This window comes from Mobula birostris, chromosome 17, assembly GCF_030028105.1.
Source record: "Mobula birostris isolate sMobBir1 chromosome 17, sMobBir1.hap1, whole genome shotgun sequence".
Lineage (NCBI taxonomy): Eukaryota > Metazoa > Chordata > Chondrichthyes > Myliobatiformes > Myliobatidae > Mobula > Mobula birostris.
The window spans coordinates 33,350,516-33,422,604 of NC_092386.1; the positions used below are offsets into that span (position 1 = coordinate 33,350,516).

Here is a 72,089-nt window from a genome sequence, read left to right on the forward strand (position 1 = left end):
TTGATTTCTGGACGTTCACAGACCTCTGATCCCAGTCACCCCATCCCTGGAGACTCATTTGGGCCTCTACCTTCAGTCTATGACTTTCATGCTTCTACCTCTGGACTAGCCATGCCCTGAACTTCAACCTCTGGCTTTGCCATCCAGACTTTGCTGATGCCTGGGTAGAGACGCCTGGACTCACCAATAACATATTTGACCTTTGGTCCTCGACTTCTGAACTTACACAGACCTGAGAGATCACCAGCCCTCGTGTCTCCTGCCTTTACCCAGTACGCCCAAACAGACCTCCAATCTCGGACCAGGTGTCACAGACCTGGGGATCACTGGTCTCCCTAGTAACCTATTGACTCAACCTACAGGAATGTTGACGTTCAACCACAGAGAACTCTGACCTGAACTCAAAACCCCTGCCCAAGCTCTTCATTTACTACCCCTGACCTCTATCTCCTCCTCATCCTTGTCCCTAACCCTACCCTGACCTCTTAACACAAGCATCATCCCCAAAGCATCCCTACAAACCAAAATAAACAACTATGAAATCCACAGGCATCGCAGCTCAGCAGAGTCTCAATGGCTGCAGCTTCTCCACTACCAGGCCTCCCTGACTATGTTAGTTCCTGAACAAGGGAAAGGGGCAAGAATTCAAGCACTAGTAGCTAGGAAGACTATGTGCTTCAAGGTTCAAATTATTGCAAGCAAAGAGTAACCGAAGATATTCTGTCCAGCTAGTTATCCCTTAATATTTTCTGAAGTTTATGGAGCACAAAACAAAAGTTGCCTCCAGGAGTTCATCAGCACACTCTCAATTATCTCGTGCAAGAACATATAACATTCTTTTAAAAGAAACACATATAAGTTTTATCTTAACCAAGCTTTTGAAAAATGTCAGCATTTTTCAAAGTATTCTTAAAGAAAATCTGCTGAGCTGAAAGTTGTAGCTAAAGGAAAAAAATCTCAGTGGAGTTGTCAGAATGATACTGATGCATGCTGGATTTTCCATATACTGGCCATGATTTGGCTCCATTATCCAAATTCACCTCACAGAATGACATTTCAGAGCAAAAATATTAAGTCCAACCCAATCTCCCAGAAGAGCTTGAGAATTTCAGGTGACATTTTAATGAAGGCATCAAAAGACACAGGAGATAATCTAATTGGTATGTTGTATGACTGTGTATTTTTCATTAATGTTTCAGTTACTGAAGTATAATTAGCAATGAAAAGAATTAAAAAAGATTTGAGAAATTATGAGCACAGATGCTAGATTTGTAAAGGCCAGTCATATCCAACTGCAAATTTATACATAGGAATTTATATTGTACATAGGAACTTTACTTTTGAAATTCAGTTCTACGAACCCACTTTCAGAAACAAGTTAGTACTCACAATAGAGGCTGATTTTTAAAATAGTTTAACAAAACGTGAAAACAAAAAGTGGGCCTTACTCAAACACGAGGAATTCTGCAGATGCTGGAAATTCAAGCAAAACACATTAAAGTTGCTAGTGAACGCAGCAGGCCAGGCAGCATCTCTAGGAAGAGGCACAGTCGACGTTTCAGGCCGAGACCCTTCGTCAGGACTAACTGAAGGAAGAGTTAGTAAGAGATATGAAAGTGGGAGGGGGAGGGGGGGGAGATCCAAAATGATAGGAGAAGACAGGAGGGGGAGGGATGGAGCCAAGAGCTGGACAGGTGGTTGGCAAAGGGGATATGAGAGGATCATGGGACAGGAGGCCCGGGGAGAAAGGCAAGGGGGGGGGGAACCTTGAGGATGGGCAAGGGGTATAGTCAGAGGGACAGAGGGAGAAAAAGGAGAGTGAGAGAACACCATTGCCAATCACCTGTCCAGCTCTTGGCTCCATCCCTCCCCCTCCTGTCTTCTCCTATCATTTTGGATCTCCCCCTCCCCCTCCCACTTTCTAATCTCTTACTAGCTCTTCCTTCAGTTAGTCCTGACGAAGGGTCTCGACCTGAAACATCGACTGTCCCTCTTCCTAGAAATGCTGCCTGGCCTGCTGCGTTCACCAGCAACTTTGAAGTGAGCCTTACTGTTGGGATAGTAAAAAACCTAAGACTTATCATGTTGGAGATGGATTGGACAATCTACTAATTGATCATGACACACAACTCTGATGTTCGTGTAGGTAAGTGTTTAATCCTGATACTTCACATCAATGAATATTTGTTTTTTTTAATTTACAGATGATAGCAAAAAAAAACAAAATAAACATTTGCTGGTGGCGTAGTGGCATCAGCGCCGGACTTCAGAACAAAGGTTCCCGAGTTCGAATCCTGCCGACTCCCTTGCACGCTTTCCATTCGTGCCAGGTTGAGCATTGAGCTAGCAACTCGGCCTCTTAAAAATAAGACAGCCTGCTAAAAAAACGCCATCATGACGACGTCCCGATGACTCCACTTGGAGCTAAGGGCTATAAAAAAAAACATTTGCTGTGCAAAGTATTACAGTTTTCAAATGGATGAAAAGGCCAGGTTGACCCTCTAATGTAGAATAAAATACAATATTGGAGACCATTAATTTTGGAAACCCGAAATAAAACCACATACAGTGATATTAAAAATTTACATCACTTTTATGAGCACCAGAAAGAAGTGGATAATTAGAAGATTCAGAGTTGGCCTTCACCACAGGAGTGTTATTTTACCTGAGACGGGGCGGGGGGGGGGGTATTGAAATTCATATAGTGCATTTCTTCATATTCTCCTCGATCAGCGAACATACACATATAACAATGGTCACAGGGCAGTGAGCATCTTATATTTCAGCTGCTAAAAACATTATCCCAATATAGATTACAGACCAGGAATCAATTCTAAAAATTTTCAGCTCTGTGTTACAGATATATTTTACAACATAGCTTTCTGTGTAATGGAAGTGGAACAGTTATGATTTGGAATTTACACCATGAATGAACTGATTTTCAAATGCCTACTTTTCTCTCCATATTTTAGTTCATAATGACATGGTATGATAGGAGATTTGGTATGTCACCTAAAACACTCGTAAATTTGTACAGATGTACCGTCGACCTAATTCTAACTGGCTGCATCACCATCTAGTATGGGAGTGCTACTGCACAGGATCGAATTACGGAGAGCTATAAAATTAGTCAGCTCCATCATGGGCACTAGCCTTCATAGTATCCAAGGCATCTACAAGGAGCAGTGCCTCAAAAAGGCAGTGTCCATCATTAGGGAACCCCACCACCCAGGACATACCCTCTTCTCATTGTAACCAGCAAGAAGGAGGTACAGAAGCCTGAAGGCACACACTCAATGATTCAGCAACAGCTTCCTCCGCTCTGCCATCCGATTTCTGAATGGACATTGAACCCATGAACACTACCTCAATACTTTTTTATTTCTGTTTTTGCACTAAATATATTTATTAAATATATATATATCATATTTATACTGTCATTCAGTTTTTTAAATTATCATGTATTGCATTGTACTGCTGCTGCTGCAGCAAAGTTAACAAATTTCGCAACATATGTGGGTGATATTAAACCTGATTCTGATTCTGATAAGATATAGATTTATAAAGCAACTCCGCCCTAATGTTTAGCCAGCATATTTTGAAACCATCAATTCTTATTATTATTTATTTCCCTTACCAGAACTTCATGATGCTGAGATGTAAGGATTCAGCTGTTTAATACGCCTTCTTACCAGTTTCAATGGAATAATTTAGTAAATTGGTTACTTAGTGCACTGTTTTCACATGTGCTGAGGAACAGTGAAAAACTTGTCTTGCATACAGTTCCTACAGAACAATCCATTGCAATGATTAATTGATGTAATATAAAAGAAAACAATTAATAGAGTGCAGAATAGAGTGTTATGGTTGCAGAGAAAATGGACAATAAGGTGCACAGCCATAATGAGGTAAACTGTGAGGTCCAGAGTCATCTTATCATACAAGGGAACCATTCAATAGTGTTATAACAGTGAGGTGGAGCTGGTCTTGAACCTAATGGTACTTGCTTTCAGGCATTTGTATCGATGGATGGGAGTTTTCGATTATGCTTTACCAAGGGAGCAAGATTAGACAGGGTCCATAGAGTGGAGGCTGGTTACTGTGATGTGCTGAGCTTGGTCCACAACTTTCTGCAGCCTCTCATTGTCACGGGCAGAACAATTGCCGTAGGAAATTGTGATACATCCAAATAAGCTGCTTTCTAAAATGCACCAATAAAAAATGTTGACAAAGGGGACATGACCAATTTCTGAGGGAACTAAAGGCTCTAGTGAGCTTTCTTGGCCATGGCGTCAATGTAATTGGACCAGGACACGTTAATAGTGATGATTACTCCTCAGAACCTGAAGCTCACAGCCTTCTCAGACACTAGCACTAGTGATGTAAGCAGGAGCATGTCCCCTTCCTGAAGTCAATGGCCAGCCTTTTTGTTTTGTTGATGAGAGGGAAGTTAGAGCAGAATCTGGCTGTGCATTTGTGAATGTATGGGTATAGATAGATAGATAGATAGATAGAGAGAGAGAGAGAGAGAGAGAGAGAGAGAGAGAGACAGAGAGAGAGAGAGAGATCATCAGGATATCTCCTGATGTCATGGTGCATATCACTTATCTCTGATTGTGGAGTAAAAGGATAGCAATAAACTAGAAAAGAAGGCCAAAACTGGAGAAACAAAGATAATGGTGAGGATGTATGGTCAGGAATATAGAAGAGGTGAAAAGGATAGGAAAATAAGCACTTGGGAGTTAAAATGACTATATTAATAAAATCTATGTAGCTTATTGAAGACAGTGATAACTGGCGAGTGGAATATAAACGATGAATAAATAAGGGCTACTACATTTTGGACCTCTTTGACCTTGAACTTTTTCACTCCAGTAGCCAGATGAATAGATTGCAATTTTGCAATAATGATAAAACTTACAGGTAAACATACATGATCTAATTTCATAGGATGTAATGCTGTAGAATAATGTATGTCTTCATGTCACTAAATAATTGAAGAAGGAAAAGGAAAATGAATAATTAGAAAGGGAAATTAATTCTGAGATTAGAGGAATCTTTCATCCTCTGCTTCCAGTCCCTCTTGGATGATAGAATATTGGAAGATTCTCTCCTTTTGAATAAATAACAGGCCAATAAATAGGTGACCAAGAACCAAATTCTAATACTGTAATTAAGTGTGATTATTAATAATTAGTCTGATTGACAAAAAAATGGATGAGGTTTTCATCTGAGGAGAGATAATTCACAGACAATGCCACAGCAATGAACAATGTGGTCAGGGAGATGAAGAGATTTGTTTTGTCTTTTTAACATCTTACTACGTTTAATCTAAAGGTTGGCCTAAGTTTCATTCTAGGTGGACACTCCAATAGAGTATTGAGGGAGTACTGCACCATCAAATGTCCCAGCTTATGGAGGAGACATTAACATAATGCCCTCACAGATGGATGTAAATGATACTTTGGTATTTGTTTGCAGAAGAATATGAGAGAATTGAACCTTAGACTAACAGTACTAAATTGCTACATTTGGCCGTTCCGCAACTCATGGAAGGTTGCACTCTTTTATTCCTAAATTGCTTAGAATTGACTACACTTCAAAAGTGTTTCATTAGCTTAAACCACTTTAGTGCATGCTGAGATTGAGATTCTATAAATAAAAATCTATATTCTATCTTTTCAGATTAGACATCAGAAATTTTTACTAAATTTATTTGCATCACGTATCTTTTATATACTTAAAGGTTTTACAAATAAATATTCATAAAAGGCATAGCTAAGAAATACAAAAGAGTGCATGGCTTCCTTTACTTTCATTGTGCCATTTTATATATACACACAAAGTGTTATCAGGACTTTTTATAATGTTAGCAGATTTTATGCTGTCATTCATGTGGTGCCATTGGACTATAGAAACGTCAAGTGCTTTAGAGGCTTTTGCCCAGGGCTCAATCACTCAATGTCTAGTGCAGAAGGACCTTACATTGCAATCCTTTCCAGAAAGCTCTTGTGTTGGCTACTTCAAGCTTCAGTGCATTCCTCAACAGATACTTCTGCGGCCTGAAATCTGCGAAGTGGCAGCATTCCCTTAGGGATCGCACATTGTACTGGAAGACCAACAAGTCCCAGGCAGCAGCGGTTCCTTCATCCAAGCTGATCATCTTCCAGGAGCATTTGAAGTTTTTCTTGGTAGGTGTCCCTGGGAACAGCCTGTAGATCAGAGAGTTCTCTGCTACAAAGCTGCTCAGAATGAACCTTGACAAAAGCTCTTAAATCCTTCACCAGATCTTCAGTCTACAATCCACGGACAGATGAATAATCACGTCATCCCCATCACAGCCCTCTTGGGCGTATCGTGCATTGGGTGTAGGACTCCAAGCCACGCAGAAAGGATCTTAAAGAGAGAGACCCCTCACCAACAGCCAAGTGTGTCTTGGAGCTTGCTGGTAAGTTCTGGTGATGAGGCATTCTGCAAAATGTTTTATGAGTCTCCTCAGGAAATCATCCTACTGTGTCCTTCTCCCACAGTGCCTGCAGGACTTTCCATGCTGACCACTACCTGATGAACTTGCAGCAAAATTTTTTCCCTGAAATAATTTCTCCTCGAAGCACAGGGAGTGTGGCTATGTGCTACTGAATGGAACATTGTGTGACAAAGAGACCAGGCCCATCCTTCGCAACAACTGGGTGGGCAGAATCTCAGCATTTTAATGACACATAGTGCTCGTGTGCTTCTCTGTACAGCTTGATGCAGCCACATTCTGAAATGGCCATAAGGATGAAGGCAAAATTGGGCAAATGTTTCACCCCATTTGCTGAGCACTGTGCATCACAAACCTTTCGACATTTTCCATCTTGAATCCCCGGATGAGACTGAAGACCGCGTGAGTGACTGCCAAAGTGAAGGGGTGAGTATACCCACATTCCTTCCTATGATCAAAAGGGAACACTGCAACCATGGTCCCAATGTTTGTTTAACCTTGGCTATCCAACCCAGGCAATTTCTGTTACATGCCTCTCCCCCTCTGAACCAGATCCCCAACACTTTTAGTAGATAAGCTTGATGAGGTGTCCCGTCGCACTCACATCCATCATCATGAAGTGTTTCGAGAGGCTCGTCATGAGGCACATCAAGACCCTGCTGCTCCTCTCACTGGACCCCCTGCAGTTCGCGTACCATCCCAACCGCTCAACAGACGACACCATCGCCACTACCCTCCACCTGGCCCTCACCCACCTGGACAAAAAAGACACGTACGTTTGAATGCTGTTCATAGACTTCAATTCAGCATTCAACACAATCATTTCTCAGAAAATGATTGGAAATCTGGGCCTACTGGGCCTGAACACTTCCCTCTGCAACTGGGTCCTAGACTTCCTGACTGGGAGACCTCAGTCAGTCTGGATTGGAAGCAGCATCCCCAACACCATCACACTGAGCACTGGCCCCGCCCCCCCCCCCCCCCCCCCCAGGGCTGTGTGCTCGGTCCACTGTTGTTCACTCTGCAGACTCACGACTGTGCTGCAACATACAGCTCAAACCACATAATCAAGTTTGCCGATGACATGACTGTGGTGGGCCTCCTCAGCAAGAACGATGAGTCGGCATACAGAGAGGAGGTGCAGTGGCTAACGGACTGGTGCAGAGCCAATAACCTGTCTCTGAATGTGAACAAAACAAAAGAGATGGTTGTTGACTTCAGGAGGACATGGAGCTGAACAATGACGACTCCTCCGTAGAGATCATTAAGAGCACCAAATTTCTTGGTGTTCACCTGGTGGAGAATCTCACCTGGTCCCTCAACACCAGCTCCATAGCAAAGAAAGCCCAGCAGCATCTCTACTTTCTGCGAAGGCTGAGAAAAGTCCATCTCCCACCCCCAATCCTCACCAGATTCTATAGAGGTTGTATCGAGAGCATCCTGAGCAGCTGCATCACTGCCTAGTTCGGAAATTGCACCATCTCGGATCGCAAGACCCTGCAGCGGATAGTGAGGTCAGCTGAGAAGATCATCGGGTCTCTCTTCCCGCCATTACAGATATTTACACCACATGCTGCATCAGTAAAGCACACAGCATTATGAAGGACCCCACGCACCCCTCATACAAACTCTTCTCCCTCCTGCCATCTGGCAAAAGGCACCGAAGTATTCAGGCTCTCACGACCAGACTATGTAACAGTTTCTTCCCCCAAGCCATCAGACTCCTCAATACCCAGAGCCTGGACTGACACCAACTTACTGCCCTCTACTGTGCTTATTGTATTGTTTATTATTTATTGTAATGCCTGCACTGTTTTGTGCACTTTATGCAGTCCTGGGTAGGTCTGTAGTTTTGTGTTGTTTTACATAGTTCAGTGCAGTTTTTGTATTGTTCATGTAGCACCATGCTCCTGAAAAACTTTGTCTCGTTTTTTACTGTGTACTGTACCAGCAGTTATGGTTGAAATGACAATTAAAAAGTGATTTGACTTGACTTGACTTGATGGTGGACCATCTAGGCCAGCTCAATGGCCTCACTCTTCTGACCTTGGACTCTCTGGGCCCTAAAGGCATCTCGATCTGGTCGCAGACACTGATCATCTGCAGATTGACACTGGATCTGAACAGAAAGCAGTGATGTCATCCACGCACACGGAGACGTTGATCTAAGTGCCTCCACAATGTGGCCTCCCTTTTAGCCTGTAGTCCTACTTAATGGATTTGGCAAAGGGTACTGTGCAGCAAAGTGGGGCAAGATTAACAACCTTGTCTTATTCCAGACTAGATGGGGAAGCAGTTTCCATTCATTGATTTGGACTAAACTACTGTGTAAATGATTGGATCCAACTCCTGATCCACTCCACAAAGCCTGTCCATCCAGTGCCTGTTTGATATCCTTGTTCAAGACCTTCTTCTGGTCCAAGGTGACCAGTCAAGTGTCCACCCCCTCCCCCCCCCCCACCGTCTTTCCAGTAGGCGATAGTAGAGGATTTTCTGAAAGCAACTTTTAATTCAGAATTACACTTCTTAACCTCAAAACCTGATAATTCACTGACACAATCTCACATTATATTAGTAGGGTGTTAACATGCCTGGAGAATACATGATGTATTTAGATAATCAATGAGTCATTGCTGGGAATGTCAAGCAATCACTTGGTGGTTAATGGGTTTTGTTTTAATCACTGGCTTCAAGTGGGAGTTAGTTTGTCTACAAGGTAATGAGTAAGCATATTTCCACTCAGCACAGCCATCTTATAACTCTTTATATTCAATATAATTGAAGCATTTGTGGAAACCGGAGGCATTTATTAAAAGGACACCTAGGGGTTCAAAATGGCACCCAGAATGTGAATGCTTATTCTGTGCTAGAAAATTCCACCATCGTTTAGTTATTGATCTTGTACTGACATTCAGGATTTAGCCCTGAAACATAATGCTGCAGGAATTGATAGAGGTTGGTACAACTCCATTTAAAATACATTTTGACAAGTTTATAGATAAGGAAGATATCAGGATATGGCTCAAGAGTAGGCAAATGGGATTAGCTCAGTTTGGCAATTTTGCTAGCATTGATTAGATATGCTGAAGGGCCTGTTTCCATGCTGTATTATTCTATGACATACATTTTCCCCTTTTATTTGCAACAGAGTCCACATTCCTCCCAGGACCAGCAAGACCAAAAACAGTTAGTCAAATAATTTATTTATTTCCAATTGGTCACTACCTTTCATGATGCAAATTTGAATTCTCTCCATTCAGCTAATCTTTCCACCTATCTAACTGGTCAAAGGATTTTCAATTGGGAGTTCCTGGACTGTTGGGCATTGCTCAAAAGCATGAAGTCAGAAAACTGTTCTATAATGCAAACTGTTTTAAATATATATTATGTATGAATAAATCAGCTCATCTATAGATCAATGAAATTTCTCATCAGGCCAATCAACCCTATCAAGAATTAAATTGGATAATATTAAAATTGGAACTTTCCCATTGCTTGCTTGATTTGGTCTATGTAGCCCAACAATTTAATTGCTAATATTCTCAATTTCAGTGTCTAGCCAGCATTTACTCTATTTCAAGTCTGAAGTTTACTGATGACTTTGTCACTTTAGCAGTTAACCCAGGTTTGTGAAAGGTTTGTTGAAGTTTCCTTGGATGGCATCATATGAGAGAGAAATTATACCATGATTTTCAGACACAGCATCGGAGGCCTTGGTGGGAGAGGTGCAATGAAGAAGAAATGGGGAAGTGACCAGAAAGCTGCAAAGTTCAAAGTTAATTTATTATCAAAGTACATATAAACGTATGTCATCATATACTACCTTGAGATTCATTTTCATGCAGGCATTTACAGGAAAATAAAGACATACAATAGAATATATGAAGAACTATATTAACAAGGGCTTGTAAATTTAGTCAGCTCCATCATGAGTTCCAGCCTCCGTAGTATCCAAGATATCTTCAAGGATCGGTGCCTTAGGAAGGCGGCGTCCATCATTAAGGACCCCCACCACCCAGGACATGCCCTCCTTTCATTGTTACCATCAGAAAGGAGCTACTGAAGCTTGAAGGCGCACACTCGGTGATTCAGGAACAGCTTCTTCCCCTCTGCCCTCTGATTTCTAAATGGACATTGGACCCGTGAGCACTAACTCACTGCTTTTTTTATTTCTGTTATCTTGTAATACTTATTTTAACTTAACTATTTAATAGACATATACATACCTAATGTAACTCTCTTTTACCTCTATATTCATTGATCATGTACTTCATTGTACTGCTGCCGTAAAGTTCACAAGTTTCGCAACATATGCCAATGATATTAAATCTGATTCTGACAAACATCCACTGTGCAAAAGAGGACAAATCATGTAAATAATAAATAGAAAAAAAAGTAAATAAATAATTCTGAATTGTAGAGTCCTTGAAAATGAGTCTATAGGTTGCAGATTCGTTTCAGCAGTGAGGTAAGTGAAGTTATCCACACTGGCTCAGGAGCTCAACAGTTGTAAGGTAATATCTGTTCCTGAACATGGTGGTGTAGGACCTAAAGCTCCTGTACCTCCTTCCCAATGCTAGTCGCAAAACTATTATTCATTGGCAAGACCAAGCCTGCCGCAGGATTTTGCCAACAGCTGTCTTTGTCCTTTCCACTGTTGGAAATGTATCGTCTCTTGCCGCTATCGTAATGCCTCTGACAGACAATACTGCACAAGCTGTATCCATGAAGCGCCTGACTGGTGCAGTTCGTACTCAGACAGCCATAGCTCATGGCTGTGAATTACAGTGTGCAAAATGACTTAGAAGGTCAAAAACAAACAACTTCTCAACTTGGAGAGTAACAGCGACTTTGTGGAGTAGGTAAATGGTGTCTTTACTAGTGTCAGCATATTACATGTAACACCACTTTCGCTGCTGTCCTCACCTGTATCCCTGCCATTTCCTGTATGTCTGTCCTCACCTCATTCCTCCATTCTCAATGTAACAGTGGTACTGTTTGTCTTGTCGTCAACTATCACATCCATCATTCTGTACAAATTCCACCATCTCCAATGGGATCCCACCACCAGGCACATCTTTTGCTCACTCATCTCTACTTTCCACAGGGATTGTTCTCTCAACAGCACCCTTGTCTACTCCTACCTCCCCACTATTCTCCCTTCTGGCACTTATCTCTGAAACTGTACTAAGTGCTACACCTGCATCTCCTCCCTCATCAGCATTAAGGCTACCATACAATCCAGGTGAGGCAGCTCTTCATCTGCAAGTCTATCTTATTGTATTCAGTGCTCCTGGTGTAGCCTTCTCTACATCACTGAGACCTGACACAGATTTGGGGACGTCTTCCTCAAGCATCTTTGCTCTGTCTCCCACAATAGCTATAATTGCCCAGTGGCCACCCATTTCAACTCCAATTCCCATTCCCAGTTTAGTATTCCAAAGCCTCTTCTGCTACCAGATGAAGGGGCCAGATGCTGGTTGGAGGATCAACACCTCGTATTCCGTCTTGGTAATCTCTAACAGATGGCATGAACATTTAATTTTCAGTAGCCATTCCCCTCTGTTTTCCCACCACACCACTCTTTTGTTTTCCCTTATTCCTCTTGCCCCCTCACCCTTTCTCTTCCCCTCCCCTCCTCTCATAACCTGCTCATCGGCTCTCTCTGCTTCCCCACCTCCTATACTTTATTCCATGGTCTACTGTCCTCTCCTATCAGATTCTGTTACTTCTGCCCTTTTGCTCTTCCACCTATCATCTTCTAGGTTCGCAAGTCATTCCCTTTCTCCACCCTTCCCCATCCACCCTGCCTTCCCCCTCTCACGCGAGATTTTGTCCTCCCCCTCTCCCCAACACCTTTTTATTCTGGCTTGTGCTCCTTCCTTTCCAGCCCTGATGAAATGTCTCATTCCAAAACATTGTCTGTTCATTTCCCTGCCTGAATTGCTGAGTTCCCCCAGCATTTTGGGGGTGTTACTCAAGATCTCAGGCATCTGCAGAATCTTTTGGGTGTCCCATCCCTGCCAGTGCCCTTCGCTTCTGCTTGTCAGTCTGCCAAACTGGCTTCTGAAACTCATATTAAGAAATGTGTGGCCAAAGCGCTGAGACCCAGGTGCACAACCGTAAGAAGTAAGGTCCTATAAGCCTTCCACTGAAAGTAAGTAGCCTCCCACCAGCATCTGGCATGACACTGCAAAGGAACAGTAGATCTGCAAAACAGGAAGAAAGATCTATGAGGATGATTAGCACAGGAGGTATATCCATTTGTGTTACCCAGAGAAATCGGCGGTAGCATTCGCAATAGCCATAGGATTGACTTCAACAGCACAAAATCACTGTGTCACGCCAGTGGTTTTTGGGACTGCCTGGCAAAGGAAGCCATTGAAGTAAAACTAGAGGAAAAGAATTTTAACAGGGTCTCGCTCTAAATATGAACTGGAATTTGGTTGTAGACAAATTGGGAGAGCAGAAACCTGGTTAAGGACTAACCAGTCAGGAGGGATGGAATACAGGGGTATAAATACCACCAGACAAGACATGCTGAAGAAAATGGCAGAGTTTGTCATCAAAATGTCAATTATAATCCATACCTGTAACAGACTGGAAGCCCAAGAAGAGTTTATTCGTCATATACGCCAGGAAAACATTGGATCCTTTTTCATAATTAACTTTGCTGTGGGACATGACATACTTCATTCAGAAATTTGAATGATAATGCTTTTCTTGTGGTAACTTAATGAATGTGTTGAGGTTGGGGTTGTGATTGTTGGAATTGTATTCAGATGTGTAATTCTTCTGAAAAATTATCGGCTTCCCTCCTCTTTTATATTCATCAGCTGCTCACCAGCCTTTGAGTCAGTACAGACCGGGCAGTATGACTGTTGTTAATAGTCTCCTCCATCATAATCCACGTAAAGGCATGGCCCTCTGTATATGCTTTCAATCTATTGGTCACGAATAATGAGGAATTGCAAGAAATATTGGTTTTGTGAGGGAAGGAGATAGAAGATCGGTTATGATCTTATTGAATAGTTGAGGAAACACAAGGCCTACTGATCTTTCTGCAAATCAAAAGCTCTGCATTGTGTTTGTTGTGGTGGCTCTCCTACAGCCTGCACAGTGGACTGCCGCAATAATATTTACCAACAGAGGCTTCTGTCACTCTCTCTCATTGGGATATTTAGTAACAACCCCAGAAATGTTTAGCTTACATGCTTCTCCGTGACTTAGCACTTTGCAAACTTGTCCATTTTCCCAACTGATGTCATTTTTGCACCGAATAGAACATCCAGGCTTGGAGAGTCCGGGCACAATTTAGTTGCCTTATACAGCACTGGTCAGACTGCACTTGGAGCACTGTGAGCAGTTTTGGGCCCCTTATCTAAGAAAAGATGTGCTGGCATTGGAGAGGGTCCAGACGAGGTTCACAAGAATGACCCCAAGATTGAAAGGGTTAACATATGAGGAACATTTGATGGCTCCGGCCCTATACTTGCTGGAGTTTAGAAAAATGAAGGGGGTTCTCATTAAAACCTATTGAATATTGAAAGGCCTAGATAGAGTGGACATGGAGAAGATGATTCCTATGTTGGGGGAGTCTAGGACTAGAGGGCACAGACCTAGGATAGAAGGACATCCCTTCAGAAGAGGGATGAGGAGGAATTTCTTCAGCCAAAGGGTGGTGAATCTATGGAATTTATCCTCACAGCATCTATGGAGGCCAAGTCATTGCGTATATTCAGAGGGGAGATTGGTAGGATCTTGATTAGTAATGGTGTCCAATATTAAGGGAGGAAGGTAGGACTATGGGGTTGAGAGGAATAATAAATCAGCCATGATAGAATAGCAGAGCAGACTTGATGCACTGAAAGCCTAATTCAGCTCCTATGTCATATGGTCTTATGGTTCTTGTCTCATGTTCAAGCATGGATGTATCTCAACAAGGTTCAAAAAAGAAACTAGGAGGGTAAGTGTTTTACACAGAAAGTGCAAGATGCACATAACACCCTGTCATGTGGTGATGGTAGAGACAGATACATAAGGGACATTTAAGAAATGCTTGCTAGGCGCATGGATGATGGAAAATTGAAGGCCTTTGTGGGAGGAACGGGTAAGATGACTCTTAGAATAGGTTATAAGATTACACAACATCGTGGGCCAAAGGGCCTCTACAGTGCTTTGGTGTTCTATATGCCGTGTTCTATGTTTATGTAACCTCCCCTGTAAGGACAGCCAAACACAACTAAGCAATTAGAGATATTAAATTGATGTCCCCTTCACTAACTGTCATGTTGAGGCAACTCAAAGTGAGTTTCACTAGGAGCGCTCATAATTAAATTAACCAAGAAAATCAGGGAATTATATACTGTAGCAGAAATGCTGGTAGTCAGAAAACACAGATTTGTGAATAGCAAAAGAAGCTGAGGTAATATGATGGGAAAAAACATGTCATGAATTTTTAATAATCTAGCTAAAAAGTATGGAAGCAGATTCCATACAGATTTCAGAAAGTAATTGGGTAAATACTTAAATGGAAACTGTGCAGATCTGAAAGGAAAGTGCAGGGGAGTGAGAATAAATGGATTATTCCACAAAAGTTCCAACACAAATTTGGCAGGATAAAGGGCCCCCTTTTAAACTATATCATACCATAATTCTAGTGCAGAAATACTCAGGCCAACAGCAGTGCCCCTGCTCCTTAGATTAAGATGACCACAAACCCCAGATGAACCGTTTAGTTCACACCAAGTACAGACAACGAATGTGTAAATTGTCAAACTTCAGACAACCCCAACTTGTCATTTCCTTCCACTGCCTTTAAACCAATGAATGCCTTCACAGTTAAGGTATTCCTATTTACTGTTAGCATGCCTTCTCTGCATATGCAAGATGATGCTTTCAGTAAAAATGTCAAAATATTTCCTCACTCCATGTTTCAAGACCTTGTGTCAGAATTTGGAATGATATGATTGGCAGATAGTTGCTAGAAATATAAATAATAGTGTTGATGTGTGCATCCAATCTGGTAGGATTCCTTCCACATTGGATCAGAATCAGGTTTAATATCACCGGCATTGGTCGTGAAATTTGTTGTTTTTCAGCAGAAGTACATTGCAACACACAATAAGGACTACAAATTACAATAAGAAGTGTGTGTGTGTGTATATATATAGCTGTGATAGCACTCAGCCAGCTGGTCTATATCACTCCTGTACGCCTCCTTATCACTACCTGAAATTCTGCCAATAACTGTTGTGTCATTAGCAAATTCATAGACAGAATTTGAGCTGTGCCTGGCCACAAAATCATGGGTTTAGAGAGAGTAAAGCAGTGGGCTAAGCATGCATCTCTGAGGTGCAGCAGTTGAATGTCTGTGAGGAGGAGAGGTTACTTCCATCCCACACAGACTGTGCCCACTCGGTGTGGAAGTCAAGGATCCAGTTGCAGATGGAGGGTCAGAGGTACAGGTTCTGGATCTTGTTGATTAGAACGGAGGGTATGATTGTGTGGAAAAGTTGAGCTGTAGTCAATGAACAGCAGCCTTATATAAATACTACTGTTGCCCAAGTGATCGAAGGCTGAGTGGAGAGCCAGTAAGACTGCACTGCTGTAGGCCTATAGTGGTGATAGGCATTACTATACTTCATTAGGAGTTTGAAGAGATTTGGTATGTCAACAAATACACTCAAAACTTCTGTAGAGGTACCATGGAGAACATTCTGACAGGCTGCATCACTGTCTGGTATGGGAGGTGGGGGGCTACTGCATAGGGCCGAAAGAAGCTGCAGAGGTTCGTAGATTTAGTCGGCTCCATCTTGGGTACTAGCCTACAAAGTACCCAGGACATCTTCAAGGAGCGGTGTCTCAGAAAGGCAGCGTCCATTATTAAGGAGCCCCAGCACCCAGGGCACGTCCTTTTCTCTTTGTTACCGTCGGGTAGGAGGTCTGGAAGCCTAAAGGCACACACTCAGCGATTCAGGAACAGCTTCTTCCATGTGATTCCTAAATGGACATTGAACCCTTGAATACTAACTCACTTTTTTAATATATATTATTTTTATTTTTTGCACAATTTTTAATCTATTCAACATACATATACTGTAATTGATTTACTTATTTATTTTTTTCTTCTACATTATGTATCGCCTTGAGCTGCTGCTGCTAAGTTAACAAATTTCATGGTGCATACCGTGATAATAAACCTGATTCAGATTCTGAAATTGCGGCGGGCCCAGGTCCTTACTTAGGCCAGAGTTGATTGTTTAGGCAGGGGTTGCTCTGGTAACTGTACAACTGGGACTCATGCTGCTTTGGCAATTAGAAGTGGAGTTACCCATCCACGACATCTACTTGTCTACTCTGCTGCCAATTCCCCACAGAGCATTTGTACAAGTCTAATTACAATATGAGTCTGATCAATTCAGATAGCATCATTCATTTCATCAACATTCCAGACATTTATTCCTTAAAATATAATTGATCTGTGCGTGTCAGGACTACAAATTATGAAAGGATGAATTTTGCTGATGGGCAAAATTCTGTTTAGATCAGTCTTCCATGTTCCTGTAGCATGCATGGAAATGCATCACAATTTTGCTAAATTCTTAGCAATGATGGCAAGTAAAGATTGGAGACAAAATGCTCTGAACATCACCCATAAGTGAAAGCCTGTTGCAAATTAGCAGCATTGGTGGTAGGGTGCTTTCAGTCATATGTACGACTCTTTTTCAGTCCAATAGTTTTTATATTCTGTGTTTTTTCACCTGATCTTCTCATTTTATTTGTGTGTCAGAGGAGGAATTTGGTGGTTGATGTGCCTAATCTGTTTTGTTCTTTTTTTGTTGCTTGGGATGAGGGATCTGGGGGGAGTGGTCAATGATCGTGTTGCCTTTCTTTTCTTTCTTGGTTTCATGGCTACCCGGAGAATTGAAGAAACTCAGAGTTGGATACATTGACAATAAATGAACCTCTGAAACGTTTGAACCTTTGAAAAGCAACAACACACTGTATATTCCAATAAGAAGCTGGCCCTCGTCAGGGTCTCTCACTGAGGATGACAGAATTTCAAAAAGTCTTAATTTAAAACTACATTTAGTTTTGCCTGAATGGGAAACCTCATTTTGCTGTCACAAAGCAAGGAAAACCTGGTGCTGGAAATCTAAAATCAAAAAAAAAAGAAAAATGCTGGAAGTTTTCGACAGGTCAGTCAGCATGTGTAGAGAGATTAAAACAGTGTAAGCATATCAAGTTGATGTCGTTTTAGACCCATGTGTCTTCACCTATCACCTATCACCTTTCCCACCTTCCTCTTCCCACACCTTTTTATTCTGGCATCTTCCCCTTTCCTCTCCAGTCCTGTGGTGGGGTCTTGGCCCAAAAAGTCAACTATTTATTCATTTCCATAGATGCAGCCTGACCTGCTCAGTTCCGCCAGAGTTTTGGGTGTGTTGACCCTTCACCTTTTCCTTTATTCAGCTCCTTCAAATCAAAGTTGAAGCTAAAGTTGTAGCTATAGATACCTCTTACTGTAGATGCAATCCAAGCCTTCCATTATTGACTATGTGAAATAGCCCTTATTTAGCAACCCTCCCCCATTGCCTCTTCTCGCTCTACATTGAAAGCTGGTAATGATGCCATTTCCTATTCTCATGCAAGCTCAAAATATTCACCACCAACGCTGCTAATTTCCAGCTGGCTTTCACCTCCATCCCCGATTCTTTCCTTCCCTTTCTCAGCTTCTCTAGCTCTGTCGCAGAGAATTGGTTAGTGGTCAACATCCATTTCATGCCCACAGAATAAAGCAATCGACTACCTCGCTCCCTGTACAGTTCCATCCTGCCAGTCTCCCCAATTCCTTCATTTTAATTATGTCATTTCCACATTAGATTTTCTCAAATTCCCTCCTTTCCATTGTGCAGTGGCTCCCCTTATGCTGTCAAGGGCCTCAAACATATATCTTGTAGTTCCCACAATTCTGTCTTTGCGCCTCTTCTCCATGCGGAAAAATTTCTGTCCACTGTTCTCTTATCACAGACTCTTCAGGAAATGAAAAACATGCTCTTTAACCTCTTTCCTTCATATCATACACTGGTGCAAACATTCCCTTCGGATGAAACAACAATTCATTTATACCTTTTCCAGTTTGGCCTACGAATATAGTAACACACATCAAAGTTGCTGGTGAACGCAGCAGGCCAAGCAGCATCTGTAGGAAGAGGTGCAGTCGATGTTTCAGGCCGAGACTCTTCGTCAGGACTAACTGAAGGAGGAGTGAGTAAGGGAATCTCACTCTTCCTTCAGTTAGTCCTGACGAAGGGTCTCGGCCTGAAACGTGGACTGCACCTCTTCCTACAGATGCTGCTTGGCCTGCTGCGTTCACCAGCAACTTTGATGTGTGTTGCTTGAATTTCCAGCATCTGCAGAATTCCTTTTGTCTACGAATATAGTAATAGTTTAGTAATAGCTGATCATGATGTCTGTCTTCTCTACTCAAAGGGAGTCAAGAGCAAAGCACCCACGTTCGGTCTGTAGTGACTTAGGGTTTCAGTTGCCTCTCATCTTTGGCTTTTTACATTGTTTCAACCATCCCAATAGCCACACAAGGAACTGCATACCATCTTCTAACAAGTCATATTACAAGTACTCAAAACTTAATTCAGTGGATAATTAATTATGTCTATTAATTATGGAAACCCTGCCCTTCCAATTGAAAGGTCATGAAATTGTTACCTTTGCTTTTCTCTATCGACAGATGCTGCCTGACCTACTATTCTAACAATTCTGGTTGAATACATTGCCTGCATTATTAGTTTCTTTAATTTTATTTTTATTTTCCGCTCTATTTTCAAGTTGCCCCTCTCTTTGCATCTCCTCCAGACAGATGATCTGCGATTAATAAGTGTTGAACACTTCTTCTCAGCAGTCACTGTCTCTTCTTGTGCTATTCAGTCACTCTTTGTCTCCCACCTATCATAACCATTCTGGTTGTTCTTCCCATCCCTCCCCTTCTCCATAGCTTGAAACAGAATTGCTTCTAATTTTTTTTTTCTCAATTCTGATGAAAGGTCATCAACCTGCATCATTGACTCTGTTTCTCTCAACAGCCTGACCTGCTGAGTATTCTAAGCATTTTCTGTTTCATCTTATTTTACAATTTTTTTTTTAGATGCTGCCCAAACAAAAGAATCAGAATCTATTTTTTATTTATTAATAATGCAATTTTGCATTATGTTGCACCTATACAAAATTAAACTCCCAGTGATACAACATACAACATTTTGCTTTCATTTTTGAAGAATTTTTTAAAAAAATGACAGAACCCTCTGCTTTTTTAGAACCCTGACAATAAATACTTAGAACGTTAAAAATTATGGCTATTTTAATCAACAGTTTTTAATTACTGACTCCATAGAGTAGATACAATAGTGTTTTTAATTAGCCAAAGGCTGCAAATTCCATATGATAATGAATGGGTTAAGTAGATAAACTGACCAATAGTTTTGACATAAGGCCTCCATGTGTTTAGTAATAAGCTGTAACTATTGGAAAAGCTTGCACACTGGGACATGAATGTAAGAAAACCTTATTGAAAATCCTACACAGAAAAACAATGCAGGATTAAAATGTCAGGATACCAGTTCAGAAGAGCCACAAGGGAGCACAGGGAGGAATTAAAGTCAAGGCAAGGGCACAAAGCTTAAATTGGAGAAGTCGAGGGAGATCTCTGGGGTCAGATATATGACTGACTAAGACTGAAAGAGGAGTTAATGGCCAAACAATTTCTTTCAGTCTTTACGCATGCACATACCTTTAGCTTGAATCAACATCTTACCTGGGTTAATTGGGAATTGGTAGCTTTGAAACAGTCTAATGGAGCAGATCCATAAATGAAACAAGAATTTTTAGAACGACAAACCCAGGTTCTGTTAGAATTACTATTCATTGTGTACTTGCAAATGAAGTCCAGACTAAATTCAAAGATTTTCCTTTGAAAACCAATATTTGCCTGAATATTTCCTCCAAGACTACCAGATCAACTTCAAGAGAATAAACTTGCAATAAAACCAATTAAGATATATAGATATAAACCGGAACTATAAATCTCTGAAAGCTGATTATCCTATTTTGTTCAAAGCAAGCAATCTGATTTCCTTTTTATTTGAGGGAAACAAACAAAACATGTCTAGGAAAATATGTTCATATGCACCCTGAATACATTTGCACAAAATGTATTCCACACTGTGTTATTCTGTTGATTGCCTTCAGTATGAACAGGACAGCTCCATTCAACTTGTACTGGCAGATTAGAGCACTCAGCTTCAATTATGGATTTGAATCTCAGTATAAACAAGATATTACAAGAGATGTGTATACTCTACACAAAGCACGGACTACTCTTGTGTCACCTTATTTAAGGATCATAGTAATGTAACGAAAAACATAGATCATGACAAAACACCTCAGAAAGGAATCATTATAAATCAATTCAAACCAACCACATTTATATTGGAGTAAAGCTAGTTTCAGCACAAATAAGCATGCTTGAAACTTACACTGTGCAAAGAGCCATGACAGCTGATTGTACAATACATGTTCAGTTGCAATCCGATAAACTCTCAAATAATCTCCAGTGAGGAGAGGTAGGTTTGCCTTGCATTAACTTGTGGCAGTAGAATTAGCATCAACCTATTTTCCATGCCCTGAGAAACAGATGTTGGCTGCATTTTGCTGTGCACTTCAATACCCATTGTCAAGGGAAAGGAAAAAAAATTGGTTTGAGACAATTAACATTTTGCCATCTAAGCTTATTCTGCTGGTGCCCAGGGTTTTTAATATGCACAAGAGTTGCTGGTGCTGTACTTAGGACCCTAATGGATACTTGTGAAATAATGAACTATGCGTATAAACAAAAGTAATTCAGTGTCCGATTAAGTAAACGAGTAGCCTGACCTGGTACTGACACTGTAATTCTTTGGTGCATATTTTAAATTTGAGCTGCAAGAATTGATTTCTCGATACCCTTGTCACAGAAACTAGTATTTCACAGTAAACCCTAACAATTGCATTCTAGGAAATAAGAAAAGCATATAAAATGGAGAAAATTATAATTGAAAGAATGAAAAACAACTAGTACAAGATTATCAGCAAATTCAGGAGAACTCCAGAGGTAATGGTGGGCCATAATTCAAAAATGCTTTTTTAATTATAAAGTCCTTCGCTCTAGCATATGAAAAAGTGGAAGTATCAAAAAGATATTTTTAAATTTAAATTAGCCTGCAATAGATATTGTAATAATTGTATTTTATGCTCCTGAAACAAAATAATGATTTTTAAAATTTACATCATTAAAATAGAAATAATATTGTAGCTGTTTATCTTTGTTGTGTTTTCTGGAAATCAATACCAATTTTATTTCTGTGCTTTATACTTACACATAATGTACACATATCTCACCTAGCAATTGGCAGAAGCCAAGTAAATGAAGCTTTGATAGTACATATCACTGGGATTATTGTATTCCTCCCTGAATGATTAATTACAAATAAATTGGTCTTCCTGCATTTGATAAATTTATGATTACAGATCCAAAATAACTTAAGTATCCTGAGCAAGTTAATATCTTATGTTTGTCTCTTTTTTAACATGCTGAACAAACTATATAGTTCTAGTTTCAGCAATAACCAGGAAATGGTTGATTAAGTGACTATGGGTTAGCAACTGTATAGAGAACTAGGCAATGCTCTTTAATTCTTTCCTTTAGTTGAAAACTCCTCAGACCTCAAGGGAAAGAAAAGTCTCCACATGAACCTGAATGCTGAAGTCTAAGAGAAAACCTGTGACCTAAGGAACAGATGGTAAGTGGAAAGGATACAGCAGATCCAGCAGCTCACTAACAACCACAGCAGAGCCAGATTCCTCAGTGCTCTCGAGACCTTCTACTGTCCAAATACCCAAGGATTCATCCCACTGAGAGAGTAGAACAGAGTATAGAGCTGATTAAGAATAGAAAGGCTGTTGGTGCCCTCTGGAAGGATTCTTGGAAAAATTCCTCAACTGAAATTCTATCTTTGATGAAGGTGTCCTTGATAAGCTCATAGTGAAAATGCAGTCCAGTCTCAATGGGACCTGAAAACAAGAAGTTTTGTAAAGCCATGGGGCAATTGAATCTCAGCTAAGTCTTTAGAGCAGACAGTTTCCCTGCCTTAGTTCTAATTTAGTAGAGAGGAACTTCAGACACACCCTCAATGCCCATGTCATGGAAGAGAAGGATATCTCAGAGGCCTCATGGATGCCATCCTCGAGAAAGGAGATAGATTCAGCTTGTGCTAAACACAGAGAGGTCTCCCTGATGTCTGCCATGTGAAAGGACATTGTGAGGGCCATTCTTAATAGCCTCCTTCAATTGACAGAAGAATTGCTGCCTGAATATTGTGCTCATTCTATACTTCCAGAACCATAATGACCGTGAACTTCTCTGCAGGCAAGTCCAAGAGAAATATAGGAAGCCCCACCAACGTGACCCTTTTTGACCTTACATCAACTATTCGTTCCATCACTCAAATGTAATAATAAAAGCATTTTTCTCAACCTTGGATGGCCTCAAAAAAATAGACTGTATGTTATGTCTGCTGCATGATCTTAACCAAATGCGTGACAACGTTCCCAGTTTAACTGCAGACTGGTGAACTAGATCTCAAAGCCGCAACATCATCCCAATGCTCTTCTTGGTCTTTCTCACCACATACAGTAGTTCATGTCCAACAAGATTCCTGCTGAGGAGCAGCTAATCATCAGGGCAATGGGGGAACCGTTCAGATCATATTGCTTCACTCCATAAACAAAGCTAGCCCAAACCTTAGTCATGAAACTGCAATACACAGACAACTTCTCACAGGCTAGGAAATGACATCCCTAGCCAATATTGCCAGCAATGAAGCGCTCATCACATTCAGCCAGCTTTGAATGGCAGGGAATTTTATTTACAGTGTGGATCAATGACCTTTCTTTTCTTTTTGTTTGCATGTTCACAGTCACCAAGGCAAATAAGCGTATAGAATGAAAATGTTGCTACAGATTTTAAAACTAGTGTTGATTGTGTCTTAGCAAATAAAAGATGAAAATTATGCAATAACTAAGCATGAAAAGCTGAAACCCTCACTGGTTCCCAAGTAAATAACCCCAGCTACCACAGAAAGCTTCCTTTCTATGTTCACTTCAGCGGCATATGCATTGAAATAAGAATGACACAGAGAAGATAAATAAAGTCCCTAATCAAGGCTGATATGTAAATTAATGAAGTGTCCTATATTTTTATTCAAGGTGAAACAAGAGTTGTAAATATCAAAGCAGTACTCTCTCTTCCTCTCTCTAGGGCAGGAAAGATTTCTATTATCAGATCAAGGTGATAATGTAGCATCCACGTGGCACATACCCTGCTGTTGTGCATGCCAGCTCATCCAAGCCATCTTCCATTTCATCTGGATATCCAAAATAGATGCATGTATAGGTCTTCTTTGAAATTAGGGGAAAGCATTCTCATTGTAGCCTCAATCCTAATGGCAACCTTCAAATGTGTCTGCATCGAGATATTGTGGTGGCCAAGGTACACAAATACTAAATATTGCCAAGGGTCTACCAATTCCAAGAGTTGTGAAAAATGAAGCAGGCCTCATTTTCATGGAATTTTCTATCCTATTGGAACATACTACTCCATCTTTCCCTCAAAAAAAAGTTTCTGCAGAACAAACACTATTGATCACCTCAATCACATAGGAGCCAACATGGAATGTCCTGGAGATCCTGTGGAAAAAAGAAACAGTGAATCCTGTGGATGGTTTCCTGAGCAGAGTGTTAAAATTATATGGAAGAAAGCGTTATCACCAAAACTCTCGAACAAACTTTAAGACTTTGCTTGGTGAGTGGTGAGAGGTGCTCATATCATCAGATATCTCACACCCAATATACATTATCCACAAGAAGACTTTGGTGTTGATGAGATGGTCATCCATCTTCTTGTGGATTGTGTGATTGCCAGGATTATCTGGAAAGACATGTAGTAGTCTTTGCTGAGTTTCATCCCATGCAGCTGTGTAACACAGAACTCTCTACTCTACGGGCTACTCCCAACCTGGAGAAAGACACAGGTATGCCCAAAATTTGCTGGTCTTCCAGTGCAAGCATATGGCCATATGTGATTGCTTCCAGCTGGCACATTCAAAGATACAGGAGTACATGCTGAGGGACAGACTGAAACTTGAAGATGGAATCTTCAGGGATGAAATATTAGCTATACTGATTATTTGTAAGTGAAATTATTAAATTGCTTAGTACAATATATAAAAATAATGATAATATCCCAATTGTAGTACCATATATACCATGAATCAAGTACATTTTTGGTTTAAAAAGATCTAGCATTCTTTGTTAATCATCAGAGCCTATTTCTGAAAATGAAGTCATGCAGTAGAAAGGAATTGTCATTCTTAAAATAATTTTGAGTTTTTTTATTGAAATTATATAGCTAGATAATCTTACATAATTCTCTTAGTGTGAATTTATAGAGAAATATTTATCTTTAAAGCTTTGTAAGAGGTAAAAAAATTCTGTTAATATTTATTTTAATTTGAGAAAAACTACACAGTCAGCTTTAGGTTTGGAATAAAGGAAATCACTTTCCACTCCACCCACCCCCATCAGTTCTTTATTTTGATCTTCTAGCATTGAGTATGTTCCTTTCTGGTATCTATTGTTAAAGTGCAGAGCACATCCTTATTCTCACCCAAAATTCAAGCATACGTCCTTACCAAATACTAAATACAGTGGGTTCAGGTTAAATGGGACACATTGGGACCCAATTAAGCAGTAGCCTCACTTAGCTGAAGTTTCATGGAAATAGTTAAAAAGGCATCAAAAAGACAAACTACTATTTAACTGAGTAACAAATTATGTCTTTAAATGAAAAACAGAACAAATTAGAGCACTATCAATACGATGACAGTACTACAAAACTGTGTACTAGTTCCTAATAGTTATCGACAGAGGAATTAATCCAGTGTTTGCTGCTGTGTTCTTTTGATTGACTGTAAATGAACAAATCCAGCACAGACACCTAATATAGAAAATGGACTACCCATGACAATCTTCTCGATGATTACATCCTCTAAATCTTCATTTACATTGTAACATTCAGGATGATTGTCTATACCTTCAAATTCTTTGCAGATCCTAACTTGTCAAAGCAGTGAAATCATTATATTTTCATTCCTGGCCTTTCTGGCATCTCCAAGTCGGAATGCTTGAAAACACAATGAGCAGTTCTGAATTGATTACTGCTTATTTTTCACTAAGTATCAGTGACAAAAAATGTCACTGCTTTTTGAACACAAACACATGCAGCCAACACTATTTAAAAATTATGAAGATAGCACAGCAGTGACTCTACTTTCTTAGAGGTTTGTTAAGATTCTACATGTCATCGAAAACTCTTAATAAATTTCTATAGATGCGTGTGGAGAGTGTATTGACAGGTTGCATCATGGCTGGGAAACATCAGTGCCCTTGAACGGAAAAGCCTACAAAATGTAGTGGATGTGGCCCTGGCAATCACAGGTAAAGCCCCCCACCACCCCTGAGCATATAAACATGGAATGCTATTGCAGGAGAGCAGCATAAGACCATAAAATATAGGAATAGAATTAGGCCTTTCGGCTCATTGACTCTGCTTTGCCATTCCACCATGAGTGATTTATTTTCCCTTTATTTTCCCCCTCGATCCCATTTTCTGGCCATCTCCCCATAACTTCTGACACTCTGACAAATTAGGAACCTATCAACCTCTTTTTTAAATATACTCAATGACTTGGCCTCCACAGCCATCTGTAACAATGCTTTTCACAGATTCACCACTCTCTGACTAAAGAGTAACCCTCATCCTTCTAAATCTCCAATAAGTACTGGCCCAGAGTCTTCAAAAGCTCGACATATGTTAACCTTTTCATTCCTGGAAACATTCTTGTGAACCTCCTCTGGATCATCTCCAAAGACAGCACATCCTTTTTTAGATAATGGACCAAAAACTGCTCACAATACTCCAAGCACCATCTGACCAATGCTTTATAAAGCCTCATCATGGCATTCTTGCTCTTATATTCTAGTCCTCTCAAAATGAATGCTAATATTGCATTTGCTTTCTTTACCACCGACTCAAACTGCAAGTTAACCTTCAGAAAATCCTTCACTAAATCTCACAATTTACTGGTGATACAACCATTGTTGGTAGAATCTCATACAGGAATGAGATATGCCAATTAGTGGAGTGGGCTGCAGCAACAACCTGGCATTCAATGTCAGTAAGACGAAAGAGCTGATTGTGACTTTAGGAAGGGTAAGATGAAGGAATACAAACTAATCCTCATAAAGGGATCAGAAGTGGAGAGAGTGAGCAGCTTCAAGTTCCTGGGTGTCAAGATCTCAGAGGACCTAACCTGGTCCCAACATATCGATGTAGTTATAAAGAAGGCAAGACAGCGGCTATACTTTATTAGGAGTTTGAAAAGATTTGGCATGTCAACAAATATACTCAAAAACTTCCATAGTTGTACCATGGAGAACATTCTGACAGGCTGCATCACTGTCTGGTATGGGGGAGGGGGTACTACTGCACAGGACCGAAAGCAGGTGCAGAAGGTTGTAAATATAGTCAGCTCCATCTTGCATACTAACCTACAAAGTACCCAGGACATCTTTAGGGAGCAGTATGTCAGAAAGGCATCTTCCATTATTAAGGACCTCCAGCACCCAGGGCATGCCCTTTTCTCACTGTTACCATCAGGTAGGAGGTACAGAAGCCTGAAGTCACACACGCAGCATTTCAGGAACAGCTTCTCCCTCTCTGCCATCCGATTCCTAAATGGACATTGAATCTTTGGACACTACCTCACTTTTTTTTTAATATGCAGTATTTCTGTTTTTACATGTTTTAATCTATTTAATATACATATATCATAATTGATTTACTTATTCATTATTATTTTTTAATTTTATTTATTATTTTATTTTCTTTGCTAGATTATGTATTGCATTGAACTGCTGTTGCTAAGTTATCAAATTTCACGTCACATGCCGGTGATAATAAACCTGATTCTGATTCTGAAGTTGCTTCGCACCTCTGATTTTGAATTTTCTCTTCGTTTAGGAAATAATCTATGCCTTTATTCTTTCTATCAAAGTGCATGACCATACACTATATTCGCTACATTATATTCCACCTGTCACTTCTTTGGCCTGTTCTCTTAGTCTCTCTAAGTCCTTTTGCAGATACCCTGCTTCCACAACCCTACATGCTCCTCCATCATCAGGGACCCCCACTACCCAGGCCATTCTCCCTTTTCGTAGCTGCCATTAGGAAGAAGGCACAGGAGCCACAGGACCCAAACCATCAGGTTCAGGAACAATTATTACCTTTCAACCATCAGACTCTTCAACCAGTGGGGATAACTTTAGTCAGCTTCACTCGTCCCATCACTGAACTGTTCTCACAACCTATAGACTCAGTTTCAAGGATTCTGCATCTCATGTTTTCACTATTTATTACTATTATATATTCTTTTCTCAGCTCAAGCTGGTTAACTTAAGGTACCGGCATAGCCAAACACATTCATTTCTCAATTACTAGGAACTTTCGGACTGTTCTTGTGGTGTTTAGTATTTTGTCTTTATGGAGGTTTACATAAATATTGTTTAATGCTGTTGTGTAATGACTTTGGGTTGATACCAGCTGCAGATATTACTACTGAGACAATGTATACCATGTTCATGTTCCATAGTCTTTCAATTTCCTGTTTAATTCAGCACAATTCTGGTGTCTTTTACTTATTGATTTCTGCATGTTATGTGTGTTTGGTATGGCTATATCTATTAAGTTGTTCTTGCTTGCTTATCCTGTGTTATAATATCCAGACAGTTATTATAGATTGTCTTATCTCCAGAACATAAAAACTAATTGAAAGGAAAATAAGGGAGCCAAGAGATGCAAATCTTAGTCTGTTTTTTAATGATTCTGCTCCACTATATCCAACTTTTCTTCAGTGGCCACTTCAGTACTGGGCTTCTCCTCCTCTTCCAGGAAATCTTGCCCTGTCATTCAAAGCAAAGTGGCCTGCGGAGGAATCAACTCCTTCATTTTTTTTTTCATTCTTTTATTCTGTTCATCATGCACATCTACAAACCACACAGTACAGCCTGGTTTATGATTGTCCAGCCTTTCATCATCTTCATCTCAGTGCCATGAATCATCATTGTCATCATTGTCTTTATCTTTTGAATCATCACCATTTTCATCCTGATCCTGCTCCATGCCATCATTGTAATCATCATCCCCACTGTCTTCCTCCTCATCATCCTTCTGCATTTCCAGAAAAGCAGTTTCAGGATCATAGACATTATCGTCATCCTTTCCCTTCAGAGGTAAACCTGGAGGAGGCCCCATCCTTTGGGCATAAAATGTTAACATCTGTGGTGGTGGAGCACCTGGTGGAGGACTGGGTGGCTTCAAACCGGATGGCAGCCATGGAACCCCATACAAAGGAAGGTGCATGAGTGTAACAGGTTGGAGGCTGGTTCATGAGCTGATATTTTTTTCAATATGGATGGTGGCTGAGCTCCCAGAAGGAGTATATCCTGAATCATAATGTTTGAGGCATATCTGATAGCAGAATACACTCTACCTCTGCATGCTGGGTAATCATCACAGAACTGGCAAAGTTGGGATCATTTATGTTCATATTCTGTCTCAAATTTCTGTAGATCCTTATAAAAATCAATATTTTCATTCTCATACAGATGCAGGATGCTCTCAAATGTGCCTCGGAGTTTCTTCCACTTACCTTTCAATACTTTCTCATTAACCTGGGGTTGCTGAACAGGTTCGAGTTCCGTTTCATCCAGTTTCTCCATGTCTTTAGTTATTTGTTTGGGGTCTTTCGTCTTGAGCACAGGTGCTCACACCATCATTCACTGCTTCTTGTTCTTCTTCAATTCTCATTTCCTGGCCTCTTTTCAGGTCTGGTTGGTGGGGTTCATAAACTTCCCACTCTTGGTGGAACTGATTGACCTCTGACCCAGCTTTGTGACACTCTTCTTCCCCTCCTCCGCTACCAAAATAAAAGTGAACATAACTCATGAACAGCCTGCAAATTCAAGCGCAGCACCGTTCTGCTAACTTAATTATTATTATTATCATTTATTTTTTCTCAGCTCAAGCTGGTAAAACCTGAGGTACGGGCATAGACAAGCACACTCATTTCTCAATTGCTAGGAACTTGCAGACTATTCTAGTGGTGTTTAGTATTGTGGCTTTCTGAAGGTTTACATAGATATTGCTGTGTAGCCCTAACTGTTTATTATTTTTATTATTTCTTTTTTCTCCTTCTCTTTGTATTTGCTCAGTTTGTTGTCTTTTGCACTTTGGTTGTTTGTCCGTTCTGTTAGATGTGGTCTTTCATTAATTCTATTGTGTTTCTTGTACTAATGTTGAATGCTTGCAAGATAATGAATCTCAGGTTTGTATATGGTGTCATATAAATAATAATAAAGGCATCCGTTAGTCTTGCGAGACCACGGATCTGCGCCTGGAAAGCCTTCACACTCCAGGGTGCAGGCCTAGGCATGATTGTATGGAGGACAGGCAGTTGCCCATGCTGCAAGCCTCCCCTCTCCACGCCACTGATGTTGTCCAAGAGGAGGGCATTAGGACCCTTACAACTTGGCACCAGTGTCATCGCAGAGCAATGTGTGGTTAAGTGCCTTGCTCAAAGACACAACACATTGCCTCGGCTGGGGCTCGAACTCACGACCTTCAAATCGGTAGTCGAATGCCTTAACCACTTGGCCACGCACCCACATGTATGTACATATATGTACTTTGATAAAAAAATTTATGAGGGGTGATCGATAAGTTCATAGCCTAAGGTAGAAGGAGTCAATTTTAGAAAACCTAGCACATTTATTTTTCAACATAGTCCCCTCCTACATGTACACACTTAGTCCAGCGGTCGTGGAGCATACGGATCCCTTCTTTGTAGAAGCGGTCCACAGCAGGGGTGATTGATAAGTTTGTGGCCTAAGGTAGAAGGAAATGGGTTATACAGCTGTCGTTACCTGCACATGCAGTTCAACTCTTTGAATGAAAATACAGAAAGTTTGAAGTTAATAACTCACCTCCTTCTACCTTAGGCCCCGAACTTGCTGTGGACAACTTCTGGAGGTCCAAGACGCTGACTTCTACAAAGAAGGGATCCGTATGCTCCACGACCACTGGACTAAGTGTGTAAATGTAGGAAAAATAAATGTGCTAGGTTTGCTAAAATTGACTCCTTCTATCTTAGGCCACAAACTTATCAATCACCCCTCGTACTTTGAACTGTGTACTTTTGAACTGTTCACTATATTCATGGTGTAGTGCCTAACAGCAAGTGCATGTGACTGACGCGAGTTAGAAACTGTTCAGCAACAGTCTCCTGTCCCAATTAAGTGGCACTGTGTCCTAAATAAATGAAGAGAATCCTGACTCGTTTCTCGGTTAGTTTTGTTCTTTAAGAGTTGGCCCAAATAATGGGCTGACCCAATTAACCGGAGTCAAGTGCACTGAAAAAAGCAAATATGGAGAAACAAACTAATCAAAAAGATCTTAATCTCGGACTTATTTATGTTGCAGGAAACACAAAGAACCACATTTTGCTGAATGTTGCCTATATTACATTGACATTATTACTCATGTTAGCAGCCAGATGGATAAAATACTCCATTATGTTGTGAGCTATCTCATAGATAATTATTGCTTAACTGTCATTGTTTTTTTTAAGATTAGAGGTACCATATATGATTAAAGTTGCGCGATTTTTATTTCTACTGGGACATTGATTTTTCAGTAACACGCTATCACCAATGTAATATCCACTGTTATTCGGTTGCCCCATCAACTGAGCCTTTTTACAGTAAGTGACATTCTTGGTGGAGCTTTGTAAATTGTTGATTTCAGTCATTTGGCAGTTACCCAGACTGCTCCTTCCCACAAGGCTGGCTATGAAAGGCTTTCTTCCACAGCACATCTCTCTAGCCTTTGAATTAATTCTTTGTTCTAATTGGTGTATTTTAATGTTTACCCCGAAGTCAAACCATGTGTAGTTTCTGATGTTGATTCTGAAATTCTTTGCATTTAAAAGCTGGTACTCAGCTTTTGAGAAATGGTCACGACCGAACCAAAGTAGTTTGCCATTTAACCTTCCAGATCAATGTAATCAATAGTTAATATTTCTCACTTTGCCTTGACTGGATGTCCCTTGTCAGCTTCCATATCTGCAAGATTAGATTCCAGTAATGCCACAGACCAGGAATGCTTTGTTAAAAAAAACTTTGCTTGCCCTAATATACTTATAATGTTTCTAATTTTCCTTCTCAGATGCTGCATGTGGTAAGAAAGAATCAGATAAATGGCTAATCGCCGAAAAGGAAACCACGCCTAATCATACTAATTAAATATATAATTGGAATCAGTTTGATTTAAAATAAAATGTCATGTCAAGCAAATCTGTGATTATAGACAAAAAGGAAATTTTAATTTTCACAATTATTTTGCGCATTCCGGTAGAGATTAGTCTTAAATCAACATCTCACACTTTTTGTGAACATTAATTTCAAAATGTAATTGAACTGACAGGCCAATAGAACAACATAATGTTATTTTTTCTCTTAAACACAATCATAATTGCAGCGAACATTTAGTTGTTTGGTTCACTGGAAAGTATAATTCCTCTCGCAGTATTAAGCACAGCACCCCTGAGCTCAGAGTGGCCTTAGCTCGACGTATTGGCTTATTGCTTTTCATGTGCAGCCCCCTTGCTCACGGCAATTCAATTTTTTGACTACAGAGCCTTTCTTCTGTTCTCTCCCTGTCCCATTCATTATTGGGAACTTCACTATGTTTAAATAACATGGTTACTCAAACTCGTTTGATGTTTAGAATGCGGCACTTCTTGAATTACAGCCAAACAATGTGTGTGCAAATGCTTCATGCATCAAAAGACACAAAACAACCCATTTCCTGGAATACTTACTTTGCCACCCACCACCACACACACACACACACACACACACACACACACACACACACACACAAACACAGTCTCTCACACACAAGTGGATAGACACACCGAAACAGACTCGCACACGCATACACTCAATAATACATTCACAAACAAACATACGCACACACACACTGAGAAACAGACTAGCATAGATACATGCTCACAGATATACACACATACACACACACACACACACACACACAAAATGGGTTGATCACAGATGCCTAAATATTTCCGAATCAGTAGTAAGACACTGGTTAGAACCCTCCATTAGAGTAGTGAGAGAGTCAATTTAAGTGTATTTGAAGTATTAAAATACACAAGCAGGTGTCCTCATGACAAGGATGGATGTGAGTAGGACTGGAAACAACCAATAGAAAATGTGAGCTGTCATTTTCACATGACAAAGCTACCAAAATCCCTCTGGATTAGTGCCACGTCCTGATGAACAAACAATCTGTCTGCTGAGGGCTTTCAGCCTATAAAAACGGCCCAAGGAGTTTAGCATTGTGAGGCTGCCACAAATTATGAATCAGGTCAAGTTGTATAGCCATATTACCAATAAATTTTTGAATTGTTTAAATTTTCAAATTCAATTATGATGGAAAGAAAAGCCCGGCGTCACTAGTAATGTCAGACATGCAAATTAAATCCCTAAGGATGCAGAGACAGAACACAGGCCTGCCGCTGCCAAAGTACTGAATCGTAGATACAAATAGCCTTAATGGAAAATGCTGCGACAACATCTCCACCACAGACAATAGCCGTCAAGAGGAGAAAAATTGAAGGAAACATAGAAGCTGAAAGCCGACAATAGTTTGCTCTATTACGCTATTAATCTGGAGCACAAAGAGAGTGAACACGTGTCTGTTCCTTGATACTCTTTTAAATTTCAGACATTTATAAGCATTACTTTTCATCAAATATTGTTAATGTGCCATATCTCTTGAATCAGAATTTCCTTTCTCTTGGCGATAGATGAGAGGAAAATGTGATGGGGAGAATGCCGGAATTAAACAAGTGCAAATCTGTCCTATTATAAAATTCTTGTTTTGGAGTTAGTGCACTTTTACATTCATGTTTTGTAATAGACAGTGGAAAAGTGATGGTCATCACATTTATTTAATTAATTCTGAGTGTTGGTCCTTGCCATTTTAGTTTCAAGGTCTGTTTCAATCTGAAGGATTTAAGACATGAATTGGCTTGTGCATCTATCAGGAATCTCACTCTAAGGGTAATGACAGATTTCTCTTGACTCCTGTTCCCTAGCCACACTAGCTATCTCCTTGCCAGTTTTATTATCTTGAAAATAAAAGCTTTTCAAGCCTTTAATTAGTGCCTACAGAGTGTTATCTTGTGTGGTGTAAAATTAGCTTTGTTTCTGGCTGTTTGGAGGGCAATTAGGAACCTTTTATTAGCAGCAAAGGCTAAAACACCCTTATTGTAGTCACAGGACATAATCTTTCACGCTTGACAGCTCAAGATTTCACAACTGCTTGCTGTGAAAACATCGACCAGAAGGAACCAAGCCTGAAACATCTAGATAAATACCTGACTCAGGGAGTTTCCATTCTTTTTCAATCAAATTATCATGTTGTCTACACCAAGACAGCAGAAATACATTATGGGAGGGGACGAGGTAAATGAGAAATTAACCTATATGATTCATGACTAGAAATTTGCTCTAGGCTGAAAAGAAAAATATTTTCGATTAATTTATTATTTTTGCATTTTGAAATCTGAGAGGAAATGTGTGTGTGTGTGTGTGTGTGTGTGTGTGTGTGTGTGTGTGTGTGTGTTATAAAATAGTATATGTATTTATTTAGTTGCAAGACTCATCATAGTATCATTACCTTTTTCATTTATTATGTTTGACAATTCCCTAGTGAAAGAATAGCATTTGAGGAAATTCTTGGGAATGGTGCCAAGTCAGTCAAACAAGCAAAGCTTCCACTTTTGTCAGACCTAACTCATTAAAATGTTATCATTATTCTGCATCTACTTCATAATTCATTGCTTGCTCATTACTCTTATTGTGGGTGAAGAAATTTATGGAATCCTGTTTTGCCAGAACTAGGATGAACTGAAAGTCAAGATGATGAAAATCACGAAGGCTTATTACTGCGCTGGATGGGGGATGGGCCAGGCTGGAACAGCTGTGTTGGAGTAAGGGCAGCTATGTTCACGGTACTGACAGGAGAATCAGTGGTGATATGTGACTGCAGGCATTATGACATTAAGGACTTTATTTCATGACAAGGGAAAACGTTATTTCTCGCTTTTCATCTGTCAAGAAGAGAAGCCTTGGAGGTAATGGGTGCAAAGCAGAGACAGAGAGTCAGAGTCCTTTGAAAAGTAGACAGGGAGCAGGCCAATCAAGGCTATGTTACCTCATTTGTGAATGTATCAAGTAGAGCTACAGAACACAACAGTGCAGAATTACACCGATTTGTGCCACAATTATTGTACAGCTGATAGTTTCATTACAAAAGGATGCTTCAAAATGATTCATTTTATCAAGATGATGAATTGTATTTAATTGTTTACCACCTCATCATATTCTGAAATAAATTATTAACCAATATGGTTGTAAATAAAAGTAGTCTATTTTATGCTCTTGACGGTATTGCGATTGTACTTTTTAATCTCCAACAAAGAAGGATAGAAGTATTTACCTGGTGGATGAATGCAAGTGCAGCAGACGTAGATCCTGGTTTTGTATTTCCAAAATAGAGAATACCCAGAACAATTCCATTCCATTTCAGCCTTTGTGAGCATTTGGATAATTACAACAGTGGATACTTTGGAGCCTAAGACAGGGAGTTGGCTGTTAAAACTATCGTCATTCAATTAGCCTGTACGTTAACTGTTCTTTCACCTACCTTTGTTTCATGTTCAGTGATCTCATTCTTCCTTATGACCTGAGCCTTTGAAGTTCAGATTCATAAGCCAAAATTCGTATTTCTGAAGAAGGGAGTTATCTCTAATGAGTTCTGCTAAATTTATAGGAAATAACGATAAGTACATGGATGGGTGTGGTCATAGTGGGCTATGGTCCAGGTGCAAGTTGATGGGACTAGGCAGAATAATAGTTTTGGCACAGATGAGCTGAAGGGCCTGGTTCTGTGCTGCAGTGATTCTATGACTCTAAATGAAAGTCAATTGCTGTTTCTTAAATATCAATATTCTACTAACATTGTTAATTATTCTTTGAAAATGTTCACTAGCTTTTAGTGATTTTTACGCATGCACGCTCAAATTTCTCAGCTACTTCAGACATGGGTATCTGCAGCGAAACATTCTTTCTCTTTTTTTCTTAGGCAAAGAACTTACCTAACCTCATCATCGTTCATCTACCTGTCACTGATGTATTTGTCGATAACAGTATTGGTAAAAGTGACCACCATTTTTTCACTACAGAGTCGAGGGAGGCAAAGAACTTTCTCCACATTGGCAACATCTTCAATCATACTGCGTGGCATTAACTCTGTGCTAAGTGAGTCAACTCAGAATAGCTCCAGCAATTTGATATTAAAACTAGCATTCTAAGACGTGCTGTGGCAGTAAAATTGTAACCCTTAAACCTGATGCCGAATGAATCTTAGACTCTGCCATTACTATCATGCCAAAAAGATCAATCCTGGTTCAATGAAGAATGTAGAAAGAACAGGCCAGGAGAAGAAGAAGAATAGACTGAAAATCAGTTGTCAACCTAATGAAGCTACAATAATGTAGATCAGCATGCAGAGGAGTGAAGGTTGAACAAGACATTGTCAACTCAAACAAGGGCAGCAGAGTGTAGAATAACTTCAAACCTACAGATGGTAGAACAAGAAAAAGTGCCTCAGAATTTGTTGGAATAATCATGATTAGAAATAGTAATAATGATCTCAATTACAGTATTTTCCAGTTATCTATGTCTAACCTTGTTTATGCATTTCATTAAATAGAATTTTACATAATTAATGAAAATCAGCTTTGAAACTTAATTCACGTGTTTTATTTTAAATTATTTCTTCCTCTCGTCATCAAATTCCCACTAACCAGGTTCTCAGTTTCCCATTCTGTTGTCAAAATGTTCAGTTAATATTGCATTCTTGCCTTAGGAAAACAGTCTTCTGCTTTTGTAATAAAAACACAGATGGTCAAAAATACCCAACAGGTCAGGGAGGACAGAAGCAGAATTAACATTTCACATCAATCAGCAAGTCATCATCTGTATGGCTTATTTGAGTCTTGCACAGCAAATAGAGAAAAGTGGAAAAGAAAGGACTAGGCAAAGCAGTGGAAGGGTCAGAGGGTGCAATGTTACTTACCTAAAGAAGAATTTGTACAGGGTTTATAAATATGGAAATGCCATATAAGATTTTATGAATATGATAATATTTCAAATATAGAAATCTTTGTATTTGGACTAGAATGTAATTAGGAATAACATTTTGTGCTGTGTATCTGCTCTTCGCAATATACTAGATATGGAAAATAAGTTTTAGATTTTATAAACACATAATTTGAAGATAGTGTTGCTATAAACAGGCCATTTCTGCCAAGAATCTATTAGAATATGCTGTGGATGAGAGGAATAGGGGCAAAATATAAGTCATTCCAAGGTGATAATTTGTAAACAAAAATCTTTTATTGAACTACATCATGTCAAGATTGAATTGATTTTTCATGCATTTTTATCATGTTAACTTTAAAGTGTTTCTAAATCTTGTCCAGCAACAAATAAATGAAATTTGAGGCTCTATGACTTTCATAATCTTACCGATAAATATTGGTGGTATTTGGAACCATGAATTTGCAAATTGATTTGACTCACTTTTTGAGCATATCTTTGTTCAACCATCTTGTGCTGCAGCTTAGAGTTGCTGGCTTCAACTCTTTTTGTATTAACAGTAATTACCTTGTATGTGATCTTGAAAATGATTTTTTTTTCAAAATGCTGTTGCATCAAAGTAAAATAAATAACACTGAACTGGATGAAGTTGTTCTACTTTGCCTCTTCATAGTGCTGGAAGAGAAATACTGTGTGCTTTATTGAGATATCACACATCCTTTTTCCAGCAGTTTTCTCCTATTTCCTTCCTTCTTCAGGAGATGAGGATAATTCCTGGGGCATATTTACAAAAACACCGTCCACTGCTCCTACTTATCAGCTAATTGATTTTTATTAATATGCGAGTCTCATAGGTAGTAAAAACAGACGCGTTTCCATTCTCATCTGATTGCTCACAGATAATCTTGCACACACCTACAGAAAGCTAAAAATAAGAGCAAGAACTGATATTTCCCTTCACAACCGCAAAGGAGTTGAAACCAATTATAGAGCTTTGTTTTCAGAATGGGAAATAAATTCTGACCTCGCCTGTGATAGCCATACCTCATAAATAAAGAAACTCTTGGCTGAGATCTACTAACTCAGTAGATAACTCTTAATTCCTAGAAGCTTCCTGGTTTTTAATGGCTTGATACCACATCTGTTAGGATAATCTACTTACCAGTTCAGTAACACTTTCTGACAAAAATGTTAAATTGTTTTTTATATGTCTGCACAGATGCTTCATTATTGAAGTCTTGTTCATGTATCAATACTCTCTATGTTCAAATTACAGATGGAAAAATTGCCCTTAAGCAGTCATTTCATAGTCAAGGTCACAATCTTTGACTGTAGCTGTGTATCGTGCAGGCCAAATAACAGCTAAAGAATGTTGTGGGCTTGCACAGCTAATCCGACACTTCAACCACTTGTGACTGGAAATGTAGTGAGTATTCTGATATAAAAAACAATCTATTACTACTTTCTTCAGGGAAACATTGTTCCAGAATTATCTTCCAGCTGTCTATGAACTGTTTTTTGCTCTAAACCGATTGTCTTTTTTTACATGTCTATTCTATAATATAAATTAAGATAGAATGACAAAAATGAAAATCTGCTTATTATAGATGGTTACAGCCTGGAATATACCGCATGCAAGAAAATTATCATATTTAGTAACTTTTATTGAGAAAAAAAGAAGAAAAAACATTAGTAATGATATGAGCAGCTAAAATGATTTAAAAGGAATAACTTAGAAAATGTTAAATGTTAAACTATATAAGTAAACAAATCTTCAAGATTCAATGGCTTCTCAAGGATATTAAAGAAATACATGAGGAAATTGCAGATGCGTTGTTAAAATGTCTTGAGTTCTTTAGATGGGCAAATTATGTCTTTGAATTGGAAATATAAAATATAACCCTATTTGGACAATGAAGGAGAGAGAATGTACTTTTTTCCATAGATGCTGCCTGGCCTGTTGAGTTCCTCCACCATTTTGTGTGTGTTACTCGGATTTCCAGCATCTGCAGATTTTCTCTTGTTTGTGATTCAATAACCGGCATGTTAGCTTATTGCCAACTGTAAGAAAATATCAGAGACAGTGACTTAAACAGTCTGTTGATCAAAAATCTAAGGTGGATTTTTTGTAGACTAGATCATGCCTAATCTATTGAATTGTTTCAGAAGGTCAACAATATGGAGGATAAGAGAGTGTCTATTAATGTTTACTATAAAGGTCTCCAGATGGTTTTGTCTTTGCCAAGAGGTGGTTTCAGATATGAAAATGTTGCTTGTTCACTGGGGTCTTCATTGATAGAATAGATGGTGAGAAGATCTTCATCTTTTTTGTTACCCAATGTGAGGTTCACCTCTCGTATTCTTCATGAGAGGAGTCAACAATGACATGGAGCTTTGTCTCCTCATGTACATGCAACTCAGTGTCTGAGGTTGGGGTGACCTTCATTCTGGAAAGCAGACAAAAAAAATGCTCTTCCGATTAGGAGAGTACTGAGTTATCAACTGAGATGTAAATGAATGCGAGTCTTCTCTCTGTCTGCTTGATTTAATTGAATGTTGCCAACTCTCAAAACTACATTCTGTTGATTTGTAACGCTGCCCTTTAACATTGGTGCATTTGTCTTCCCATTAGATCAAGAATGGTAATGGAGAACTTCAGGATTTTGCTTCAATACCACACTACAGAATGTTAGTTTGAAGAGTTGACTTATCTCAATATGGCTTTGAAACATTTGCTGTTTAGCTTCATGCCTTATAGTCCTCTGGCTTTATTTTACTGTTCTTTGTTGCAATATGATATAATTGTTCAGCTTGCCAAACCACTTTAGTGGATACTTAAATATCAGTCACTTTGCCATTGATAGGGGTTTGTTTATGAAGATGAGTGGGTAAGACATTACTTTTCATTCGTAAAGCTCGTTGTGAACAAGGTGGATTTTTAAAAAATAATTCAATACCTGTAAGCCTCCAAGAGGATCACAACCTTGTCGTGTTTGGAGGCTTCTGTGCCTCAATGACCTGGACAACCATGATGGCTGGAGTCAGTGCTTTATGCCTTCTCTCTTGGTTGGGTCACCCATGCCAAATAAGTCAAAGGGTAGAGGCCAGACTAATAGTGGCCCACTGGTCCTCCAAGTTTGGGTTTCAGCTCAGGGCTAACAACCCTGACTGGTAAAAACAAGATTGTTACAGAAACAGAAATAAAGAATCCTTCTACATCTAAGTGCAATGGTATTCCTCAGCCTCCACTTGGGATTTGAATGATTGACAATAGTGAAAACCAAAGAGGAAGCTGCTAACATGATGAAGGAAACCCTGAACACCACCAGAAAAGGAGGACCTGCATTGCTGCCCTAAATGCCAGTGGCGTCATGGGCAGTAAGTCAGTAAGCAGTTTTCCTTTGTTAATGAAAATTCCCCCAATATCATTGTGAAGAATGAAATTCTCCCTTGATCATTAATGCATAGTTTATTCCTGCTGCCATTTCGCATGTTCTTAGGTTTATTTCCCCTTCACTCTCAAGCTGTGGAAAGAATCTCTCGCTGAAAAAAATGAATATTAATTATTGAGTCAATTCTGGGAGAATACAGCCAATTCTGACATCTATGCATGTGTGATTCCCCATAGAACTCATTAAATAATAAAAGGATACTGATAAAGAAAATGGAAACAGTTGAATGATTGGACCCTACAATCAACTTATTCTTTTTTTAGCCTCTTAGCACAGAGATCAATACAAGTAACCCCACTGCCTTCACCACTTTCTGTATTTTGCTATTTCCATCTTGCATTATTTGCATTATGCTCAGAATCACACAAGAGTGATATAATTACTTCTTAAATTCTTTTTCATTGGAAGAGTAATATTGACCATTGGTGATCTTACAAGTTATGAAGGTGACACCTCGGCAGGAGCTGTCATTAATTCCAGTGAAGGAAACTACAGAGTCAGAATCAAAATCAGAACCAGATTTAATATCACTGACTTAGATGACATGAAATTTGCTGTTTTGCGGAATTTATGCAAAACCAGAAAATCACAAAAAAAGGAAGATAAATAAAAGAGAATAAAAGTGTTTATGGGTTCAAGTACAATTCATGGATCTGATAGCGGAGAAGAAGCTGTTCTTGAATTGTTAGGTGTTGGTCTTCAGAATCCTGTGCCTCCTCCCTATATAGTTGTAACAAAAAGAGGGCATGTCCTGGATAGTGAGGGTGCCTTGTGAGCTGCCCTTATTCCAGTGAAGGAAAGCACAAATTCAGAATCAAAATCAGATTTAATATCACTGACTTCGATAACATGAAATAAGCTGTTCCGCCACCTTCTCGAGGCACCGCCTCCTGAAGATGTCCTCAGTGAAGGGAGGGTAGTGCCCATGATGAAGGGAGGGTTGTGCCTATGATGAAGGGAGGGTGAGCCCAGGATGAAGGGAGGGTAGTGCCCAATGATGAAGGGAGGGTAGTGCCCATGGTGAAGGGAGGGTAGTGCCCATGATGAAGGGAGGGTTGTGCCCATGACGAAGGTAGGGTTGTGTCCATGATGAAGGTAACTGAGTCTACGACCTGTGTGGAAGTGGGTCACCTGGAAATACAGCAATGTCATGAAAGTTCAAAATAGATTCTAATCAGCTTTTTCCCTAAACTATTGTTTTGAGAATAAAAGAATCAATTTTCTGCTGTAGTTTTACTTGAAAACTAAAATTGAATCCAAAAACTGTTTAATTTAGAAATAATTTGGCAGATATTTCAGGAGAGAACTCTCAAGATCTACACTAGATTGCATAGGGTTCAGGCTCTTTCCTACTTGACAACAATATTTTTAAGAGAAGCTGAAGAATTGTTTTATCACTTCAGCCCTACAAATGTTAATTTGTCATATCTTGGCTAGGATTTCCACTTGGTCTTGCTTATTTATCTTAACTAGAAACCACTTATTGCATTACTTTGAGTGTATAGCTACATTACAACAAACATGTAAAGTAATGCATTCAGAAGAAAATAATTGAACCTCAGATTCATTGAAGACTAATAAATTCATAGAAGTTGAGAAGATTTCACATTAAACAACTGAGTGTTTAATAGTTTAGTTATTATTTCATCCTACCAGGAAGCTTCTGATGATGAAGCTTGTTATTTTTATCTAAGAGCTAAATACCATCAAAATGAATGCAATGTATTTCTACAATAACATTTTGCAGCCTCATGAGATTCAATTCTTCTGGTCAGTATGTTTTCTCACATTAACTGCCAGGTAGGGATTCACACAATCATATTGTCCAATGAATGCACAAACAAGAAACTCAAGCTTTTACATGGTTGAAACAAACTTGAGGGCGAAGAAATTAAACATAAGCCTTGGTAGAGGATCAGCATGGACCATTTGTGTAGAATGTGCTGCAATGTTCAGCAGGTGCTTTGGAATACTTAAGATTAGTGCTAACAAGAAGGAAGAGCATCATATTGATTGAAAGGTTTGCATAGCAAACTGGAAAGAAACCTTCAAAGAAAAATAATCCAAAGGTCAAGAGTGGGGCACTCATTCAGCCCAAAATTTGCTGGGTATACTCAGCAGGTCAAGCTGCATCTATATGAACAGGGGTGCAGTGCTAGCTGGAGCACGTCCTACAATCGTTAAGGAAAAAAGCCAAAATAAACAAGCTAATTAATTAGATGCCGCCCAGGGTGATTTGAGTATCTCAGAAACCGCTGATCTCCTGGGATTTTTACAGACAACAGACTTTGGAATTTACAAAGAATGGCGCCAATAACAAAAAAAAATCCAGTGAGTGGATTTAACAAGATGTTTTTGCTCACAGAACAGCCACTTGCTGGATTTTTTTTTGTTTTTGGCACCATTCTTTGTAAACTCCAGAGTCTGTTGTGTGTAAAAATCCCAGGAGATCAGCAGTTTCTGAGGTACTCAAATCACCCTGGGCAGCACCCAATTAATTAGCTTGTTTATTTCGGCTTTTTTCTTAAAGATGTGCTGGACACGCTCCGGCCAGTACTGCACCACTGTACATGAAGAGAAAAGAAACAGAGTCAACACTTCAGGTCAAAGATCTTCCAACATGAAATGTTAAATCTGCGTTTCTTCCCACAGATGCAGACTGATCTGACCAGTATTTCCTGCATTTTCTGCTTTTATTTTATATAACGCAGGTTGATAATCTCAATTTACCCCTTAACTATCTCATTATTTTATCCTTTCAAAGAAGCTCCCTTTGTTTCACCCATTGTTCTTCCCTACCTTCTCTGCTACCTAGATTACTTGTTTCTCACTTTCTCAGTCTGATGAGATGCAGATTTGAAACTGTTTCTCATTCTATGGATGTTGCCTGACCAACAGAGCTTTTCCAAATGTTTCTGTTGTTGGTAAAAGTTAGTTATTCCGTGCACAAATCAAAACTGACATTTTTTCAGAGTAGTGGGACTTAGAGACAAATTTTATTTGTTGTACCATGATTGACACTATTTAAAGGATTTTCACACAAGATAAAAGTAGCAGAGAGAACAAAATCCTGTCCAAAAATAAGGAGGTATATTTTCCAATGACTGCTGATGACTCATTTTCTTTTTTGGATTTGTGTGAACTAATGTGTGTCCATTTAAATCCTCTGCTAGGTCATATTCTTATTAAACATAAGCCCCTACAAGGACCTGGCCAGTCAAAAATCTCCTAATGTGGCTTTCAAATCCTGAGCAATTCACCCCTTTCCACAGTGTCAAAGAGTATGAAAGGGTAATTCAGGGTGGACAATGAATACTGTCTTTGCCAGCAATTCCCCTACTGCATATAGTAATTGACAAATTCCTATAGTTGCCCAAGGTTGTAAATGAAAACCAGACTCTTACATGGAATTCTGTATTTGTTAACAGAATGTCATCATCACTGCCAATGCTTCCTGCGGTTACCCAATCCAATTTCCATCTGAAGAGGCAGTTAAGAATCAAACATGTTGGAGCCAGTAGTCATGTGTGGATTGGTCCACAGAAGGGAGCAGATTCTGAAAGCAAAACTTTCCATTTATTGGTAATCTTTAATAACAGCAAATAATGTTGGGAAAATACAGCAAATCAAGTTACAACCATGAGAGAAAGACATGTCCTTCCCAGATTACGAACACCAGACTTATGGATATCCCATGCATACGAGTGAGCATTTGGGAGACTGGCTGGATAGTTGGGAATGAATTGATTGGCTGCTGCAGTAACAGCATATTTCTGGGTATATTCTATTCACCACACCACCCAGCCACACCCTCTCCCCACACACACACCCACCTGTGCTGCAACAGTTGGAAACACATACACAAAATACAGGAGGAACTCAATGGGTCAGGCAGCATCTAAAGAAGGAAGTAAACATTTGAAACTTCGGGATTAGACCCTAGTAACATTGATGTTTATTTCCCTCTACAGATGCTGCCTGATCTGCTGAGTTCCTCCAGTATTTTGTGTGTGTGTTGTTCAAGATTTCCGGCATCTGCAGAATCCCTTGAGAGTAACAACTGGAGAGGCAGAACAGGCCAAGCTGTCCTGGGGGATGAGCTGAGTCAGTGAGGCCCGTCGGTGGTCACTCTTCCCGAGCTTGTCACTCTCCTGTCATAGCTGTCCCTGTGATCCACCCACACAATATTCTCGTGCATTTCTGACTCACAAGCAGTTCGGTTTATAGAAACAGAAAACCAACAGCACAATACAGGCCCTTCAGCCCACAAAGCAATGTCCCCTTGGATCCCATGCCTCCTTACTTCCTTAATAAGTCTTTCATGAGGTACCTTATCAAATGCCTTGCTGAAATCATATACACTACGTCTACTGCTCTTCCTTCATCAATGTGTTTAATCACATCCTCAAAAAATTCAATCAGGCTCATAAACCATGACCTGCCCTTGACAAAGCCATGCTGACTACTCCTAATCATATTATACCTCTCCAAATGTTCATAAATCCTGCCTCTCAGAATATTCTCCAACAACTTAGCAATCACTGAAGTAAGATTCACTGGCCTATAATTTCCTGGGCTATCTCTTCTCCCTTTTTTGAATAAAGGAACAACATCCGCAACCCTCCAATCCTCCAGAACCTCTCCTGTCCCCATTGATGATGCAAAGATCATCGCCAGAGGCTCAGCAGTCTCCTTCCTCGCATCCCACAGTAGCCTGGGGTGCATCTTATCTTATCTTATCTTATCCAACTAGATGCTTTCAAAAAGCTCCAGCGCATCCTCTTTCTTAATATCTACATGCTCTAGCTTTTCAGTCTGCTGCAAGTCATCACTATAATCACCAAGATCCTTTTCCATAGTGAATACTGAAGCAAAGTATTAATTAAGTACCTCTGCTATTTCCTCCAGTTCCATACATGCTTTCCCACTGTCACATTTGATAGGTCCTATTCTTTCATGTCTTATTCTCTTGCTCTTCACATACTTGTAGAATGCCTTGGGGTTTTCCCTAATCCTGTCCACCAAGGCCTTCTCATGGCCCCTTCTGGCTCTCCTAATTTCATTCTTAAGCTCTTTCCTGCTAGCCTTATAATCTTCTAGTTCTCTATCATTACCTAGTTTTTTGAACCTTTCATAAACTTTCCCTTTCTTCTTGACTAGATTTACAACAGCCTTTGTACACCATGGTTCCTGTACCCTACCATCCTTTCCCTGTCTGATTAGAACGTAACTATACAGAACTCCACACAAATATCCCTTGAACATTTGCAACATTTTTTCCATACATTTCCCTGAGAACATCTGTTCCCAATTTATGCCTCCAAGTTCCTGCCTGATAGCCTCATATTTTCCCTTACTCCAATTAAATGCTTTCCTAATTTGTCTGTTCCTATCCCTCTCCAATGCTATGGTAAAGGAGACAGAATTGTGATCACTATCTCCAAAATGCTTTCCCACTGACAGACCTGACACCTGACCAGGTTCATTTCCCAATACCAGCTCAAGTTTAGCCCCTCCTCTTGTAGACTTATCTACATATTGTGTCAGGAAACCTTCCTGAACACACCTAACAAACTCCACCCCATATAAACCCCTCACTCTAGGGAGATGTCAATCGATATTTGCGAAATTAAAATCTCCCACCACGAAAACCCTGTTATTATTATACCTTTCCAGAATCTGTCTCCCTATCTGCTCCTCGATGTCTATTGGGTGGTCTATAAAAAACACCCTGTAGAGTTATTGATCCCTTCCTGTTCCTAACTTCCACCCACAGAGACTCCGTAGACAATCCCTCCATGACTTCCTCCTTTTCTGCAGCTGTGACACTATCTCTGATCAACAGTACCACACCCACACCTCTTTTGCCTCCCTCTCTGACCTTTCTGAAACATCGAAATCCTGACACTCTAAGTAACCATTACTGCCCTTTTAGCCATCCAAGTCTGTGTAATGGCCACAACATCATAGCTCCAAGTACTGATCCACGATCTAAGCTCATCCACTTTGTTCATGATACTCCTTGCATTAAAACAGACACATCTCAAACCATCAGTCTGAGCGCATCCTGTCTCTATCACCTGCCTATTCTCCCTCTCACACTACCTACAAGCTTTCTCTATTTGTGAGCCAACTGCCTCTTCTTCCATCTCTTCAGTTCGGTTCCCACACCCTAGCAATTCTAATTTAAACTCTCCCCAATAGCCTTAGCAAAACTCCCCGCCAGGACATTGGTCCCCCTGGGATTCAAGTGCAACCTGTCCTTTTTGTACATGTCACACCTGCCCCAAAAGAGATCCCAATGATCCAGTAATCTGAATCCCTGCCCACTGCTCCAAGCCCTCAGCCACACATTTATCCTCCACCTCATTCTATTCCTATACTCACTGTCATATGGCATAGGCAGTCATCCTGAGATTACTACCTTTGTGGTCCTGCTTCTCAACTTCCTTCCTAACTGCCTGTAGTCTGCTTTCAGGACCTCCTCCCTTTTCCTACCTATGTCATTGGTACTAATATGTACCACGACCTCTGACTGTTCTCCTTCCCACTTCAAGATATCGTGGACGCGACCAGAAGCATCCCGGACCTTGGCACCTGGGAGGCAAACTACCACCCGTGTTTCTTTCCTGCATCCACAGAATTGCCTGTCTGACCCCCTAACAATAGAGCCCTCTGTCGCTGTTGCCATCCTCTTCCTTTCCTTACCCTTCTGAGCCACAGGGCCAGACTCTGTGCCAGAAGCGTGGCCACTGTTGCTTCCCCCATTTTTACTTTCTTAGACATCTGTGTGGAATGACAAACTTCTATAGATATACAGTGCCGAGCTTCGTAAGTGGTTGCATCATGGCCTGATATGGAAACACCAATGCCCAGGAGCAGAATAAGCCATGGAAAGTGGTGAATATAATCCTGTCCATCGCAGGCAAAGCTCTCCCCTCCATTGAGTACATTTACATGAACTGCTGCCACAAGAAAACAGACCATTCAGGCCATGCTTCTTCCGGGTACTACCTTTGGGCAGAATGTACAGATCCCACACCAGCAGCTTCAGGAACAGTTATTATCCTTCAACTACCGAGAGCCCCAAACCAACATGGATAACTTCAATTAGAATTCCTCTGATCCATAACAGGTGTTCAGTAGACAGCATTCTAACATGCTGCATTACTGCATAGTACGGAAACTGAATTGTGATGAATAGGAAGCTTCTAGAATAGGTAGTCAAAAAGGCACAATGCATCATCGGCAATAGACTACCCACCATCAAGGATGTATGTACAGAAAGGTGCTGGAAAAGGGCCAGGAACATCATAAAGGAGCCCACCAACCCTGTTCATGGACTGTCTCACTCTAATCAGGGAGGAAGCTATACAGCATCTACACCAGGACCATGAGACTCAAAACCAGTTACTTTCCCCAAGTAGTAAGGCTGATCAACACCTCCACCAACTTATCCACTGCTCTGCACACCCCACCACCACTGCTTTATCATTTCCTGTCAGGGTCTCCTTATGTACAGACACTCCTGTGCTTAGTGACATAAAATCAATCTATGTGTGTAAGTACCTTATGTATTTATTGTGTTTTCTTATTATTGTGTTCTTTATATTATTAAAGTTTTTAACTGGGCTGCACTGGAGTAGCAATTATTTTGTTCTCCTTCATACTTATGACATTAAGCAACCTTGAATCTCTGAACAGATTCTATGACCTACAGATGCACTTTCAAGGACTCTTTGCAACTCATCTTCTCAGCATTAATTTTTTTAATTTGCGTTGTCTTCTTTTGCACATTGATCGTTTGTCGAGTGTTGTCTGTATAGAAGTTTTTTGAAAATTTTATTGTACTTCACTTTTTCATGTAACTACCTCCAAGTAAATGGATTTTAAGATAGTATGTGGTAACATATATGTACTTTGATAATAAATTTGTTTTGAACTTTGAATTATAACCTGGGGTCTTCCTCTGGAGTAAAATTTCAGGTTCATCAATTAGCTGATTTTCTTGCTTTAATATATTGGATTACTAGTTCCTTTTACTGAGACTTTATTTTTAAGTTCCAAACTTATTTGGTTACAGTACTTAAATTTAATTTGGAATTTACCATAATGGAATTCGGCTTCACGTCCCCAGATCAATGCTCCAGATCTTTGTCTGCTGGTCCAGTAACTCAAGCATCACACTGTCTTTCTCTTGGGATGACAGATAATTGTGAATGTTGATCCATGTCAAATTCAACACCTTTGGGAATAAAAATGGGAAGAAATTGGCAAAGCATATTCTGAATGTTTTTATTAAAAGCCTTTCACTTTGTAAAAGTACTTACTCCGAATACAAGGAACTCCGGACTTTGGAACTCGTCTCCCAGACTCAGAATTCCCAATCCACCAGCACCCCTCCCATTTGGCCTCCTACCCTCTTTAATCAAGTGGAATCGGTGTGGTATTCTGCTGCTAAAGCCCATCCACTTCAAGGTTTGAAGTGTTGTGCATTCAGAGATGCTCATCGGTACACCACTGTTGTAATGCAGTACTTGAGTTACTGTTGCCTTCCTGTCAGCTTGAACCAGTCTGGCCATTCTCCTCTGACCTCTCGCATTAAAAAGGTGTTTTTTCCCACAGAACTTCTGCACACTGGATGTTATTTATTTTTCACACCATTCACTGTAAACTCTAGAGACTGTTGTGCATGAAAATCCCAGGAGATCAGCAGTTTCTGAGATAATCGGTACCTCTTCTGGCACCAGCAATCGAAGCCAAATTCACTTAGATCACATTTCTTCCCCATTCAGATGTTTGGTCTGAAGAACAACTGAACCTCTTGACCATATCTGCAGCTTTTATGAATTGAGTTGCTTGCCACATGATTGGCTGATTAGGTATTTGCATTAATGAGAAGGTGTACCTATTAAAATGGCTACTCAGTGTACCTATATATCTATTCCTCAAGATTCTGACATGATATTGACTGTCGCAGATTATCCACACATTCTAACGTATCTGCCTCTAACCTTGCAGCAGTGCATCCACCTAGGGCCAACACAAGCATTGTCTTCAAGTCTGTTGGGAAAAGGCAATGCTGTTGTTTGGCGATCTGGAATCTCATTTTGCTTCGGCTGAATACCCCCCTCAAACATTCCTCACAACTCCCTCTAGTAATTTGGAGGACAGTCTGAGGGAGGTGTTCAGCCCTCAGACCACTAAGGAACAAAAGGTCGTTGTTTTCCAGACTGACACTGACTTAATTTCAACTGGGGATCTTTGTTCCACGGCCTCCAGCCATCCCCTTGGATCCACACAAGAAAAGAAAAGAAGCATCAGGGCACCTGGTCCCTTTAAATCATAAGACCAGAAGACATAGAAGCAGAATTAGACCTTTCGAACCCTCTTGCCTGCTCCGCCATTTCATCGTGGCTGATCCACTTTCCCTCTCAACCCCAATCTCCTGCCTTCTTCCCGTAATCATTCATGCCCTGACTAATCAAGAACCTATCAACCTCCGGCTTAGATATGCCCAAATCCTGCCCTTAACAGCCACCTGTGGTAATGAATTCCACAGATTCACTACCCTCTGGCTAAAGAAATTCCTCCTCATCTCTGTTCTAAATGGGTTTTCGTCTATTTTGAGGTTGTTTTCTCTGTTCCTAGACTCACCTACTATAGGAAACATCCTCTCCACATCCACTCTATCTAGATCTTCTGGCATTCTATAGATTCCAATGAGATTCCCTCCTCATTCTCCAAAATTCCTGTGAGTACAGGCCCTGACCCATCAAATGCTCCTCATACCAGAGTTGTTCATTCCTGGAATCATTCTTGTGAACCTCCTTTGAACTCTCTCCAAAGTCAGTACATCCTTTCTTAGACAAGGGACTCAAAACTGCTCACAAACCTTCAAGTAAAGCCTCACCAGTATCTTATAAAGCCTCAGCATTACATTTTTGCTTTTATATTCTAGTCCTCTCAGAACGAATGCTAACATTGCAATTGCTTTCCTCACCACTGACTCAACCTGCATGTTCATCTTTAAGGAATCCTACACCTCATATTTTTAAATGTTCTCCCCATTTAGAAAATAGTCTGCACTTTTATTCCTTCTACCAAAGTGCATAACCATATACTTCCCGGCATTGTGTTCCATCTGCCACTTTTTTGCCAATTCTCCTAATCTGTCAAAGTCTTTCTGCAGCCTCCCTGCTTCCTCAGCACAATCTGTCCCTCCACCTATCTTTGCATCATCCACAAATTTGTCCTTAAGGCTGTCAATTCCATCATCCAAATCATTGACATATAACGTAAAAAGAAGCGGTCCCAACTCTGACCCCTGTGGAACACCACTAGTCACCAGTAGCCAACCAGAAAAGGCTCTATTTATTCCCACTCTTTCCCTCCTGCCAACCAGCCAATCCTCTCTCCATGCTAGTATCTTTCCTGTAATACCGTGGGCTCTTATCCTGTTAAACAGCCTCACGTGCAGCACCTTGTCAAAGGCCTCCTGAAAATACAATTACATAACATCCACTGATTCTTCTTTGTCTACCCTGTTTGTTGTTTCCTCAAAGAATTCGAACAGATTTGTCAGGCAAGGTTTTCCCATGCTGACTTTGGCCTATTTTATCATGAGCCTCCAATTACCCTGAGACCTCATCTTTAACAATCCACTCCCACAGCTTCCCAACCTCTGAGGTCAAGCAAACTGGCCTATAATTTCCTTTCTTCTGGCTCCCTCCCTTCTTGAAGAGTGGAGCGACGTTTCCAATTTTCCAATCCTCTGGAACTATGACAGAACCTAGTGATTGTTGAAAAATCATTCCTAATACTTCCATGATCTCTTCAGCTCCTCCTTCAGAATCCTGGGGTGTGATCCATCTGCTACAGATGACTATCTACCTTTAGAACTTTTTTGTTTCCTGAACCCCTTCTCACTAGCACTGTAATAGAAACTGCAGTCACTCCTGCCATTCACCACTTATGAACTTCTGGCATCCTGCTAGTGTCCTCAACAGTGAAGACTGATGCAAAATACTTATTCAGTTCATTCACCATCTCATTGTCTCCCATTAGTATCTTTCCAGCATCAGTTTTCAGTCATCCAATATCTACGCTCGTCTCTCTTTTACTCTTTATACATATATCTGAAACAAAAAAAATATTGGAAACCTCTTGATATTATTTGCTAGGTCACCTTCATACTTCATCTTTTCCCCCATATGGCTTTTTAGTTGCCTTCTTCTGGTTTTAAAAGCTCTCCAATCCTCTAACTTCCTATTAATTCTTGCTCTATTTTATACCCTCTCTTTTGTTTTTATGCTGTCTTTGACTTTCCTTGTTAGCCACGGTTGCACAATCCTTCATTTAGAATACTTTTTATTATTAGCAATGTACCTATCCTGTGCCTTCTGAATTTCTCCCAGAAGCTCCAGCCATTGCTGTTCTGTCATCATCCCTGCTAGTATTCCCTTCCAATCAACTTTGGCCAGCTTCTTTGTCTTGCCTCTATATTTCACTTTTCTCCAATGTAATACTGATACATCTAACTTTAGTTTTCTTCTCTCAAATTGCAGGATGAATTCTATCATATCATGATTACTTCCTCCTAAAGGTTCCTTTACCTTACACCCCCAATCAAATCCAGTTCATTACACAACACCCTAACCAGAACACGAGAAAATCTGCAGATGCTGGAAATTCAAGCAATGCACTCAAAATGCAGGTGGAACGCAGCCAGCCAGATAGATGCTGCCTGGCCTGTTGTGTTCCACCAGCATTTTGTGTTTGTTACCCTAACTAGAATAGCCTTTCCTCCAATGAGCTCAACCACGAGCTGCTCTAAAAGACCATCTAGAAGGCATTCCATAAATTCTCTCTCTTGGAATCCAGCACCAACCTGATTTTCCAAATCTTGCTGCGTATTGAAATCCCCCATGACTATTGTAACATTACCCTTTTGACATGCCTTTTCAATCTCCAATTGCAATTTGCATATCACATTCTGGCTACTGTTTGGAGGTCTGTATATAACTCCCATCAGGCTCTTTTTACCCTTACAGTTTCTTGACTCTACCCACAAGGATTCTATATCTTCCAATGCTATGTCACCTCTTTCTAAGGATTTGATTTCATTTTTCACCAACAGACACTCCCTACCCTTTCTGCTTACCTGCCTGTTCTTTTGATAAAATATCTACCCATGGATATTAAGTTCCCAGATATAATCTTCTTTCAACCATGGTTAAGTGATGCCTACAACATTATACCAGTTAGTCTCTAATTGCACTGCAGGATCATCTACCTTATATTACATGCATTCAAACACAATGCCGTCAGTCCTGTATTCATCACCTTCCTTGATTTTGGTCTTGTGTCCCATTGCAACTCATACCATAGACTGCAATTTTGCCCTATCAACTACCTGTTCTTCCTGACAGTCTCAGTACACAATGAATCTGCTTGAATACCAACTGGCCCATCCTCAGCCATGTCACCTCAGTTCCCATTCCCATGCCAGATTAGTTTAAACCCACCCCAGCAGCTCAGCAAACTTGCCCACAGGGATATTGGTCCCCCTCGGGTTCATGTGTAACCTGTCCCTTTTGTACAGGCCATACCCTCCCCAGAAGAGATTGCAATGATCTAGAAATCTAAAACACTGCCCCCTGCATCAGTTCCTCAGCCACGCATTCATCTGTCAAATCATCCTGTCCTTATCCTCGCTGGTGTGTGGCACAGCCAGTAATCCAGAGATTACTCTCCTGGAGATCCCACTTTTCAGCGTTCTACTTAACTCCCTAAATTCTCACTCCAGGACCTCCTCCCTTTTCCTACCTATGTCATTGGTGACAATATGTACCAAAGTTTCAGACTGCTCACCCTCCCCCTTTAGAATGCAAACAACAGGAATTCTGCAGACGCTGGAAATTCAAGCAACACACATAAAAGTTTCTGGTGAACGCAGCAGGCCAGGCAGCATCTCTAGGAAGAGGTGCAGTCGACATTTCAGGCCGAGACCCTTCGTCAGGACTAACTGAAGGAAGAAGGAAGACTCACTCTTCCTTCAGTTAGTCCTGACGAAGGGTCTCGGCCTGAAATGTCGACTGCACCTCTTCCTAGAGATGCTGCCTGGCCTGCTGCAATCACCAACAACTTTTATGTGTGTCCCTTTAGAATGCTGTGGATTCGATCTGAGGTGTCCTTTATACCTGGTGCCGGAGAGGCAACATACTATATGGGTGTCTCTTTCACATCCACAGAATCTGCAGTCTTCTCCTATAACTATGGAATCCCGTATTGCTACTGCAGTTCTCGTCTTCCCCCCTTCCCTTCTGAGCCACAGAGCACCAGAGACTTGGTTGCCACAGCTCCCCCTTTTAGGTCATCCCCCTCAATACTATCCAAAGTGGTGTACTTATTATTGAGGGAAACAGGCACAGAGGTAAAAAAAAAGGATCTCATGCTTTCCCAACATAAGTGACAAATAAACCCTTCTCGAGCTTTGCGCCAGGTACAGGTATCGATTATAGCCAAAGTTTTGATGACAAACTCTACCATCATGTTCCGGGATGATGCCTGGCCCTGTCCCGTTGTATATTTCATCATAGGTGTCCTTTTCACTCCAGGGTCCAATGCTCCATCCTTAAATAGCAACCAAACCAGTGCCTTTACACCACCACACTCCTTTGACTGACTGAACTCATATTCACATTGAATACCCTCTCCTTTAACTCCACTCACTGTGGCAGATCAAAAGTGTAATAATGGGAATACACATAGATCCAATTTCTCCCCCATAGATGCCACTTACTTCACTGAGTTCCTTCAGCAGATTATTTGTTGCTTTGGATTCTAGCAACTGTAGTCTCTTTTGTCTCCCGGATCAAATCTCTCTCTGTCTCTTTATGAAATATAGAAACATAGAAACATAGAAAACCTATGGCACAATACAGGCCCTTTGGCCCACAAAACTGTGCTGAACATGTACTTAATATGTGGAAGAGACCTTGTTTTAGTTCTCCTCAGGCCCACTTTCTCACTACTTTTGCTGACATACTGATTGGTTGCCTTGGTGCTGTTTCTTTAACAGGTTTTAGCCCCCGATGTCCAAAGTTCAAATTAAATTTATTATTAATGTTATGTCACCATGTTCTACCCAGAGATTCACTTTCCTGCAGGCATTCACAGTGGAACAAGGAACTGCAAGAGAATCGATGAAAAACTATACACAAAGACAGACAAGCAACCAAGCGCAAAAGAAGACAAACTGTTCAAATACAAATGATAAATAAATAAATACTGAGAACATGAGTAATATAGTCCTTGGAAGTGAGTCCATAGGTTGTGGAATCAGCTCAGTTTTGAAGTGAGTGATGTTAGCCATGCTGGTTCAAGAGCCTGATGGCTGAAGGGCAATAAGTGCTTCTGAGCCTGGTGGTTTAGGACCTACGGCTCCTGTATCTCCTTCCCAATGGCTGCGTGCATGAAGGGAGCATGGCCTGAATGGTAAGGGCCCTTGGTGACGAATGCTGCTTCCTTGTGACAGTGCTCCTTGTAGATGCATTTGTCTATGCTGCTCTGAGCTCCAGATTTAACTCTTCCCTTCCCTCTCCTGACTTGTCTGTCTCTATCTCAAACAAATGCAGAATATGCATTACATGATTATGGATACTCATAGGTATTTGCCAATACATTTACCCACCCTGTGTTCTGTAAGGGCTCAATTTTTTTATCTTATTCCATTTAATTCATTTTGAAAATACACCTCTCTTGGCACCTTAAGATGTCTCCATACTTCCTCAGGTGCATTGTCTCCTCCGGCATAGTCCCAGATGAGGTACTCCCAGCCTCATCTGCCTCAATTTGCACCCTTCCGCTTCCCACTCCCCTTTTTCCACAAACAAGAGAAATTCTTCATCTCCTCTGCCACCACCATCCACGTTCAATTTCATTTCAGCATTTTCAATGTAACTATCTTCCCCTCCCTCATCTTCGGCACTCTGAAGAGACTAAAGTTTCATGGAAGGAGTCTTCAGTTTCCTCTCTCTCTCTTCCAATATACAATCCCCTTCAAATAAAAAATTCCCATGTGGTTGGAGAAGATGCAACAGATACCCTCTTACCTTTTTCCCTTCCCATTATCCAAGGACCCTTGAAGGTAAGCAGGGAATAATTTGCATCTCTTCCAACTTAGTGTCCTGCATTTGGTGCTGATAATTTGTCTTCTCCACTTTGGAAAAACCAAACATAAATGGGGTGACTGCTTTGCAGAGCACAACCTCTGTTCAGTCTGTAAGGGTGACCCTGAGCTTCCAGATGTTGCTTGAATTCACCACCCCGCCTCAATGCTAGCCTTAAGCTTCTTTTACCATTCCAACACAGTCCAATGTAAATTGGTGATCAGCATGTCATCATTTGGGGCAGCACAGAGGCATAGCAGTTAGCATAATGCTATTACAGCACCAGCAACTTGGGTTGAGTCCCAGCACTGCCTGTAAGGAGTTTGTATCTTCTCCTGTGATTGGATAAGTTTCCTCCAGGTTCTCCCGTTTCCTCCCACATTCCAAAGTTTCGTAGGGTAATTGGGCTTGTTGGGCTGGAAGAGACTGTTACAGTGCTGTAGTTCTAAAACTTAAAAAAATCTTCCAACTTGGTTACATTACAGCTCTTAGAGTTTAAAACTAAGTTTAACAATTTTACAACTGGCCAGCTTTGATGAAAGGCAATCAATCTAAAAAACAAATTCTCTTCCTCTCTCCACTGTTTCTGTCAGTACTCCTGAGTGCTTCAAGTATATTCTGGTTTTAGCTCAGATGTTAAGTATCTGCAGTGTTAGATTCCACAAGTGTTCTAGCACATTGTTTCGTCGTTTTTTTCTCGCTCACTCGTTCCTCTTCTGTTTTGAGTCATCTCCTTCTATTTACAACCCCTCTCGAAAGATCATTGATAATTAACAATTCATCGCAACCCATCCTTGCCTGTTACCATCTTTTGTGTCATTAATTCTCTCTGGGTTTCCTACTACACCACCACACACACCCCCTGCCCCATCACAGACATTCTCTTGGTTCTCTATCTCTCCCCATTCTCTGCAAATTAAAATGTGTTCAATGTCTAAGTTTTCTCAATTCTGATGAAAGGTCATCAATCTGAAACATTGACCCTGTTCCCCTCTCTAAAGATGCTGCTTAATCTGCTGAGAATTTCCAGTTCTCACAGTTTTTATATCACATATTACTTCTTTGGAATCTGTGCTTGCATCCCATTAGCTTTGGTCGAGTTATAATAATTGATAACTTGGTTACTTCCCATCTTCCACAATGAGAGCACTCTCCAATTACCTCAGTTGATGCAGGGGTATTTAAAACCTTGAGTTTACTTATGAATTCAGTATGTTAGAATGGTCAGGTCATCCTCGCTACGTTTAATAAAAATGGATGTGTGTTGCTTTCTCCCTGAGGGCATAAGCAGAAGATACATAACTCTCAGATAAAATCTCAGAGCAATCCAGTATTTCACATTCCAAATGCAGCAAAATTTTGATAAATAAGGTTCAGAATATAGCAGGTTTGAAAATAAAGAAAAGATAATGAAGTTAAAATTTGAACAAACAATGTAGAATAATTAGATGATATTGCCTATACTTCTGCCAAATCATTACTGCAGAGTTTCACTAATTTGCACTGGTTTACCTGAGAGATACATTTTAAATTATATATTCATTCTTGCTCATGTTAACGTATATGTTTCTTTTCCAAACCTTTATTTTCCCCTGCCAATTGTTTCCCTATTCTTTCCTGAAAATAATCATTCTTCAGTATGACAAGACTCCATGGGTGCTTCCTTTGTGTGTGAAGTCTGACTAATATTGTCAATAGCCTATTAAGTCATGCGGGGAAGGCATCTCTAATGCACCATCTTTGCCTTAACTAATTCAACAATGACAGTTAATACCTTCCTACTCTGTATGATTCAGCTACTTCAGCACACTATACCACTGGCATAACCAAAGATCACATCTCTTAGCAATTAGAATTATTCATACAGAAAAAGCTTTATTATAATGTAATTATCAAAATGTCAATAAATTACACACTCCCACAAAATCCTCCCACTGAAAATTTATATTTCTTCAGTGGTTGGTAAATTGGTGAATTAGTTTACTGTTGTCACATGTACCAAGGTGAAGAAATACATCTACTTCTGCCTGAGAAGCCATGTGGATCACCTCCTAGCCCACCGGAGTGCCAGGTCCATAGTAGAAGTCATTTCATTGGCTCATCACTCAACCATCAATCTGGGCAGCAAAGATGGATGCATCAGGATGCTCTTTGTCAACATTCAATAACATCAACCCCTCAAAACTAATCAATAAACTTCAAGAACCGGGCCTCAATACTTCCTTATGCAATTGGATCTTCGATTTCCTAACTTGCAGACACCAGTCAGTTTGTGTTGGCAAAAACATCTCCTCCTCCACGATCTCCATCAGCACAGGTGCACCACAAGGCTGTGCGCTTAGCCCCCTACTTCACTTGCTTTACAGTTATAACTATGTGGCTAAGCACCGCCCAACGCCATATCCAAGTTTGCTGTTGTAGGCCAGATCAAAGGTGGTGACGAATCAGCACATAGGAGGGAAATTGAAAATCTGTCTGAGTGGTGCCACAACAACCTCATGCTCAATGTCAGCAAGACCAAGAAGCTGATTATTGACTGCAGGAGAAGGAAACCAAAGGTCCATGAGTCAGTCCTCATTAGAGGATCAGAGTTGGAGAAGGTCAGCAACTTAAAATCCTTCAGTGTTTTTATTTCATAGGAACTCTCCTGGACCCAGCACTGAAGTGCCATTATGAAGAAAGCATGGCAGCACCTCTACTGTCATGAGGAATTTGCAAAGATTCAACATGACACCTAAAACTTAGACAAAATTCTACAGATGTGTAATGGAGAGTGTATTGACTGGCTGCATCATATCCTGGTATAGAAACACCAATCCCCTTGAACTGAAAATTCCACAAAACGTAGTTAAGTCGGCCCAGTTCATTATGGGTCAATCCCTCACCACCATTGAGCACATCTACATAAAGTGTTGTCGCAGGAAAGCAACATCCATCACCAAAGGTGCCCATCATGAAGAAGGTACAGGAGCCTCAGGACTCACACCACCAAGTTCAGGAACAGTTATTGCCTCTCAACCATTAGGCTCTTGAACCAAAGCGATAACTTCGCATAACTTCACTTGGCCCATCATTGAAATGTTCCCACAACTTATAGATTCATTTTCAATGACTCATCATGTCATGTTCTCAATATCTATTGCTTATTTATTTATTTATTCATTATTATTGTTTCTTTCTTTTTATATTTGCACAGCTTGTTGCTTTGCCACATGGGTTGAACGCCCAAGTTGGTGAGGTCTCTCACTGGATCTATTATGGTTATTACTCTATTATGGATTTGTTGAGTACGTCCACAAGAAAATGAATCTCAGGGTTGTATATGGTGACATGTATGTACTTTGATAATAAATTTACTTTGAACTTTGTATACCATTCATCGTATAGATCATTTCATTACAACAGTGCACTGAGGTAGTATTAGTGAAACATTGGCAGAAGGCAGAATAAATTGTTGCTGTTACAGAGAAAGTACAGTACCAGTAGACAATAAGGTGCAAGGCCAGAATGAGGTACAGTAGATGGTGAGTCAAGAGTCCATTCTAACGTACAAGAGAACTGTTCAATAATCAACACACATCAAAGTTGCTGGTGAACGCAGCAGGCCAGGCAGCATCTGTAGGAAGAGGTGCAGTCGACGTTTCAGGCCAAGACCCTTCGTCAGGACTAACTGAAGGAAGAGTGAGTAAGGGACTTGAAAGTTGGAGGGGGAGGGGGAGACCCAAAATGATAGGAGAAGACAGGAGGGGCAGGGATAGAGCCAAGAGCTGGACAGGTGATAGGCAAAAGGGGATACGAGAGGATCATGGGACAGGAGGTCCTGGAAGAAAGACAAGGAGGGTGGGAGGGACCCAGAGGATGGGCAAGAGGTATATTTAGAGGGACAGAGGGGGAAAAAGGAGAGTGAGAGAAAGAATGTGTGCATAAAAATAAGTAACAGATGGGGTACGAGGGGGAGGTGGGGCCTTAGCGGAAGTTAGAGAAGTCGATGTTCATGTCATCAGGTTGGAGGCTACCCAGACGGAATATAAGGTGTTGTTCCTCCAACCTGAGTGTGGCTTCATCTTTACAGTAGAGGAGGCCGTGGATCGACATGTCAGAATGGGAATGGGATATGGAATTAAAATGTGTGGCCACTGGGAGATCCTGCTTTCTCTGGCGGACAGAGCGTAGTTGTTCAGCAAAGCGGTCTCCCAGTCTGCGTCGGGTCTCGCCAATATATAAAAGGCCACATCGGGAGCACCGGACGCAGTATATCACCCCAGTCGACTCACAGGTGAAGTGTTGCCTCACCTGGAAGGACTGTTTGGGGCCCTGAATGGTGGTAAGGGAGGAAGTGTAAGGGTATGTGTAGCACTTGTTCTGCTTACACGGATAAGTGCCAGGAGGGAGATCAGTGGGGAGGGATGGGGGGGACGAATGGACAAGGGAGTTGCATAGGGTTCATCTTTACAGTAGAGGAGGCCGTGGATAGACATGTCAGAATGGGAATGGGATGTGGAATTAAGTCATCTTTACAGTGGAGGAGGCCGTGGATAGACATGTCAGAATGGGTATGGGATGTGGAATTAAATCATCTTTACAGTAGAGGAGGCTGTGGATAGACATGTCAGAATGGGAATGGGATGTTACTTATTTTTATGCACACATTCTTTCTCTCACTCTCCTTTTTCTCCCTCTGTCCCTCTGAATATACCTCTTGCCCATCCTCTGGGTGTCCCCTCCCCCCCTTGTCTTCCTTCCCGGACCTCCTCTCCCATGATCCTCTCATACCCCTTTTGCCAATCACCTGTCCAGCTCTTGGCTCCATCCCTCCCCCTCCTGTCTTCTCCTATCATTTTGGATCTCCCCCTCCCCCTCCCACTTTCAAATCCCTTACTCACTCTTCCTTCAGTTAGTCCTGACGAAGGGTCTCGGCCTGAAACGTCGACTGCACCTCTTCCTAGAGATGCTGCCTGGCCTGCTGCGTTCACCAGCAACTTTGATGTGTGTTGCTTGAATTTCCAGCATCTGCAGAATTCCTGTTGTTTGTGTTCAATAATCACACAGGATTAAAGTTGTCCTTGAGCCCAATGGTATGTGCTTTCCGGCTTTTATACCTTCTGTCCAATGGGAAAGGGGAGAAGAGAGAACGACCAGAGTGGGTGGGGTACTTGATTACACTGACTCCTTTACCAAACCAGCAAAAAGCTTAGAGTCTGTGAGAAGTCCATAGAGGGAAGGTGGTTTCAACGATGAGCTGACCTGTGCCAACTACTTTCAGCAGTTTTTTACAGTCCTGGGCAGAGCAGTTGCCAAACCAAGTCATGATGCATCTGAATAAGATGCTTTCTATAAAATCGATGAAAAATAATGAGAGTCAAAGGGGAGATGGAATGGCACCAGTACTTCCTTTAACTGGGCATGTCCCAGATCGTCTGATGGAATACGTCAGTCAAACTCGGGAAAAGCGATAAGGAGAACCCCTAAATTATTTCTCTTTGTAATGAAAAGCATTGTGCCTAAAGGTAATATGCCTACAAAAATACCAGATCGAAGGTAAGGTCTCCAGCTTTGAAAGGCTTACAAATTTAAATAATGTTCAGGTGTTTAAGACTGTGAAGATACTGTCATTAGAACAAGCCATTTAATCTCCCCTTAATCTTAACTCTTGTAGATTATGGGTGAACCCTGTATAAACCTACTTTTGACTTGTAACCCTTACAAAGCTATATTTTTAACAAGCATTGACATATCACAAATTTTAAATTAGTATATTACCAGCTGACCCAACATCAATAACAATTTATCGATAGAAGTTTATCCTACCTTCATTCCTTAAAGAAAATCCATTTTTTTCTAATATTCACCAATGAAAATGGTATCTATCTAGTCTCTTGGTAACTTTGATCAAATAATTTCTTAGGTATTTTATTTTATTTTGAAAATGTAGTTATTGAGATGCTGTGCAGAATAGGCCCTTCTGTCCCTTTGAGCTGTGCTGCCCAGCAGTCCCCCAGTTTCATCCTAGCCTAATCACAGGCCAATTTACAATTAACCTACCAAGCGGTAGGTCTTTGGGCTGTGGAAGAAAACCAGAGCGCCTGAAGGAGACCGACACGGTCATGGGGAGATCATACGAACTCCTTACAGGCAGTGGCAGGACCTGAACCCGGATCACTGGTACTGTGTACCGTGCTAGCAACTATGCTACTGTACTGCCCTTTCCGAATTTCTGAAACCAAACTGCAAGTTTATGAAACAACACACATCAAAGTTGCTGGTGAACGCAGCAGGCCAGGCAGCATCTGTAGGAAGAGGTGCAGTCGACGTTTCAGGCCGAGACCCTTCGTCAGGACTAACTGAAGGAAGAGTGAGTAAGGGATTTGAAAGTTGGAGGGGGAGGGGGAGATCCAAAATGATAGGAGAAGACAGGAGGGGGAGGGATGGAGCCAAGAACTGGACAGGTGACTGGCAAAGGGGATATGAGAGGATCATGGGACAGGAGGCCTGGGGAGAAAGACGGGGCGGGGGGAAACCCAGAGGATGGGCAAGGGATACATTCAGAGGGACAGAGGGAGAATTTTCTGTTCTCCCTCTGTCCCTCTGAATATACCTCTTGCCCATCCTCCGGGTCCCCCCCCCCTTGTCTTTCTTCCCGGACCTCCTGTCCCATGATCCTCTCATATCCCCTTTTGCCAATCACCCGTCCAGCTCTTGGCTCCATCCCTCCCCCTCCTGTCTTCTCCTATCATTTTGGATCTCCCCCTCCCCCTCCAACTTTCAAATCCCTTACTCACTCTTCCTTCAGTTAGTCCTGACAAAGGGTCTCGGCCTGAAACGTCGACTGCACCTCTTCCTACAGATGCTGCCTGGCCTGCTGCGTTCACCAGCAACTTTGATGTGTGTTGCTTGAATTTCCAGCATCTGCAGAATTCCTGTTGTTTGCAAGTTTATGAAATGTCTGTTAATATTATAATTTCCCTGTCTGGTACATGAAAATTCAGTTTTAACTTTGTGACATGCTAGCTAGTTAGGTCTAAGGTTCAATCTCCAATCAGAATCAGAATCAGGTTTATTATCACTGGCATGTGTCATGAAATTTATTAACTTAGTAGCAGCAGTTCAATGCAATACATAATATAGAAGAAAAAAAATAATTTAAAAATCAATCAATCAATCAATTACAGTATACATATAATGAATAGATTAAAAATAGTGCAAAAAATAGAAATAATATATATTTTAAAAAGTGAGATAGTGTTCATGGGATCAATGTCCATTTAGGAATCAGATGGCAGAGGGGAAGAAGCTGTTCCTGAATCGCTGAGTGTGTGCCTTCAGGATTCTGTACTTCCTACCTGATGGTAACAGTGAGAAAAGGGCATGCCCTGGATGCTGGAGGTCCTTAATAATGGACGTTGCCTTTCTGAGACACTGCTCCTTGAAGATGTCCTGGACACATTGTAGTCTAGTACCCATGATGGAGCCAACTAAATTTAAGACCCTCTCCAGCTTCCTTCAGTCCTGTGCAGTAACCCCCGCCACCACCACACCCATCCGTACCAGACAGTGATGCAGCCTGTCAGAATGCTCTCCACGGTACATCTATAGAAGTTTTTCATTATCGCACATTTCACTGAGTTCATATTTACCTTGGCCCTGTGGTTTTTAGAGGACTGCTGGCTATACCCTCCTCGAAGCTCAGCTTGCCTCTGATTTCCACACCTGCAGAATGAAACATGGAAGTCACAGGCACACTGGAATCAAGTGCCAACACATTGTACCCTCTAGTAGCCCAACAACAGACTGCTGCGAAGCAAAGATGGAGGCGATGGACCTATTTCACATCTGGCCTGTTAGCCTACAGCAGGTTGCCTAATGCATTAAAAGCAACCCTATTTATTAGAATGGGGTGGTGGGGTAGAGAAGGAGGTAGATGTAAGGTGCTCCTTCCTTTCACCATCCTGCAGGTCAGCCCTTGGGCAAGATACGGTGAGGTGATATCACGTGCAATGATATGCCAGTACGTGATTGGACAGAGCACTGAGCATGTGTGGGATTGCCAGAATGTTCCAGCACGTGGCTGGGTTAAGAAGTGTTTGTTTATTACTGTAAGTAAAAGTTCTCTAATTCTTCCAGAATATGATTCTTTACTGTTAACCCACAGTACGTTTAAACAGAAGTAACATAACATACAGCACCTCTTAGGCCCCCTGATCAATGTCATGTGAAGCCATGGGTGCAGGTTGTAGATGGTTGTATCAGCAGCTGGTGCATATCACAAGTCCTGGTTATGCGACTGTTGACTCCATAATGGCTGGGGTCACAAATCTCGTAAAGACACTGCCCAGAAGAAGGCAATGGCAAAGCACTTCGGTAGAAAAATTTGCCAAGGAACTATCATGATCAAAGACCATGAGCGCCCATGTCATACAGCACATAATGATGATGAGGGTAATGATTTATTAGAATAGAGTAAAAAGCAAATAAATGAGTTGTTTCTCTTTATTTTATTTATTTTGATGCCTTTTATTTAAATGAATTATTTCAACAGCTGTGGCAGGTTTTGAATGTCATAATCTCCTATGAAGTTAAATCTTGCGACGTAGGGGACATCAGTCACTTCCAAATGAGCTCATTGAATTCTCTGCTCACTTTGACCACCAGAACCATTGCGCACCTCCAAGTCTCCCGATGATCCTTTTTTCTCAGTGCCTGAAGATGAAGTGTGGGCTCCCTTCAAGAGAGTGAATCCAAGGAAAGCATCCAGTCCAGACTGAGTACCTGGCCGAGTACTGAAGACCGATGCTGATGTGTTTGGTGTGTTCATGGATATCTTAGGCCTCTCGCTCCGGCAGTGTGTGGTACCCATCTGCTCCAAGCAGTCTTCAGTCGTGCCGGTGCCCAAGAACAGCGTGGTAACCTGCCTCAGTGACTATCACCCAGTGGCACTTACATCCACAGTGATGAAATGTCTTGAGAGGCTGGTGTTGAAGCATATCAGGTCCTGTCTGAGTGGTGACTGGGATCTGCTCCAACTTGCCTATTGAAGAAACAGGTCTACAGTAGATGCCATCTCATTGGCTCTTCACATAATTCTGGACCATCTGGACCATCAAAGGTGCATACATCAGGTCACCAGACACAAGCTGCTGGAGGAACTCAGCAGGCCTGGCAGCAGCTGTGGAAAAAAGTACAGTCGACGTTTCAGGCCAAAATCCTTCAGCAGGACTGGAGAAAAAAATCTGAGTAGTAGATTTGAAAGGTGGGGGGAGGGGAAAGAGAAACGCCAGGTGATAGGTGAAACTTGGAGGAGGAGGGATGAAGCAAAGAGCTGGAAAGTTGATTAGTGAAAGAGACAGGAGGCCATGGAAGAAAGAAGAAAGGGGAGGTGGGGGAGGAGCAGCAGAGGGAGGCGATGGACATGCAAGGAGGTGACATGAGAGAGGGAGGAGGGGATGAGGAGATGGTGAAGGAGAGGGTGGAGGCATTACTGGAAGTTTGAGAAATCAACGTTCATGCCATCAGCTTGGAGGCTACCCAAATGGTGTTGTTCCTCCATCCTAAGTGTGGCCTTATCCCGGATGTGGAGGAGGCCATGGATGGACATATTGAAATGGGAATGGGAAGTGGAATTAAAATGGGTGGCCACTGGGAGATCCTGCTTGTTCTGACAGATGGAGCATAGATGCTCGGCAAAGCGGTCTCCCAATCTACATTGGGTTTCACCAATATACAAAAGGGCACACTGGGAGCGCCAACCACAGAATATGACCCCAACAGACACACAGGTGAAGTGTCGCCTCACCTTGAAGGACTGCTTGGGGCCCTGAATGCTAGTGAGGGAGGAGGGGAAAGTGAAGCACTTGTTTCTCTTCCAAGGATAAGGGCCGGGAGGGAGATCAGTGGGGATGGATGAATGGACAAGGGAGTCGTGCAGGGAGCGATCCCTGTGGAATGCAGAAAATGGGGGGTAGGGAAAGATGTGTTTGTTGGGAGGATCCAGTTGGAGATAACGGAAGTTTCAGAGAATTATGTGCTGGAGGCGGAGGCTGGTGGGGTGGTAGGTGAGGACAAGAGGAACCTTATCCCTTTCTCTTGTTTGCATACATCAGGATGCTCTTTATCGACTACAGCTCAGCATTCAACACCATCATCCCCTCAAAACTAATCCAAGACATTGGCCTCAATACCACCTTATGCAAGTGAATTCTGGAGTTCCTCACTTGAGTCAGTTCGATTTGCCAAAAACATCTCCTCCACAATCTCCATCAGCACAAGAGAACCACACGGATGTGTACTAAACCCCCTGCTCTACTGGCTTTACATCTATGACCGTGTGACTAAGTACAGCTCCAACACCATGTGCAAGGTTGCTGTGACACCGCTGTTGTGGGTCATATCAAAGGTGGTGATGAATCAGCATACTGGAGGGCAATTGAAAATTTGGCTGAGTGGTGTAATAACAACAACCTCTCACTCAATGTCAATAAGACCATTGAACTGACTTCAGGAGAGGGAAGCCAGATGTCCAAGAGCCAGTAATCTTCGGAGGATCAGAGGTGGAGAGGGTCAGTAACTTTAAGTTCCAGGGTGTCATTATCTCAGAGGAACTTTCCTGGACCCATCATAGAAATGTAATTGCAAAGAAAGCAAGATTGCACTTCTATTTCCTCAGGAATCTGCAGACGTTCGGCATGACATCAAAAACCTTGACAAGCTTCTATAGATGTGTGCAACACACATAAAATGCTGGAGGAACTCAGCAGGCCAGGCAGCATCTACGGAAAAAAGTAACGTCGACGTTTCGCACGAAACCCTTCGGCAGGACTGGAGAAAAATACTGAGTGGATTTAGAAGGTGGGGGGAGGGGAGAGATAACCAGCATGTGATAAGTGAAACCTGGAGGGGCAGGGATGAAGTAAAGAGCTGGGAAGTTGATTGCTGAGATGAGGTGAGAGAGGGAAAAGGAGATGGAAATGGAGAAGTGGGGGGGTAGGGTTGGGGACATTATTGGAAGTTTGAGAAATTGATATTCATGCCATCAGGTTGCCATCTTACCCAAACGGAATATAATGTGCTATTCTTCCAACCTAAGTGTGGCCTCATCACAACGGTGGAGGAGGCCAAATCGGAATGGGAATGGGAAGTGGAATTAAAATGGGTGGCCACTGGGAGATCCCGCTTGTTCTGGCGGACAGGGCGTAGATGCTCGGTGAAGCGGTCTCCCAATCTACGTCGGGTCTCACCAATATACAGGAGTCCACACCAGGAGCACCGAACATCTGCAGATTTTCTCTTGTTTGTTCTGCGGTGTGTGGTGGGAAGTCTATTGACTGGATGCATTATGGTATGGGAACACCAATGCCTTTGAATGGAAAATCCTACAAAAGGTAGTGGATTCTGCCCAGTACATCACAGGTAAAACCCTCCCAACCATTGAGCACATCTACATGAAACGTTGCCATAGAAAAGCACCATCCATCATCAAAGATCCTCACCACCCAGCCCGTGCTCTTTTCTCATTGTTGCCATCAGGTAAAAGGTACAAATGCCTCAAGGTTCACATCACCCGGTTCAGGAACAGTTACTACCCCTCAACCATCAGGATCTTAAACAAAAGGGGATAACTACACTCATTCTACTTTTGGTGTTCCCACAACTTACGGTCTCATTTTAAAGTCTCTTTATCTTGTTATTTCATGCTTGCTACTTATTGCTATTTATTTATATTTGTGTTTGCACAATTTGTTATCATTGATCCTGTTTACAGTTACTGTTCTATAGATTTGCTGAGTATGCCTGCAGAAAGAGAATTGCAGGGTTGTATGTGGTGACATGTATGTACTCTGATAATAAATTTTACTTTGAACTTTGAACTCATATAATTTAATATGAAGTATTTTTAATTGTTAAATTATTTAATTTGTATTTAAATATCTCTGATTATCAGAGATATGCAAAATAGTTTAAGGTCTTCTGGCAACAGGGGGCTATGAAAAAGACATTAATGCATTCTGAGATTGGGGGGTGCAGATTGTGTCTCCAGAGGTCTGGTCACACATGCAGCCTGTTCCGCTTCATGGGAGGATCTTTTATCTATGGAGACTCAACCGAACTAGCCACTGTGTGCACCTTGGGTAGTGTGAACTGGCCTGATTCTTTAAGACTCAGCACTCTGTACCCATTATGTGGGAGGATCTTAATATGCTGTGATGTGTCCCATAGTTGAATAGCTTGTCAAGAAGCTTTAAATATGACTAATGATCACTTAGATAAGGTAATAGAGTAGGGAGCTGCACAGTAGCATGGCAGTTAGCGAAATTGCTTAACAGCGCCAGTGAATATTGCATCGAGGTTTGACTCCCGCCACTGTCTGTAAGAGGTTGTACGTTCTCCCCTGACCACGTGGGTTTCCTCTAGGTACTCTTTCCTTTCCCAACGTATGTTTAGGATCGTCAGTTTTTGGCGTGCTATGCTGGTGCCGGAAGTATGGTATCGCGTGTGACCTGCCCCCAGCACATTCCCCATTAATTTAATTTAATGCAAACAACACACCTCATTGTATGTTTTGATGTTTCAAAGTACACGTGACACATAAATTTCCTTGTAATAATCTTGATTAGCATCTGTAGAAACATCTCTGGACAGAGTGAAAACCAAGTACAAAATCTGCCCAGAGAAAAGGAAATAATGATTTCGGAAGCAGCCATTTATTATAAATTGGATCCTGTAGTTTAAATTTCTTTGAATAAGCTAACACCAATTAAAATAATTTCCTACACTGACCTCACTAACCACTAAAAACAAGGCAACTTAGATAAATCTAAAACCAATAACGGGTTTATGTCTGATGTAAAAGGTCCTAAAGTATTGGTTGTGTAAACATTATGGTTTCTGAATGTTAGAGCTGTACCTTAATGTTTTGGCCTGGATTTGGGGAGAGTAGGGTCATCAATACTAAGTGCCTCCTGGCTTACTGACTCACACACTGATTCTCTTGGCTCTCAGTGCTCAGACTAGAATGGATACAGCAGAAGCAGGTTTGGGTTGGGAGTGGGGGGTGTGGAGCTAACATCACACAGACCCAGGTCAGGGGTCAGTGACCATCAGAAAACAAGCTAGATAGGGAGTTAGCTCACCCATCTGGTCAGGGGCAATTGGCGGGACCAGCTCTCTGGTCAGGATTGGGCAGTGCATTAGGCGACATCTTTTCCAACCTGAGTGTGAGAAACAACCCCAATCTGGGGTTCAGCGGGCTCCGGCGGAATGTCACCTTGTTCCCGGTCCTCAAAGAAGAATGGTGGCTGATATCTGAGTTAAGGCAAAGATGAGTGGTCCTGTTTTGTTGTGTTCTATGTTGTTCTGCCGAGCATTGTGGGTATGCTATGTTGGTACTGGGATGTATGGCGACTCTTGCAGGATGACCTCAGGACAACACTAGGTTGTGTTGATTGTTAGTACAAACAATTCATTTCATTGTATGTGTCGTTGTGTTATGTGATAAACAAATCTGAATCTGAATCTGAAAAAAACATGAAGCATTTATTAAAAGATTAATAGTTATTGAATGTACAGGGGTCCATAGCAAGCTATTCTTATTATTCTTGCCTTTCTTATATAAAAAAATGTCTCCCACTGGTTTATGTTATACTGCTATCAGAGCCAGAAAATAAACCTGAAATTTTTTAAATTGCCCAATGTAATATGAGTCAGTTGAATTGAATTCACTTGTATGAAAAATTGAACAAAGAATTCAGTTATATAATCCAATCAGATTGCCTCCAAGAAAGAATTCCATGCATTGATTTTTCTAAAGTTACTCAGAACATCAATATCACACACTGATATTAACCTTAAATAGACATACACATGATGGACAAAATTTTCATAAAGCTGTCCCTCTAATTTACCAAGAGTAACCCTGTTAGTGTTTATGAGTTAGATGACGTACATGCAGATAAAAGCTGGAGAAAATTTTATGTACAACTTGAAAAAAGGACCACAAATTTGATCCTTTCTTCCATCATGTGTAAATTACTGTCTGCACTTGCAGACATTTTTAAGTCATGCCAGAGCTTCTCTTTAATTTCCTGCCTTTAATTTAAGGAAGCATTTAATTCGGGTATAGTTCAACAGAAGCTGAGCAACCTCTGATATCCAAGTCAAATTATCATTCATCATGTGAGTATCAGCAGTCAATTTAGCTTTGGAGAAATTGTAGCTGGATTTGACCTTGCCTTCAAATAAATGTGTCCTCTCTACCGTGGATAATGATCAAAAATTGCAGTCATTGACTGCTTTATTTGCTCTCTTGCCAAAGAATTCTGATGTCAGTTGTAAATTTGTTGGCAGGACTCAGGTGGAAAAATAGAGTATCATCCAGTGGTGTGGGAGAATACATTCTTAGCATGGAGGCAAAGACACAGAGGCAAAACATAAACGACGGAGTGAGTGCACATTTCAAACTAACCACCTGCCTGCCTCGTCATGAACCTCCTGTCCATTCTGCTGCCAAGTCCTTGGGTCTGATATTGACCTCATCAGTCGCCTCAGAACACAGAATTGGAGTGAAGCCAAGGATTAGATTCGATTAGCTTTATTTCTCACAAGATCAGCAAAACATATTCTTTGTGTCAACGATCAACATAGTTCAAATATGTGCAGGAAGCAGCCCACAGGTGTCACCATGTTTCCGACGTCAACATAACATGCCCACAATTTAGGGAATGCTGAGCGATATCTTTCTTTTTGTGGCATGTTGGCTCACATAGCACATAAGTGTCAAGAGAGCTGCTTGGATCAAATGATCTGATTGTGAGCTGCATTTGTGATGCATTTCTTACCATGCTTGTGCACAGTGTTCTCTATGGTACAGTGACCTGTTGGTATTTAATGCCTGAAATTGAAAAAGTAGATCATTGGTCCAAGAAGTTGAACATCCATCATCAGTATTACAGAATGGAAGAACACTTACAATAGAGGAGAGAAACAAATTGTAAATGATGAAAACCACAGTTATCCCACTTCCCATTGAAATCAGTCTGAAAGCATAAAGAACGTAAAAATAACTTGTCTTTTGTATTGTGATCTTCACAACCTTTCCCAAGTGTGTTATGATAATTGAACAATTTTGAAGGTTGGTGATGGTTGTAGAATAGACAATGCAGCAGCCAATTTGCAGAACCTAGCCTTAGGAAATACTAATTCCCAGATGATTTCAACCACCCTCACCTAGAGTTCTTCTCTCTCATACAAGTGACCAAAGTTCTCTTCAACTATCGATACTGTTAAAGATCTTGCGCCTCGATTCATAACAGTTCTTCCTCTGAATGTCTTCTGCTCCCAATATCAGATTGTTAACAATTTCTGGAAAGAAGAATTAGGTGTGAAGCCTTCCAGAAAATGCAATTTAAATGATTTGATTCAGAATGTAAATTTCACATGAAATTAAATAGGTTGGATAATACTATAATTGGAATCAGATTTAATATCACTGATTTAGTTGACATGACATTTGTTGTTTTGCAGCAGCAGTACAGTGGAAAGACATAAAATTACCATAACATCCAAACATAAATAAAAAGTTCAAAAAAAGAAAATTGTGGTAGTGTCCATGGTTTCATAGACCATTCAGAAATCTGATGGCAGACTAGAAGAAGGTACATCTGAACCACTGAGTATAGGTTTTCCAGCTCCTATACCTCCTCCCTGATGGTAGTAGAGAAGAGGGCATGTCATGATAGTTATAGTTGCCACCATGTATCTGTGGTGGGGAGGGTTGTGCTTGCGATGGAGCTGGCTGAGCCCTCAATCCTCTGCGGCCTCTTGCAACCCTGCGAAATGGAGCCTCCACATCAGGATGTGGTGTACCCACTCAGAATGCTATCCATCATACATCTATAGAAATTTGAAAGAGCCTTTAGGTAACAGACTGAATCTCCTCAAACTCCTATTGAAATAGAGCCACTGTACACCTTCCTCATGATGGTATCAACGTACTAGGCCCAGGTAGATCCTACAAGATGCTGATGAAATTGAAGCTGCTCACCCTTTCCATCACTGAACCTTTAGTGAGAACTAGTGTCTAGTCTCTCAACTTCCCCTTCCTGAAGTCCACAGTCAATTCGTTGAGTATGAGGCTGTTGTTATGACACCGCTCAACCAGCCAGTCTAACCAGTCCTAGTGCAGGGTTTTGACCTGAAAAGTCAACAGTTTCTTTCCTCTCCCAGATGCCACATGAACAGCTGAGTTTCTCAAGCACCTTGTTTGTCACAGCCAGTCAGTCTCACTCCGGCACGCCTCCTTGTCACCATCTATCCTGCCAACAACAGGGGTGCCATCAGTGAAATTACAGAAGGCACTGAAACTATGCTTAGCGACACTATCCTGAGAGTAGAGAATGTAGAGCTGTGGGCTCAGCGCACATAGTTCAGATGCACCTGCGTTGCTTGTCGGCAAGGAGGGAGATTCTATTATAGACTTGCAGTGAGTGTGGTCTCTTGGTGTCAAGACGT

General features: G+C 41.0%; 1 non-coding gene and 1 pseudogene across 1 annotated transcript; one reads left to right on the plus strand and one right to left on the minus strand.

Moving 5' to 3' along the window:
• The first annotated feature begins 23,689 nt into the window (after positions 1 to 23,689).
• On the plus strand, positions 23,690 to 23,796 carry LOC140211763 (U6 spliceosomal RNA). The gene has a single exon (XR_011889576.1). It is a non-coding gene; the product is annotated as a U6 spliceosomal RNA (small nuclear RNA).
• Positions 23,797 to 28,532: 4,736 nt separating this feature from the next.
• LOC140211355 (WW domain-binding protein 11 pseudogene) lies at positions 28,533 to 29,656 on the minus strand (annotated as a pseudogene).
• Positions 29,657 to 72,089: the final 42,433 nt, after the last annotated feature.